Below are 60,948 nucleotides of genomic sequence, written 5' to 3' on the forward strand. Positions count from 1 at the left end.
TAGCCGAGACACATTAGCCAAGACACCTTAGCCAAGACACATTAGCCAAGACACCTTAGCCAAGACACCTTAGCCAAGACACCTTAGCCAAGACACATTAGCCAAGACACCTTAGCCAAGACACCTTAGCCAAGACATATTAGCCAAGACACATTAGCCAAGACACCTTAGCCAAGACACATTAGCCAAGACACCTTAGCCAAGACACCTTAGCCAAGACACATTAGCCAAGACACCTTAGCCAAGACACATTAGCCAAGACACTTTAGCCAAGACACATTAGCCGAGACACATTAGCCAAGACACATTAGCCAAGACACATTAGCCGAGACACATTAGCCAAGACACATTAGCCAAGACACATTAGCCAAGACACCTTAGCCAAGACACATTAGCCAAGACACATTACCCAAGACTCCTTAGCCAAGACACATTAGCCAAGACACCTTAGCCAAGACACATTAGCCAAGACTCCTTAGCCAAGACACCTTAGCCAAGACACATTAGCCAAGACACCTTAGCCAAGACACATTAGCCAAGACATATTAGCCAAGACACCTTAGCCAAGACACATTAGCCGAGACACATTAGCCAAGACACCTTAGCCAAGACACATTAGCCAAGACACCTTAGCCAAGACACATTAGCCGAGACACATTAGCCAAGACACCTTAGACAAGACACATTAGCCAAGACACCTTAGCCAAGACACATTATCCAAGACACATTAGCCAAGACACCTTAGCCAAGACACCTTAGCCAAGACACATTAGCCAAGACACATTAGCCAAGACACCTTAGCCAAGACACATTAGCCAAGACACATTAGCCAAGACACCTTAGCTAAGACACATTAGCCAAGACACCTTAGCCAAGACACATTAGCCAAGACACCTTAGCCAAGACACATTCGCCAAGACACCTTAGCCAAGACACATTAGCCAAGACACATTAGCCAAGACACATTAGCCAAGACACACTAGCCAAGACACATTAGCCAAGACACATTGGCCAAGACACATTAGCCGAGACACATTAGCCAAGACACCTTAGCCAAGACACATTCGCCAAGACACCTTAGCCAAGACACATTAGCCGAGACACATTAGCCAAGACACCTTAGCCGAGACACCTTAGCCAAGACATATTAGCCAAGACACATTAGCCAAGACACCTTAGCCAAGACACATTAGCCAAGACACCTTGGCCAAGACACCTTAGCCAAGACACATTAGCCAAGACACCTTAGCCAAGACACATTAGCCAAGACACATTAGCCGAGACACATTAGCCAAGACACATTAGCCAAGACACATTAGCCAAGACACCTTAGCCAAGACACATTAGCCGAGACACATTAGCCAAGACACCTTAGCCAAGACACATTAGCCAAGACACATTACCCAGGACTCCTTAGCCAAGACACCTTAGCCAAGACACCTTAGCCAAGACACATTAGCCAAGACTCCTAAGCCAAGACACCTTAGCCAAGACACATTAGCCTAGACACCTTAGCCAAGACACATTAGCCAAGACATATTAGCCAAGACACCTTAGCCAAGACACATTAGCCGAGACACATTAGCCAAGACACCTTAGCCAAGACACATTAGCCAAGACACCTTAGCCAAGACACATTAGCCGAGACACCTTAGCCAAGACACCTTAGACAAGACACATTAGCCAAGACACCTTAGCCAAGACACATTATCCAAGACACATTAGCCAAGACACCTTAGCCAAGACACCTTAGCCAAGACACATTAGCCAAGACACCTTAGCCAAGACACATTAGCCGAGACACATTAGCCAAGACACCTTAGCCAAGACCCATTAGCCAAGACACCTAAGCCAAGACACCTTAGCCAAGACACCTTAGCCAAGACACATTAGCCAAGACACCTTAGCCAAGACACCTTAGCCAAGACACCTTAGCCAAGACACCTTAGCCGAGACACATTAGCCAAGACACCTTAGCCAAGACACATTAGCCAAGACACCTTAGACAAAGACACATTAGCCAAGACACATAAGCCGAGACACATTAGCTAAGACACATTAGCTAAGACACATAAGCCAAGACACCTTAGTCGAGACACCTTAGCCAAGACACCTTAGCCAAGACACATTAGCCAAGACACATTATCCAAGACACCTTAGCCAAGACACATTAGCCAAGACACCTTAGCCAAGACACATTAGCCAAGACACCTTAGTCAAGACACATTAGCCGAGACACCTTAGCCGAGACACATTAGCCAAGACACCTTAGCCAAGACACATTAGCCAAGACACCTTAGCCAAGACACCTTAGCCAAGACACCTTAGCCAAGACACATTAGCCAAGACACCTTAGCCAAGACACATTAGCCAAGACACATTAGCCAAGACACATTAGCCAAGACACCTTAGCCAAGACACATTAGCCGAGGCACATTAGCCAAGACACCTTAGCCAAGACACCTTAGCCAAGACACCTTAGCCAAGACACCTTAGCCAAGACACCTAAGCCAAGACACCTTAGCCAAGACACATTAGCCGAGACACATTAGCCAAGACACCTTAGCCAAGACACCTTAGCCAAGACACATTAGCCGAGACACCTTAGCCAAGACACATTAGCCGAGACACTTTAGCCAAGACACCTTAGCCAAGACACCTTAGCCAAGACACATTAGCCAAGACACTTAAGACAAGACACCTTAGCCAAGACACCTTAGCCGAGACACATTAGCCAAGACACCTTGGCCAAGACACATTAGCCAAGACACCTTAGCCAAGACACCTTAGCCAAGACACCTTAGCCAAGACACCTTAGCCAAGACACATTAGCAAAGACACATTAGCCAAGACACATAAGCCAAGACACCTTAGCCAAGACACCTTAGCCAAGACACATTAGCCAAGACACCTTAGCCAAGGCACATTAGCCGAGACACATTAGCCAAGACACCTTAGCCAAGACACCTTAGCTAAGACACCTTAGCCAAGACACCTTAGCCAAGACACATTAGCCGAGACACATTAGCCAAGACACCTTAGCCAAGACACCTTAGCCAAGACACATTAGCCGAGACACATTAGCCAAGACACCTTAGCCAAGACACCTTAGCCAAGACACATTAGCCAAGACACATTAGCCAAGACGCCTTAGCCAAGACACCTTAGCCAAGACACATTAGCCAAGACACATTAGCCGAGACACCTTAGCCAAGACACATTAGCCGAGACACATTAGCCAAGACACCTTAGTCAAGACACCTTAGCCAAGACACATTAACCAAGACACCTTAGCCAAGACACATTACCCAAGACACCTTAGCCAAGACACATTAGCCAAGACACATTAGGCAAGTTACATTAGCCAAGACACCTTAGCCAAGACACCTTAGCCAAGACACCTTAGCCAAGACACCTTAGCCAAGACACCTTAGCCAAGACACATTAGCCAAGACACCTTAGCCAAGACACATTAGCCAAGACACCTTAGCCAAGACACCTTAGCCAAGACACATTAGCCGAGACACATTAGCCAAGACACCTTAGCCAAGACACCTTAGCCAAGACACATTAGCCAAGACACATTAGCCAAGACGCCTTAGCCAAGACACCTTAGCCAAGACACATTAGCCGAGACACATTAGCCAAGACACCTTAGTCAAGACACCTTAGCCAAGACACATTAACCAAGACACCTTAGCCAAGACACATTACCCAAGACACCTTAGCCAAGACACATTAGCCAAGACACATTAGGCAAGTTACATTAGCCAAGACACCTTAGCCAAGACACCTTAGCCAAGACACCTTAGCCAAGACACCTTAGCCAAGACACCTTAGCCAAGACACATTAGCCAAGACACACTAGCCAAGACACATTAGCCAAGACACCTTAGCCAAGACACCTTAGCCAAGACACCTTAGCCAAGACACCTTAGCCAAGACACTTTAGCCAAGACACATTAGCCAAGAACGTGAATTATGTCGAAGAGCGGACGTGTTTACAAATCACTCCCAGTGTTATTGGCAATAATTTTGTGAAAACCGCGATTCTGCACAGCAAATTTTTGCTGGGCTGGAGATAAGTACTTGTGGAAGTGATAGTTACTAAGTGAAGTGGACAAGGATCAAGTTTTCTGTTACTGAGGGAATTGGCCGGTCCCAGGCCCTTGGCCGAGAACGCCGAACCGCCTGAATCAACCTCAAACACGGAACTGCTTAACACGGTGCTTCGAGTGCCAGTGAACGGGTTGTGATCGCTTTCGCGTGACGGAGGCTGAGCAAAGTGCGGTGAAGTGAGAGTGAGTGTTTTGTTGTGATACAGATCTTTCGTGCGAGCTGAGGGAAGCGTTGATTGTCCGATTCGAATCGGTGGCGTCGGTTCCTCCTGAAGCAGCAACCGTAAGTTCGTGTTAGTGACAACGGCACCCAGAAGGGAGAGCACACGCGGACAAACGCAACGAGAAAGTGATTAGTAGTGCACGCACACGCGTAGCCTACCTCTAACTCTCTCGCTTAATCCCGGTGGGTATAAGTGTAACGGCCCAATGTTAAGGTCCGTCTACACGAGGCAAAGCGGGTGAGTACCAAAATATATATTTATATATATATTTATTCATCACTCCCCAATGAGTGGAAACGAGGCGTCCAACACCTCGTTTGGGTCCACCATCGGAGCATTCTTTGGAAGGAGCTCCAAGACCCCGAGATCCCCTCCCTCTGCCGCCGCTGTACCTACCCCGGAAAACGCGGAAGAAACGCCGAGTGTAACCCCTGATGTCGCAGAAGAACGAGACGACATGGAGGACCGCAACCCCCAAGAGTCGACGCTGATACTGGAACCGTCGCAAAGCAGCAGTAAACTACAGGCGGCGTTAGCAACGGCGAGGGAGTTGCACGTGTACACGAAGGACCGGCACAACGTGCATGCTCCTATCAAGAAAATGGCAGTGAAAATACTGTCAGACCTAGGCAGTGTTGAACGGGAGCTACTTGCTTGGAAGCTGCGCGCAGAGAGAGCTGAAAGAGTTTTAAGAAGCAATGTTCCATCGGGACCTCAGGCTTCGTCGAAAAGGGGGAGAAATCTCGGCTCCCCTGAAGTACTAGAAGAGCAGCAGAAGCGAGCAAAAAGCGAAGCTGGTGCGTGTAATGTGGCAAAAAGTAATACAGCGGACGCAGCAAGTACCATTGCCACTGCGAACCTGCAGACATCCGATGCAGTAGAGTGCACCCCACCACTACAGGGAGAGTGGAGAGTAGTGGCAAGCAGGAAGAGACAGACGAGCCCGAAACGACCCCAAATAGCGGGAAATGAAACTGTCGACCGCCAAAAGCAGCCGAAACCACCCATGAGACGGGAGTTGCCCGAAGCCATCGTCGTTTCGTCTAAGGATGAAAAAGAGGAGACGCTACGAAGAATGAAACAAGACCCGAAGCTCAAGGCTTTTGGAGAGAAGGTGGCAAGAATCCGTCGTACTCGACTAGACGATCTGATCTTCGAGCTAAAGGACGGAGTGAAGGCTTCCGACTTTCAGAGCCTTATAGTGGAGTCTGTTGGCGCAACCGGACAAGTGAGGCTGCTGAACCGGTCGGAAACGGTAGAGTGTCGCGATATTGACCTGGAGACCAAGGCAGAGCAGGTGGTGACGGCCTTCAGGCAGCAATTCGACTGTGGGAGCACCCTCCTGGAGGCGAAGCTAAGGCCATCATTCAACGGCACGCAGACGGCATATATAAAAATGCCCGGGGATTTAGCAGCGAAGGTGGTTCGTGCTGGTACGGTGCGTACTTTGTGCCCCTGGCGTCAATGCACACCAAACCAGTGGCCCCCTTTGCCCGGCGGCGACGAAAGCAAAACCATGGAGATAGTGCAGGCCAACATAAATCACTGCGAGCCAGCGCAGGACCTACTGTGGCAGACGATAGCAGAAGAGCAGGGAGACGTTGCGTTAATCTCCGAGCCGTATCGTACCCCGAGAGATAACAGCTGCTGCGTAACAGATCGGACAGGCCTGGCTGCTATCTGGACGGTGGGCAGATTCCCCATACAGAAAATAGTCTCGCAGGACTTGGAGGGTTTCACCATCGCCATTGTGAACGGTGTCTATTTCTGCAGCTGTTACGCCCCACCCAGCTGGGAACTGGAGAGATTCGGCACAATGCTGGATAACCTAGTTGATGCTCTTGCAGGTTGCAACCCAGTCGTCGTTGCCGGGGACTTCAACGCTTGGGCGGTTGAGTGGGGTAGCCGGAGAACCAACAGCCGAGGAGAGGCGGTACTCGATAGTCTCTCCCAACTCAATGTGGTGCTGGGCAACGTTGGTAACACTCCCACGTTGAGCAGAAATGACAGGACTTCCGTCATAGACATCACGTTCTGTAGCCCAGTCCTGTCACGACACCTGAATTGGCGAGTGAGCGAGGCGTACACTCTCAGCGACCATCGCATGCTACGGTACACCATCGGCAGAGATCATACTCCACTGCAGACACTTCGGGCATCAGTCCGCGGCTGGAGAACGCAATGCTTCGACGAGGAGATGTTAGTGGGCGCGTTACGCACTAGTGGGTTCCAGAACGTTGTGAGTGCGTTAGAGTTGAGGGATGCACTCTCCAGAGCATGCGATGCTACGATGCCCAGGAGGAAGTCCCCCAAAAACATGCGGCCACCTGTATACTGGTGGACCGCTGCTATTGCGAGGCTCCGGACCGAGTGCATGGCAGCTCGAAGGCGACTACAGCGGGGCAGGTGCTTGGCGAGCAGAGAACAGCTGAAGGCAGCCTACATTGCGGCGAGGTCAGAATTGTAGAGACAAATTAAGGCCAGCAAGAGGCGATGCTTCCTCGAGCTTTGCGCTGAAATCGCTCGGAAGCCCTGGGGATTCGCATACAAGACGGTGATGCGAAAAGCTAAAATTCGCAAGGAGCCCGTTGAGAGATGCCCCGAGAAGCTGAAGGGAATCATCGCGCAATTATTCCCGGATCACGAGCCGCCGCAGCTGAGCTCTGCTTTCAGTACCCCTGAGTCCGTACCGGAACCGGTAACCATAGACGAGGTCCTGAAAATAGCCGAGCGCCTCAAAACAGGGAAAGCCCCCGGACCAGATGGGATCCCCAACGAGGCAGTTAAGGCAGCGATGAAGGTGTACCCGCAAGTGTTCCAGGCCATACTGCAGAGCACTCTGGCTTCTAGCCAGTTCCCGTCGATATGGAAGATACAGAAGTTGGTACTGATACCCAAGCCAGGTAAACCTCCGGGTGACCCGTCGGCCCTAAGACCCTTGGGTCTTATAGACGGCCTGGCCAAAGTTCAGGAAATACCAATCTTGGATCGCCTGACTGTCCATGCTGAAGGGCAATACGGCCTCTCAGCACGACAGTTCGGGTTCCGGAGGAGGCGATCAACAGTCGACGCGATACTGGCAGTGCTTGAAAAGGGCAATGCTGCTTTTCAGCGGAAGAGGAGCGGAGCGCGCTTTTGCGCAGTCATCACGATAGACGTGAAAAACGCCTTCAACAGTGCCAGCTGGGAGGCAATTGCGGCAGCAATGGAGCGAATGAAGGTTCCCCCGTACCTGTGCAGGCTGCTGAGGAGCTATCTCGATGGACGCATGCTGCAATACGACACAGCGGAGGGAGTCAAGACCGCTAGCATCACGGCTGGCGTACCGCAGGGATCAGTACTTGGTCCCACCCTGTGGAACGCAATGTATGACGACGTCTTAACCCTTGCGTTACCTCCAGGAGCGGAAGTAATCGGCTTCGCGGATGACATCGCCCTCACAATCACCGGCGAATCCGTCGCGGAGATCGAGATGTTAGCGACCGACGCCGTTGGGCGTATCGACGATTGGATGAGGACGGTGAAACTGCAGATAGCGCATGCGAAAACTGAGTTTATTGTCATCAGCAGCCATAAACGGATCCAGAATGCATCGATCATGGTTGGCACCGAGTGCATTGAGTCCGTAAGACACCTCAACTACTTAGGGGTCACCATTGACGATCGCTTGAAGTTCGACGAGCATCTGAAGCAGGTCTGCGTTAAGGCGTCAAGGACGGCAAACACGCTCGCTTCATTTATGCCCAACATCGGTGGACCTAGTAGTAGCGCAAAACGACTACACGCCAGCGTAGCCACCTCTGTGCTGAGATACGGAGCCCCAGCGTGGGCACACATCCTGGTGCAGAAACAGCACCAAGCTGCTGTCAACACAGTACATAGGATACTGGCAAAGCGCGTCACCAGCGCATATAGGACGATCTCCTATGAAGCAGTGTGTGTGATCGCCGGCATGGTGCCTATCTGCATCACATTGGCAGAAGATCTGGAGAGCTTCTGGATTGCACGAACGGGGGAACCTAACGCCGGTAACGCAAGGAACGCCGCGAAAAGGAACTCTATGAGGAAGTGGCAAGCTGAGTGGGACAGCTCCGAGAAGGGACGGTGGACGCACCGCCTGGTCCCTAGCGTGGCAGCCTGGGTAGGGAGGAAGCACGGAGAGGTTGACTTCTATGTAACGCAGTTTCTCTCCGGCCACGGCTGCTTTCGAGCCTACCTCCACCGGTTTCGGCACGCTTCATCGCCTTGTTGCCCGTGGTGTGTTGACGAGGATGAGACAGCTGGACATGTGCTGTTTGAGTGTCCGAGGTTTCTGGTAGAGCGACAGCAGCTGAACAGCAAGTGTGGCAGAGAAGTTTCCAGTGCAAATCTGGTGGAGACGATGCTGCAAAGCGCTGACCTGTGGGAAGCTGCGGCAACCATGATGCGGCAAATCGGGACGAGACTCCAACGACGGTGGAAGGAAGACCAACGTGTTGGTCCCTCATAAGTGTATATGTGCTTCGTGAATAGTGCCGTGTTCGTGTAATGTGTTGCATGTTAACTTTGTAAAGCGTAATTGTCTCGTGTGCGTGTGTGTTGACTAAGTCCATTGCAGAGCCCCACTCATGAAGTAATACCGCGAGGTGATCCCGTGGGTGGTGGCAACAACACTGCGTGGCCAAGGAGATTTTTTTACATGGGTAAAAATCCCATGTCGCCCGCTGGGTGTCTAAGAAGATTTTAAACTCCTTGTCAAAAAAAAAAAAAAAAACATTAGCCAAGACACCTTAGCCAAGACACCTTAGCCAAGACGCATTACCCAAGACACCTTAGCCAAGACACATTAGCCAAGACACTTTAGCCAAGACACTTTAGCCAAGACACCTTAGCCAAGACACATTAGCCGAGACACATTAGCCAAGACACCTTAGCCAAGACACCTTAGCCAAGACACATTAGCCAAGACGCCTTAGCCAAGACACATTAGCCAAGACACCTTAGCCAAGACACCTTAGCCAAGACACATTAGCCAAGACACCTTAGCCAAGACACCTTAGCCAAGACACCTTAGCCAAGACACATTAGCCAAGACACCTTAGCCAAGACACCTTAGCCAAGACACCATTGCCGAGACACATTAGCCAAGACACCTTAGCCAAGACACATTAGCCAAGACACCTTAGCCAAGACACCTTAGCCAAGACACATTAGCCAAGACACCTTAGCCAAGACACCTTAGCCAAGACACATTAGCCAAGACACCTTAGCCAAGACACCTTAGCCAAGACACCATTGCCGAGACACATTAGCCAAGACACCTTAGCCAAGACACATTAGCCAAGACACCTTAGCCAAGACACCTTAGCCAAGACACCTTAGCCAAGACACATTAGCAAAGACACATTAGCCGAGACACATTAGCCAAGACACATTAGCCAAGACACCTTAGCCGAGACACATGAGCCAAGACACATAAGCCGAGACACATTAGTCAAGACACATTAGCCAAGACACCTTAGCCAAGACACATTAGCCAAGACACATTAGCCAAGACACCTTAGCCAAGACACATTAGCCAAGACACATTAGCCAAGACACATTAGCCAAGACACCTTAGCCAAGACACATTAGCCAAGACACATTAGCCAAGACACATTAGCCGAGACACCTTAGCCAAGACACATTAGCCAAGACACATTAGCCAAGACACTTTAGCCAAGACACCTTAGCCAAGACACCTTAGCCAAGACACATTAGCCAAGACACATTAGCCAAGACACCTTAGCCAAGGCACCTTAGCCAAGACACCTTAGCCAAGACACCTTAGCCAAGACACATTAGCAAAGACACATTAGCCGAGACACATTAGCCAAGACACATTAGCCAAGACACCTTAGCCGAGACACATGAGCCAAGACACATAAGCCGAGACACATTAGTCAAGACACATTAGCCAAGACACCTTAGCCAAGACACATTAGCCAAGACACATTAGCCAAGACACCTTAGCCAAGACACATTAGCCAAGACACATTAGCCAAGACACATTAGCCAAGACACCTTAGCCAAGACACCTTAGCCAAGACACATTAGCCAAGACACATTAGCCGAGACACCTTAGCCAAGACACATTAGCCAAGACACATTAGCCAAAACACTTTAGCCAAGACACCTTAGCCAAGACACCTTAGCCAAGACACATTAGCCAAGACACATTAGCCAAGACACCTTAGCCAAGGCACCTTAGCCAAGACACCTTAGCCAAGACACCTTAGCCAAGACACATAAGCCGAGACACATTAGCCGAGACACCTTAGCCAAGACACATTAGCCAAGACACATTAGCCGAGACACCTTAGCCAAGACACATTAGCCGAGACACATTACCCAAGACACCTTAGCCAAGACACATTAGCCGAGACACATAAGCCAAGACACATTAGCCTAGACACATTAGCCAAGATACTTTAGCCAAGACACCTAAGCCAAGACAACTTAGCCGAGACACATTAGCCAATCCACCTTAGCCAAGACACCTTGGCCAAGACACCTTAGCCAAGACACATTAGCCAAGACACCTTAGCCAAGACACATTAGCCAAGACACCTTAGCCAAGACACCTTAGCCAAGACACATTAGCCAAGACACATTAGCCAAGACACCTTAGCCGAGACTCCTTAGCCAAGACACATTAGCCAAGACACCTTAGCCAAGACACCTTAGCCAAGACACCTTAGCCAAGACACCTTAGCCAAGACACATTAGCAAAGACACATTAGCCGAGACACATTAGCCAAGACACATTAGCCGAGACACATTAGCCAAGACACCTTAGCCAAGACACATTAGCCGAGACACCTTAGCCAAGACACATTAGCCAAGACACATTAGCCGAGACACAATAGCCAAGACACCTTAGCCAAGACACCTTAGCCTAGACACATTAGCCAAGACACATTAGCCAAGACACCTTAGCCAAGCCACCTTAGCCAAGACACCTTAGCCAAGACACATAAGCCAAGACACCTTAGCCAAGACACCTTAGCCAAGACACCTTAGCCAAGACACCTTAGCCGAGACACATTAGCCAAGACACCTTAGCCAAGACACATTAGCCAAGACACCTTAGCCAAGACACCTTAGCCAAGACACCTTAGCCAAGACACATTAGCAAAGACACATAAGCCAAGACACATTAGCCAAGACACCTTAGCCAAGACACCTTAGCCAAGACACATTAGCCAAGACGCCTTAGCCAAGACACATTAGCCAAGACACCTTAGCCGAGACACATTAGCCAAGACACCTTAGCCAAGACACATTAGCCAAGACACCTTAGCCAAGACACCTTAGCCAAGACACCTTAGCCGAGACACATTAGCCAAGACACCTTAGCCAAGACACATTAGCCAAGACACCTTAGCCAAGACACATTAGCCGAGACACATTAGCCAAGACACATTAGCCGAGACACATTAGCCAAGACACATTAGCCAAGACACCTTAGCCAAGACACCTTAGCCAAGACACATTAGCCGAGACACAATAGCCAAGACACCTTAGCCAAGACACCTTAGCCAAGACACCTTAGCCAAGACACCTTAGCCAAGACACATTAGCAAAGACACATAAGCCAAGACACATTAGCCAAGACACCTTAGCCAAGACACCTTAGCCAAGACACATTAGCCAAGACGCCTTAGCCAAGACACATTAGCCAAGACACCTTAGCCGAGACACATTAGCCAAGACACCTTAGCCAAGACACATTAGCCAAGACACCTTAGCCAAGACACCTTAGCCAAGACACCTTAGCCGAGACACATTAGCCAAGACACCTTAGCCAAGACACATTAGCCAAGACACCTTAGCCAAGACATTTTAGCCGAGACACATTAGCCAAGACACATTAGCCAAGACACCTTAGCCAAGACACATTAGCCAAGACACCTTAGCCAAGACACCTTAGCCAAGACACATTAGCCAAGACACAATAGCCAAGACACATTAGCCAAGACACCTTAGCCAAGACACCTTAGCCAAGACACATTAGCCGAGACACAATAGCCAAGACACCTTAGCCAAGACACCTTAGCCAAGACACCTTAGCCAAGACACCTTAGCCAAGACACATTAGCCAAGACACCTTAGCCAAGACACATTAGCCAAGACACATTAGCCGAGACACATTAGCCAAGACACATTAGCCAAGACACCTTAGCCAAGACACCTTAGCCAAGACACATTAGCCGAGACACAATAGCCAAGACACCTTAGCCAAGACACCTTAGCCAAGACACCTTAGCCAAGACACCTTAGCCAAGACACATTAGCAAAGACACATAAGCCAAGACACATTAGCCAAGACACCTTAGCCAAGACACATTAGCCAAGACGCCTTAGCCAAGACACATTAGCCAAGACACCTTAGCCGAGACACATTAGCCAAGACACCTTAGCCAAGACACATTAGCCAAGACACCTTAGCCAAGACACCTTAGCCAAGACACCTTAGCCGAGACACATTAGCCAAGACACCTTAGCCAAGACACATTAGCCAAGACACCTTAGCCAAGACACATTAGCCGAGACACATTAGCCAAGACACATTAGCCAAGACACCTTAGCCAAGACACATTAGCCAAGACACCTTAGCCAAGGCACCTTAGCCAAGACACATTAGCCGAGACACAATAGCCAAGACACCTTAGCCAAGACACCTTAGCCAAGACACCTTAGCCGAGACACATTAGCCAAGACACCTTAGCCAAGACACCTTAGCCAAGACACCTTAGCCAAGACACATTAGCAAAGACACATAAGCCAAGACACATTAGCCAAGACACCTTAGCCAAGACACCTTAGCCAAGACACATTAGCCAAGACGCCTTAGCCAAGACACATTAGCCAAGACACCTTAGCCAAGACACATTAGCCAAAACACCTTAGCCAAGACACCTTAGCCAAGACACCTTAGCCAAGACACATTAGCCAAGACACCTTAGCCAAGACACCTTAGCCAAGACACCTTAGCCAAGACACATTAGCCAAGACACCTTAGCCAAGACACATTAGCCAAGACACCTTAGCCAAGACACATTAGCCGAGACACATTAGCCAAGACACATTAGCCGAGACACATTAGCCAAGACACATTAGCCAAGACACATTAGCCAAGACACCTTAGCCAAGACACATTAGCCAAGACACCTTAGCTAAGACACATTAGCCGAGACACCTTAGCCAAGACACATTAGCCAAGACAAATTAGCCGAGACACATTAGCCAAGACACCTTAGCCAAAACACCTTAGCCAAGACACATTAGCCAAGACACCTTAGCCAAGACACATTAGCCAAGACACATTAGCCAAGACACCTTAGCCAAGACACCTTAGCCAAGACACATTAGCCAAGACACCTTAGCCAAGACACCTTAGCCAAGACACCTTAGCCAAGACACATTAGCCAAGACACCTAAGCCAAGACACCTTAGCCAAGACACCTTAGCCGAGACACATTAGCCAAGACACCTTAGCCAAGACACATTAGCCAAGACACCTTAGCCAAGACACCTTAGCCAAGACACCTTGGCCAAGACACCTTAGCCAAGACACCTTAGCCAAGACACATAAGCCAAGACACCTTAGCCGAGACACATTAGCCAAGACACCTTAGCCAAGACACCTTAGCCAAGACACATTAGCCAAGACACCTTAGCCAAGACACATTAGCCGAGACACATTAGCCAAGACACATTAGCCGAGACACATTAGCCAAGACACATTAGCCAAGACACCTTAGCCAAGACACATTAGCCAAGACACCTTAGCCAAGACACATTAGCCAAGACACATTAGCCAAGACGCCTTAGCCAAGACACATTAGCCAAGACACCTTAGCCAAGACACATTAGCCGAGACACCTTAGCCAAGACACATTAGCCAAGACAGATTAGCCGAGACACATTAGCCAAGACACCTTAGCCAAGACACATTAGCCAAGACACCTTAGCCAAGACACATTAGCCAAGACACCTTAGCCAAGACACATTAGCCAAGACACATTAGCCAAGACACTTTAGCCAAGACACCTTAGCCAAGACACCTTAGCCAAGACACCTTAGCCAAGACACCTTAGCCAAGACACATTAGCCAAGACATATTAGCCAAGACACCTTAGCCAAGACACATTAGCCAAGACACATTAGCCAAGACACCTTAGCCAAGACACATTAGCCAAGACACATTAGCCAAGACACTTTAGCCAAGACACCTTAGCCAAGACACCTTAGCCAAGACACATTAGCCAAGACACATTAGCCGAGACACCTTAGCCAAGACACCTTAGCCAAGACACCTTAGCCAAGACACCTTAGCCAAGACACTTTAGCCAAGACACATTAGCAAAGACACATTAGCCGAGACACATTAGCCAAGACACATTAGCCGAGACACATTAGCCAAGACACATTAGCCAAGACACATTAGCCGAGACACCTTAGCCAAGACACATTAGCCAAGACACATTAGCCGAGACACAATAGCCAAGACACCTTAGCCAAGACACCTTAGCCAAGACACATTAGCCAAGACACATTAGCCAAGACACCTTAGCCAAGACACCTTAGCCAAGACACCTTAGCCAAGACACATTAGCCAAGACACCTTAGCCAAGACACCTTAGCCAAGACACCTTAGCCAAGACACCTTAGCCAAGACACCTTAGCCAAGACACCTTAGCCGAGACACATTAGCCAAGACACCTTAGCCAAGACACATTAGCCAAGACACATTAGCCAAGACACCTTAGCCAAGACACCTTAGCCAAGACACCTTAGCCAAGACACATTAGCCAAGACACCTTAGCCAAGACACCTTAGCCAAGACACCTTAGCCAAGACACCTTAGCCAAGACACCTCAGCCAAGACACATTAGCCGAGACACATTAGCCAAGACACATTAGCCAAGACACCTTAGCCAAGACACATTAGCCAAGACACCTTAGCCGAGACACCTTAGCCAAGACACCTTAGCCAAGACACATTAGCCAAGACACATTAGCCAAGACACCTTAGCCAAGACACCTTAGCCAAGACACATTAGCCGAGACACATTAGCCAAGACACCTTAGCCAAGACACCTTAGCCAAGATACCTTAGCCAAGACACATTAGCCAAGACACCTTAGCCAAGACGCATTAGCCGAGACACATTAGCCGAGACACATTAGCCAAGACACCTTAGCCAAGACACCTTAGCCAAGACACCTTAGCCAAGACACATTAGCCAAGACACCTTAGCCAAGACACCTCAGCCAAGACACCTTAGCCAAGACACCTTAGCCAAGACACATAAGCTAAGGCACATTAGCCAAGACACATTAGCCGAGACACATTAGCCAAGACACCTTAGCCAAGACACATTAGCCAAGACACATTAGCCGAGACACATTAGCCAAGACACCTTAGCCAAGACACCTTAGCCAAGACACATTAGCCGAGACACATTAGCCAAGACACCTTAGCCAAGACACCTTAGCCAAGACACCTTAGCCAAGACACATTAGCCGAGACACATTAGCCAAGACACCTTAGCCAAGACACCTTAGCCAAGACATCTTAGCCAAGACACCTTAGCCAAGACACCTGAGCCGAGACACATTAGCCAAGACACCTTAGCCAAGACACCTTATCCAAGACACCTTAGCCAAGACACCTTAGCCAAGACACATAAGCCAAGACACATTAGCCAAGACACATTAGCCAAGACACCTTAGCCAAGACACATTAGCCAATACACATTAGCCGAGACACCTTAGCCAAGACACCTTAGCCAAGACACCTTAGCCAAGACACATTAGCCAAGACACATCAGCCAAGACACCTTAGCCAAGACACCTTAGCCAAGACACATTAGCCAAGACACATTAGCCGAGACACATTAGCCAAGACACCTTAGCCAGGACACCTTAGCCAAGACACATTAGCCAAGACACCTTAGCCAAGACACCTTAGCCAAGACACCTTAGCCGAGACACCTTAGCCGAGACACCTTAGCCAAGACACCTTAGCCAAGACACATAAGCCAAGACACATTAGCCAAGACACCTTAGCCAAGACACATTAGCCAAGACACATTAGCCGAGACACATTAGCCAAGACACCTTAGCCAAGACACCTTAGCCAAGACACCTTAGCCAAGACACATTAGCCAAGACACATTAGCCAAGAAACTTAGCCAAGACACCTTAGCCAAGACACATTAGCCAAGACACCTTAGCCAAGACACATTAGCCAAGACACATTAGCCGAGACACATTAGCCAAGACACCTTAGCCAAGACACCTTAGCCAAGACACATTAGCCAAGACACATTAGCCGAGACACCTTAGCCAAGACACCTTAGCCAAGACACCTTAGCCAAGGCACATTAGCCGAGACACATTAGCCAAGACACCTTAGCCAAGACACCTTAGCCAAGACACCTTAGCCAAGACACATTAGCCGAGACACATTAGCCAAGACACCTTAGCCAAGACACTTTAGCCGAGACACATTAGCCAAGACACATTAGCCGAGACACCTTAGCCAAGACACATAAGCCAAGACACATTAGCCGAGACACATTAGCCAAGACACCTTAGCCAAGACACATAAGCCAAGACACCTTAGCCAAGACACATTAGCCAAGACACATTAGCCGAGACACCTTAGCCAAGACACCTTAGCCAAGACACCTTAGCCAAGACACCTTAGCCAAGACACATTAGCCAAGACACCTTAGCCAAGACACCTTAGCCAAGACACCTTAGCCAAGACACATTAGCCGAGACACATTAGCCAAGACACCTTAGCCAAGACACCTCAGCCAAGACACATTAGCCGAGACACATTAGCCAAGACACATTAGCCAAGACACCTTAGCCAAGACACATTAGCCAAGACACATTAGCCGAGACACATTAGCCAAGACACCTTAGCCAAGACACATTAGCCAAGACACATTAGCCAAGACACCTTAGCCAAGACACATTAGCCAAGACACCTTAGCCAAGACAACTTGGCCAAGACACCTTACCAAGACACCTTAGCCAAGACACATAAGCCGAGACACATTAGCCAAGACACATTAGCCGAGACACATTAGCCGAGACACCTTAGCCAAGACACCTTAGCCAAGACACATTAGCCAAGACACCTTAGCCAAGACACCTCAGCCAAGACACCTTAGCCAAGACACATTACCCAAGACACATTAGCCGAGACACATTAGCAAAGACACATTAGCCAAGACACATTAGCCAAGACACCTTAGCCAAGACACCTTAGCCAAGACACCTTAGCCAAGACACCTTAGCCAAGACACCTTAGCCAAGACACACTAGCCAAGACACATTAGCCAAGACACCTTGGCCAAGACACCTTAGCCAAGACACCTTAGCCAAGACACATTAGTCAAGACACCTTAGCCAAGAAACACTAGCCAAGGCACGTTAGCCGAGACACATTAGCCAAAACACATTAGCCGAGACACCTTAGCCAAGACACCTTAGCCAAGACACCTTAGCTAAGACACATTAGCCGAGACACATTAGCCAAGACACCTTAGCCAAGACACATTAGCCAAGACACTTTAGCCAAGACACTTTAGCCAAGACACATTAGCCAAGACACATTAGCCGAGACACATTAGCCAAGACACCTTAGCCAAGACACATTAGCCAAGACACATTAGCCGAGACACATTAGCCAAGACACCTTAGCCAAGACACCTTAGCCAAGACACCTTAGCCAAGACACCTTAGCCAAGACACATTAGCCAAGACACATTAGCCAAAACATATTAGCCAAGACACCTTAGCCAAGACACCTTAGCCAAGACACCTTAGCCAAGACACTTTAGTCAAGACACCTTAGCCAAGACACACTAGCCAAGGCACATTAGCCGGTACACATTAGCCAAGACACATTAGCCGAGACACCTTAGCCAAGACACCTTAGCCAAGACACCTTAGCTAAGACACATTAGCCGAGACACATTAGCCAAGACACCTTAGCCAAGACACATTAGCCAAGACACATTAGCCGAGACACTTTAGCCAAGACACATTAGCCAAGACACATTAGCCGAGACACATTAGCCAAGACACCTTAGCCAAGACACATTAGCCAAGACACTTTAGCCGAGACACTTTAGCCAAGACACATTAGCCAAGACACATTAGCCAAGACACATTAGCTAAGACACATTAGCCAAGACACATTAGCCAAGACACCTTAGCCAAGACACCTTAGCCAAGACAACTTGGCCAAGACACCTTAGCCAAGACACCTTAGCCAAGACACATAAGCCAAGACACATTAGCCAAGACACATTAGCCGAGACACATTAGCCGAGACACCTTAGCCAAGACACCTTAGCCAAGACACATTAGCCAAGACACCTTAGCCAAGACACCCTAGCCAAGACACCTTAGCCAAGACACCTTAGCCAAGACACATTAGCCAAAACATATTAGCCAAGACACCTTAGCCAAGACACCTTAGCCAAGACACCTTAGCCAAGACACTTTAGTCAAGACACCTTAGCCAAGACACACTAGCCAAGGCACATTAGCCGGTACACATTAGCCAAGACACATTAGCCGAGACACCTTAGCCAAGACACCTTAGCCAAGACACCTTAGCTAAGACACATTAGCCGAGACACATTAGCAAAGACACCTTAGCCAAGACACATTAGCCAAGACACATTAGCCGAGACACTTTAGCCAAGACACATTAGCCAAGACACATTAGCCGAGACACATTAGCCAAGACACCTTAGCCAAGACACATTAGCCAAGACACTTTAGCCGAGACACTTTAGCCAAGACACATTAGCCAAGACACATTAGCCAAGACACATTAGCTAAGACACATTAGCCAAGACACATTAGCCAAGACACCTTAGCCAAGACACCTTAGCCAAGACAACTTGGCCAAGACACCTTAGCCAAGACACCTTAGCCAAGACACATAAGCCAAGACACATTAGCCAAGACACATTAGCCGAGACACATTAGCCGAGACACCTTAGCCAAGACACCTTAGCCAAGACACATTAGCCAAGACACCTTAGCCAAGACACCTTAGCCAAGACACCTTAGCCAAGACACCTTAGCCAAGACACATTAGCCAAGACACATTAGCCGAGACACATTAGCCAAGACACATTAGCCAAGACACATTAGCCAAGACACCTTAGCCAAAACACCTTAGCCAAGACACCTTAGCCAAGACACACTAGCCAAGACACATTAGCCGAGACACCTTAGCCAAGACACCTTAGCCAAGACACCTTAGCCAAGACACCTTAGTCAAGACACCTTAGCCAAGACACACCAGCCAAGGCACATTAGCCGAGACACATTAGCCAAGACACATTAGCCGAGACACCTTAACCAAGACACCTTAGCCAAGACACCTTAGCTAAGACACATTAGCCGAGACACATTAGCCAAGACACCTTAGCCAAGACACATTAGCCAAGACACCTTAGCCGAGACACTTTAGCCAAGACACATTAGCCAAGACACATTAGCCGAGACACATTAGCCAAGACACCTTAGCCAAGACACATTAGCCAAGACACCTTAGCCAAGACACCTTAGCCAAGACACATTAGCCAAGACACATTAGCCGAGACACATTAGCCAAGACACCTTAGCCAAGACACATTAGCCAAGACACATTAGCCGAGACACATTAGCCAAGACACCTTAGCCAAGACACCTTAGCCAAGACACCTTAGCCAAGACACCTTAGCCATGACACATTAGCCGAGACACATTAGTCAAGACACCTTAGCCAAGACACATTAGCCGAGACACATTAGCCGAGACACATTAGCCGAGACACATTAGCCAAGAAACCTTAGCCAAGACACCTTAGCCAAAACACATTAGCCAAGACACATTAGCCAAGACACCTTAGCCAAGACACCTTAGCCAAGACACCTTAGCCAAGACACATTAGCCGAGACACATTAGCCAAGACACCTTAGCCAAGACACTTTAGCCGAGACACATTAGCCAAGACACATTAGCCGAGACACCTTAGCCAAGACACATTAGCCAAGACACATTAGCCAAGACACCTTATCCAAGACACATTAGCCAAGACACATTAGCCAAGACACCTTAGCCAAGACACATTAGCCAAGACACATTAGCCGAGACACCTTAGCCAAGACACCTTAGCCAAGACACCTTAGCCAAGACACCTTAGCCAAGACACATTAGCCAAGATACCTTAGCCAAGACACCTTAGCCAAGACACCTTAGCCAAGACACATTAGCCGAGACACATTAGCCAAGACACCTTAGCCAAGACACCTCAGCCAAGACACATTAGCCGAGACACATTAGCCAAGACACATTAGCCAAGACACCTTAGCCAAGACACATTAGCCAAGACACATTAGCCGAGACACATTAGCCGAGACACCTTAGCCAAGACACCTTAGCCAAGACACATTAGCCAAGACACCTTAGCCAAGACACCTTAGCCAAGACACCTTAGCCAAGACACATAAGCCAAGACACATGAGCCAAGACACATTAGCCGAGACACATTAGCCGAGACACCTTAGCCAAGACACCTTAGCCAAGACACATTAGCCAAGACACCTTAGCCAAGACACCTTAGCCAAGACACCTTAGCCAAGACACCTTAGCCAAGACACATTAGCCAAGACACATTAGCCAAGACACATTAGCCAAGACACCTTAGCCAAGACACCTTAGCCAAGACACATTAGCCAAGACACCTTAGCCAAGACACACTAGCCAAGACACATAAGCCGAGACACCTTAGCCAAGACACCTTAGCCAAGACACCTTAGCCAAGACACCTTAGTCAAGACACCTTAGGCAAGACACACTAGCCAAGGCACATTAGCCGAGACACATTAGCCAAGACACATTAGCCGAGACACCTTAGCCAAGACACCTTAGCCAAGACACCTTAGCTAAGACACATAAGCCGAGACACATTAGCCAAGACACCTTAGCCAAGACACATTAGCCAAGACACTTTAGCCAAGACACATTAGCCAAGACACATTAGCCAAGACACATTAGCCGAGACACCTTAGCCAAGGCACATTAGCCAAGAAACATTAGCCTAAACATATTAGCCAAGACACCTTAGCCAAGATACCTTAGCCAAGACACCTTAGCCAAGACACCTTAGCCAAGACACATTAGCCAAGAAACATTAGCCTAAACATATTAGCCAAGACACCTTAGCCAAGATACCTTAGCCAAGACACCTTAGCCAAGACACCTTAGTCATGACACCTTAGCCAAGACACACTAGACAAGGCACTTTAGCCGAGACACATTAGCCAAGACACATTAGCCGAGACACCTTAGCCAAGACACCTTAGCCAAGACACCTTAGCTAAGACACATTAGCCGAGACACATTAGCCAAGACACCTTAGACAAGACACATTAGCCAAGACACTTTAGCCGAGACACTTTAGCCAAGACACATTAGCCAAGACACATTAGCCGAGACACATTAGCCAAGACACCTTAGCCAAGACACATTAGCTAAGACACTTTAGCCGACACACTTTAGCCAAGACACATTAGCCAAGAAACATTAGCCAAGACACCTTAGCCAAGACACATTAGCCAAGACACATTAGCCGAGACACCTAAGCCAAGACACCTTAGCCAAGACACCTTAGCCAAGACACCTTAGCCAAGACACCTTAGCCAAGACACCTTAGCCAAGACACATTAGCCAAGACACCTTAGCCAAGACACCTTAGCCAAGACACCTTAGCCAAGACACATTAGCCGAGACACATTAGCCAAGACACCTTAGCCAAGACACCTCAGCCAAGACACCTTAGCCGAGACACATTAGCCAAGACACATTAACCAAGACACCTTAGCCAAGACACATTAGCCAAGACACATTAGCCGAGACACATTAGCCAAGACGCCTTAGCCAAGACACATTAGCCAAGACACATTAGCCAAGACACCTTAGCCAAGACACATAAGCCAAGACACCTTAGCCAAGACAACTTGGCCAAGACACCTTAGCCAAGACACCTTAGCCAAGACACATAAGCCAAGACACATTAGCCAAGACACATTAGCCCAGACACCTTAGCCAAGACACCTTAGCCAAGACACCTTAGCCAAGACACCTAAGCCAAGACACCTTAGCCAAGACACATTAGCCAAGACACATTAGCCGAGACACATTAGCCAAGACACATTAGCCAAGACACCTTAGCCAAGACACCTTAGCCAAGACACCTTAGCCAAGACACCTTAGCCAAGACACCTTAGCCAAGACACACTAGCCAAGACACATTAGCCGAGACACCTTAGCCAAGACACCTTAGCCAAGACACCTTAGCCAAGTCACCTTAGTCAAGACACCTTAGCCAAGACACACTAGCCAAGGCACATTAGCTGAGACACATTAGCCAAGACACATTAGCCGAGACACCTTAGCCAAGACACCTTAGCCAAGACACCTTAGCTAAGACACATTAGCCGAGACACATTAGCCGAGACACCTTAGCCAAGACAACTTAGCCAAGACACTTTAGCCGAGACACTTTAGCCAAGACACATTAGCCAAGACACATTAGCCGAGACACATTAGCCAAGACACCTAAGCCAAGACTTCTTAGCCAAGACACCTTAGCCAAGACACATTAGCCAAGACACATTAGCCAAGACACTTTAGCCGAGACACATTAGCCAAGACACCTTAGCCAAGACACATTAGCCAAGACACATTAGCCGAGACACATAAGCCAAGACACCTTAGCCAAGACACCTTAGCCAAGACACCTTGGCCAAGACACCTTAGCCAAGACACCTTAGCCAAGACTCATTAGCCGAGTTACATTAGCCAAGACACATTAGCCAAGACACATTAGCCACGACACCTAAGCCAAGACACCTTAGCCAAGACACCTTAGTCAAGACACCTTAGAAAAGACACATTAGCCAAGACACATTAGCCAAGACACCTTAGCCAAGACACATTAGCCAAGACACCTTAGCCAAGACACATTAGCCAAGACACCTTAGCCAAGACACCTTAGCCAAGACACATTAGCCAAGACACCTTAGCCAAGACGCATTAGCCGAGACACCTTAGCCGAGACACCTTAGCCAAGACACCTTAGCCAAGACACCTTAGCCAAGACACCTTAGCCAAGGCACATTAGCCGAGACACATTAGCCAAGACACATTAGCCGAGACACCTTAGCCAAGACACCTTAGCCAAGACACATTAGCCAAGACACCTTAGGCAAGACACCTTAGCCAAGACACCTTAGCCAAGACACCTTAGCCAAGACACCTTAGCCAAGACACATTAGCCAAGACACATTAGCCAAGACACCTTAGCCAAGACACATTAGCCAAGACACCTTAGCCAAGACACATTAGCCAAGACACATTAGCCGAGACACTTTAGCCAAGACACCTTAGCCAAGACACCTTAGCCAAGACACCTTAGCCAAGACACATTAGCCAAGACACATTAGCCAAGACACCTTAGCCAAGACACATTAGCCAAGACACCTTAGCCAAGACACCTTAGCCAAGACACATTAGCCAAGACACATTAGCCGAGACACATTAGCCAAGACACCTTAGCCAAGACACCTTAGCCAAGACACATTAGCCAAGACACCTTAGCCAAGACACCTTAGCCAAGACACATTAGCCAAGACACCTTAGCCAAGACACATTAGCCGAGACACATTAGCCAAGACAGCTTAGCCAAGACACCTTAGCCAAGACACCTTAGCCAAGACACCTTAGCCAAGACACATTAGCCAAGACACCTTAGTCAAGACACCTTAGCCAAGACACCTTAGCCAAGACACATCAGCCAAGACACATTAGCCGAGACACATTAGCCAAGACACCTTAGCCAAGACACATTAGCCAAGACACATTAGCCGAGACACATTAGCCAAGACACCTTAGCCAAGACACATTAGCCGAGACACATTAGCCAAGACACCTTAGCCAAGACACCTTAGCCAAGACACCTTAGCCAAGACACATTAGCCAAGACACCTTAGCCAAGACACCTTAGCCAAGACACCTTAGCCAAGACACATCAGCCAAGACACATTAGCCGAGACACATTAGCCAAGACACATTAGCCAAGACACCTTAGCCAAGACACATTAGCCAAGACACTTTAGCCGAGACACATTAGCCAAGACACCTTAGCCAAGACACATTAGCCAAGACACATAAGCCAAGACACATTAGCCAAGACACCTTAGCCAAGACACCTTAGCCAAGACACCTTAGCCAAGACACCTTAGCCAAGACACATTAGCCGAGACACATTAGCCAAGACACCTTAGCCAAGACACCTTAGCCAAGACACCTTAGCCAAGACACATTAGCCAAGACACCTTAGCCAAGACACATTAGCCAAGACACATTAGCCGAGACACATTAGCCGAGACACCTTAGCCAAGACACCTTAGCCAAGACACCTTAGCTAAGACACCTTAGCCAAGACACCTTAGCCAAGACACATTAGCCGAGACACATTAGCCAAGACACATAAGCCAAGACACATTAGCCAAGACACATTAGCCGAGATACATTAGCCGAGACACCTTAGCCAAGACACCTTAGCCAAGACACCTTAGCCAAGACACCTTAGCCAAGACACCTTAGTCAAGACACCTTAGCCAAGACACACTATCCAAGGCACATTAGCCGAGACACATTAGCCAAGACACATTAGCCGAGACACCTTAGCCAAGACACCTTAGCCAAGACACCTTAGCTAAGACACATTCGCCGAGACACATTAGCCAAGACACATTAGCCAAGACACATTAGCCAAGACACTTTAGCCGAGACACTTTAGCCAAGACACATTAGCCAAGACACATTAGCCGAGACACATTAGCCAAGACACCTTAGCCAAGACACCTTAGCCAAGACACCTTAGCCAAGACACATTAGCCAAGACACATTAGCCAAGACACATTAGCCGAGACACATTAGCCAAGACACCTTAGCCAAGACACATTAGCCAAGACACATTAGCCGAGACACATTAGCCAAGACACCTTAGCCAAGACACCTTAGCCAAGACACCTTAGCCAAGACACCTTAGCCAAGACACGTAAGCCAAGACACATTAGCCAAGACACATTAGCCGAGACACATTAGCCAAGACACCTTAGCCAAGACACATTAGCCAAGACACATTAGCCGAGACACATTAGCCGAGACACATTAGCCAAGACACCTTAGCCAAGACACCTTAGCCAAGACACCTTAGCCAAGACACATTAGCCGAGACACATTAGCCAAGACACCTTAGCTAAGACACCTTAGCCAAGACACATTAGCCAAGACACCTTAGCCAAGACACCTTAGCCAAGACACCTTAGCCAAGACACTTTAGCCGAGACACATTAGCCAAGACACATTAGCCGAGACACCTTAGCCAAGACACAATAGCCAAGACACATTAGCCGAGACACATTAGCTGTTGACGACAGCAGTGTATAATCAGGCCAGTAACTGACCAAAATATTGTAAAACTGCTGATCGCGATCGATCAGCAGAAAAAGCAACATGGCCTAGTAAGTAGGTGAAAAAGCAACATGGCCTAGTAAGTAAGTGAAAAAGCAACAAATTGTAAAACTGCTGATCGCGATCGATCAGCAGAAAATTAGTATATAAGTTATGTTAAGTTAAGAATAAAGTAACATTTCAAACGAGAACTCACTAAAGAACAGTGTTTGTTTTGTTCACCAGCCAAGTCGGACGGTTAAACCTCCTGTCTTGGCTCTTCCCAACGGATTTAGATTCGTTGCGGAAATTTTATGGTGGCTCCAGAGAGGAAGTGTTGATACCTAACGCTTACCTAAGAAAAGCACACTACCGGCGCTCCAACGAAGGAAGGCTCGACGCCCTGTAAAAACAGGAAAATAACGCGATTGACCCAAAAAGGCCGGCAAAGGCAAACGTCACACCGTAAAGAGAGCGAGTGTGAAACGCCTAAAAGTGCAGAAAACTGTCGAAGTGCTTGTACCAAGCAGTGCAAAGTGCAGAGGCGGCAGTTTAAGAAAGGTGACGTACGATCACCAATAGTGCCCGTGACTAATAAAAACACCGGCAAGGCCGACGCTCGTGATACCGTTACGGCCATACCACAGTTTCGTAAACAAAACGAGTGCGTGTAGTGCAACGCAAGTGCAGAGTGGGTGTTTTAAGACAAAGACCTTAGAACACTACGATCGAAACACGATCGACAATTATTTCGCAGCGCACCTGTAATAAAGTGCAGTGTCAACAATTTATGCGTGTGACATACGTCCGCAGCAAAAGCATAGTGAAAAAAGAACGAACTGTTTACGAACGTTACCGTTGTGTTATCGCAAGAACCAACAGTGTTCTCAAATTGCAACAGCGAGCAAGTGCGTAACAATTGTAGAGTGCGACATAACACGAGGTGCATACGGAAAAGAAACCCCAAGCTAAGCCGTCTCCGGCCTTAGCATTTCCGGTAAACCACTAACGTAAAGGTGTTGTTTGTGAATGGAAAAAGCGTGAAGAAAAAGAACTAAAGTTCTGACAACAGACCGCGAGTTCTTGAGCGATTCGGACAACTCCATTGACTGACAGTCACCGGCCCCGAAAAGACAAGTCCAGCCAGCGAAAGAAGTGCAGCGTCAGTATTACCGAAGCAGGGGAACTGACCGCGACCAGAAGGCAGAGAATCTGACGACCTCGGAGGGAAGGCCGAAGACGACCTCGCGCAAGAGTAACATCAGCAGGGGGCAGCGACGACGACATCCGGACCGCCAACGACCGCGTAAATCACCCTATCCACAAGTATTAAAGTGAGTAGAATGGAAATTGCATTCAAAAATAATCCAAAGGGGAATTGCAAACTGTGCAAGAACCCCGACGAGTGGGACACTCAGGTTAATTGTATTGAGTGCGACCGATGGTTGCATCTCAAATGTTTGAAATTAGAAAGCCCCGTTAAGAAGTATGTGTGTCCAAAATGCTCAACGATAGCTGAGGAACGCAAGGGCAGTAGGGAAGCCTTAATGCAAGCAGAAAGGCTCCTAAAGGAAAAAATTGAGGCAGAGAAAAGAAAGGCAGCAGAAAATGAGAGATATGAGAGGGAAATTGAAAGACTTGAAGACATATTAAGAAACGAAGAAATTAATAATCAAACTGACTCTACTCACATACATAACGACATACAGACATTAACAGGGAAGGTAGAATCTCTAGGCAAACGAAAAATTTTAAAGCTACCGGAGTTTCATGGAAACTATCGTTCATGGCCCGGTTTTAAACTACTGTTCGAGGAAACTACTCGAACAGAAAAACTGACAAATTTGGAAAATCTTACCAGGCTTCAGACACACCTCAAGGGCGAAGCATTGAAGTCCGTTAGCGGACTTATGCTAAACCCGGATAATGTTGATGCAATAATTGAAAGATTGGGCAGACTATATGGCAATCCCATTAGTATTTTCAATGCTCTTTTGAAGGACCTCATGGCCGTCAAAGGGGCATCTTTAGAAAACCCTACCTCAGTGATAGAGCTTTGTAATGCTCTGAACAATATGGTAGAGAATATGACAATGCTAGACAAAAAGGAGTATCTGATGGATCAGAGGCTTCTGACGGACTTAGTCTCGAAGCTTTCACCAGAACTAAAAGCTCGGTGGCTTAGAGACTCCCTCAACGAGGAAGAAGGCAAGGTTAAAAATTTGGCAGATTTCGCCAAATGGCTAAAACCAACGGAAGACGTAGCAATTACACTCGTCGCCATGGAAGGGGGTCAAAGGGAAAGATCGACAAGCCTGAATGCGCATTTTTCAACTAGGCGCCAAAATTCTAAGGGATGCCTAATTTGCAGTCGTCCGCACGAAACGACGGCCTGCTATAAATTAAAAAACGCTCTCGTAAATGAGCGATGGAAAATTTTGAAGGAAAAGAACGTGTGTACTAACTGCTGCAAGTTTACGAACCATACAGCCATCAACCGCCGATCAAATCCACAATGTACAGTTGACGGTTGTGGTCGACGGCACCACGTAATATTACATGAGGAAAGAACCAACAAAATTGGCGTGTCGTCAAGGGGACATTTAAATTTTCATCAGAATTCGGAACAATATCTGTTCCAAGTACTCCCGATAACCGTCTATAGTGGAGATACTTCTATAAAGACATTCGCGCTTATTGATCCCGGATCATCCACTAGTCTCATGACAGAGGATTTGAGACGTAAACTAAATGTCTGCGGGCCAAGAAAACCTCTAACGCTCTCATGGACGAATGGCTGCAACCAAGTAGAAGATGAAAGCATGTCAGTAGCGCTTAAAATAAGAGGACCTAACGGTAGGATGCTCTGCATCAAAAACATTAGAACTGTGAAGGAGCTTGACCTCCCAACGCAAACCATGAACGTTAGCGCCCTTAAGAGAAGATTTTCTCATTTAAAGGCACTGAACATAGCTGGATATGAGAACGCTAAACCCACCGTCCTGTTAGGCCTCCCACATGCATATTATACTCAAGCGGTTGAGTCAAAGGCAGGAACACCCGATGAACCCGTAGCGCATAAAACACGCATTGGATGGGTCATCTTTGGAAAATGCAATCAAGGAGATACAACAGGGCGACATCACTTGTTTACCGTGCAAGAAAAGAAAGAAGAAGATGAGAAAACGATGAGAGAACTTATGAAAGGATTTTTCTCAACGGAGGAATTTGGTGTTAGGAAAACTAAATTTTTACCAAAGTCAAAGGATGATGAAAAGGCTCTCGCCATAATGAGCAGTACTTTAAAATATGAAAAGGGACAGTATGAAATTGGTCTTTTATGGAAAGATCCAGAAGTATCTCTCCCAAATAGCTACGCACAAGCGTTAAGAAGGCTCCAAAGCCAAGAACGCAAAATGAAAAATAATGATGAGTTGAAAGCATGGTATAGAAAACAAATAGCTGATTACGTTGAGAAGGATTACGCACGCAAATTAACACCGTTTGAACTTCTGGAAACAAGTTCCAAGATAAACTACATTCCTCACTTTGTAGTAGTCAACCTTAACAAACCAATTCCAAAACCTAGGCTGGTTTTTGATGCAGCCGCTAAAAATGAAGGAGTTTCATTAAACTCCACTCTTCTATCCGGACCAGATGCCACTACATCTATCTTCGGAGTTTTAATACGATTTCGTGAATTCCCTATCGCATGTTCTGGAGACATTAAGGAAATGTTTCATCAGATACGGATCCGCGAGGAGGACCAGGTTGCTCAAAGATTCTTGTTTAGAGACAACCCGAGTGATGAACCTCAAGTTTATACAATGAATGTAATGACCTTTGGAGCAACATGCTCTCCAGCATGTGCCCAATTTGTTAAAAATCAGAACGCCTTAAAATATAAAGAAGAGTACCCAAAGGCAGTGGAAGCAATATTAAAAAATCACTACGTTGACGATTACCTTGATAGTTTTCGGACTATCAATGATGCAATCAAAACCATCAACGAAGTATGCCTCATACACGACAAGGCACATTTCTTTATAAGAAATTTCGTTTCCAATTGTCAAGAGGTAATACAAAATATTCCGGAAAACAGGTCTTCACAACAAGAGTTGCTCCACATCTCAACTAAAGAGATGAATTTCGAGAAAATCCTGGGACAATACTGGGATAAAACGAGCGATTCGTTGCGTTACAAAATCAAAGACATCGCTTGCATTCACCTGTCAAAAAGGGAGATGCTAGCCTTTGTGATGAGGATATACGATCCCTTAGGCCTAGCTGCAAATTTTACTACGCAGGCTAAAGTAATCATTCAAGAAATCTGGAAGACAGAACTGGATTGGGACAGCCCGGTACCAGAACACGTAATGATTCAATGGCTCCAGTGGTTGGAAAGATTAAAGGAACTGGAGCGCATAGAAATCCCAAGGTGCTATTCGAAAGCTGCCGACACCAAAAAATCTGAATTGCACACTTTCGTTGACGCCTCGGAGAAAGCGTTCGCAGCGGTGGTGTATTTACGAACCCTGAGCAAGACAGGTGTAGACGTAAATATAGTAGCGGCGAAATCAAGAGTGGCACCAATAAAGCCACTCTCAATTCCAAAATTAGAACTTCAAGCCGCGATTCTCGGAGCTAGGCTCGCCGAAGCTGTGAAAGAACAGATGCGAATTAAAACAGAAAACGATTATTTCTGGACAGACTCCAAAACCGTCTTAGGATGGATTAACGCAGACCCACGAAAATATAAACAATTTGTGGCGGTACGCATTGGAGAAATTTTAGATTGTACCAATGCTCATCAATGGAAATGGGTCCCTTCGGGTAATAACCCTGCAGATGAAGCTACTAAGGTTACAACGAGGAAATCTATTTGGCTGAATGGCCCAGAGTTTTTAAAACATGACCAAATTCAGAGTCAAGACCCAACGGTAATTGTCACACAAGAAGAAATACGTCCTAACTACACCATTAAAACCGTTGAAAGGCAATCATTCGAGTTTATAAGAACCGAATGGTGCTCTAATTGGAATAGATTGAGGAGAGCACTCGCAATCAGTCTGAAATTCATTGACTTGCTAAAAAGCAAGGTTCGAAGAACCAAATTTGTACCTATTATTCAAAAGACCGATCTTGACGAAGCAGAGAAGATCTTATTACAAAAGACTCAGTGGGAGGTATACGGAGATGATCTCTTACAACTATCGTTAAATGGACAAATATCAAAAAATAGTCCTATAAAAACATTGAACCCACAAATAATTGAAGGACTGATACGAGCGAATGGACGATTAGCTAATATTAGTTACCTTCACGACGAAGTGAAACAACCCATCATTTTGCCCAAGAAGCATCATGTGACAGAATTAATCATAGGTCAATATCATGAACGCTATAAGCACAAGAAAACGGAGGCAGTTATTGCGGCGATTCGACAGAAGTACTGGATAATAGACCTCCGGGCCGCGGTAAGAAAGGTAATCAGCAAGTGCCAACATTGCAAAAATGAGCGGGCGCGCCCCATTGCCCCAATGATGGCTCCGCTTCCAGAAAGCCGAGCCGCCGTGCACAAAAAACCTTTCACCCATACAGGTGTAGATTACTATGGACCCATGACAGTAACAATCGGAAGAAGGGTAGAAAAAAGATGGGGAGCAATATTTACATGTATGACAACACGTGCCATACATTTAGAAATCGCCAAAGACTTGAGCGCAAATTCGTTCATAATGTGCCTAAAAAATATGCAGCATAGAAGAGGAAAGGTTTGTCACATATACAGTGACAATGGTACAAACTTTGTTGGAGCGAACAGGCAAATAACGGAACTGATCGAAAGATGTGCAACCGACGGTATCCAATGGCATTTTAATCCCCCGGCCGCACCTCACTTTGGAGGTGTATGGGAGAGAATGGTCAGAGAAGTCAAGAGCCTGCTGCCAAACAATGATAGTATTCCAGAAGAAGTACTAAGATCGACCTTCATCGAGATTGAGTTTATCCTCAATAACAGACCTCTAACGCACATTCCTCTCGAAACTGAAGACGATGAACCTCTTACACCGTTTCACTTCTTGATAGGGTGTTCCGGAGAGGCCGAACCAACACCAGCGGGGATTTCCGCAGCTGAAGCTAGCAGAAACAACTGGAAGAAGGCACAAGTTATTACTCGACAACATTGGGAACGTTGGTTAAAAGAATACCTCCCAACACTAGCAAAACGGGAAAAGTGGATAGAACGCTCGGACCCAATACAGCCTGATGACATAGTGGTCTTTCCTGACGAAAAACGCGTAGGCAGGTGGTTAAAGGGACGGGTAGTAGAAGTCTATCCTGCTAAAGACGGGCAAGTCAGGTCCGCAAGAATCAAAGTTGAAAAAGGCGAATACAAACGCCCTGTTATCAATTTAGCAGTACTAAAGGTAAAGGGGAACGAAAAAATTACAGACGTACCTTCGTGGGGAGTAAAAAGGCCGATCAACATCGCCTACGTTAAACAAATAGCCGAACAACTAAAAACCCTTCCTGCAAAAAGGAGGAAGCATTTAATAAAACCTTACAATGGTTCTCTATCTGTTTATTCTAATCACGTTCATAAACCCGATAAGTAATTTATCGGTTCGCCAAGTTGAAGAACCTGGGATATTTTTCGACCACGAAGGGACGCTTCTCCTAAAAAGGGGTGTGTGGGAAACAGCCTTCCACACCAAAATACACCCCGACAATGACACAGAGACTTTACTAACGATGGACAAAAAGGTGACCACAGCTTTCAAGGCTCTGAACGACATGGACACTAATCTTCTAAATATGAAATTAACATTACAACAAAATATTCGACACGCACTTCAACTATCACAGACTGCAGTAATAAGACGAACCAAACGATCTAGCGGTATATTTGGATTTTTAAAGGGCATTCTTTTTGGAGAGGACGATATTGACGAACAGTTGGCCCTCTTTAGAGCCTCCGAAGACCAGAAACTAAGACATGTATCAGAAGAAATGGCAAATAAAATTAAAAGAGGTGACAGGCTTAGGAGCGAGTTATACATGAAATTTGATCACATGCATGAAGGCATAAAGAGTCTAAACAACAGCTTCAAACAAAAAAAAAACGTATAGGATTAATCATAGCATTAATCATCAAACAAGTACGAGCTAAGATGTACACTTTACGCCCTCCACCGTTTAAATCGTCCGAAAATAGTAACCCCTCTACGAGGAATTACGGGGGTCAGGATGTTGACGACAGCAGTGTATAATCAGGCCAGTAACTGACCAAAATATTGTAAAACTGCTGATCGCGATCGATCAGCAGAAAAAGCAACATGGCCTAGTAAGTAGGTGAAAAAGCAACATGGCCTAGTAAGTAAGTGAAAAAGCAACAAATTGTAAAACTGCTGATCGCGATCGATCAGCAGAAAATTAGTATATAAGTTATGTTAAGTTAAGAATAAAGTAACATTTCAAACGAGAACTCACTAAAGAACAGTGTTTGTTTTGTTCACCAGCCAAGTCGGACGGTTAAACCTCCTGTCTTGGCTCTTCCCAACGGATTTAGATTCGTTGCGGAAATTTTATTAGCCAAGACACCTTAGCCAAGACACATTAGCCAAGACACCTTAGCCAAGAAACATTAGCCGAGACACATTAGCCAAGACACATTAGCCAAGACACATTAGCCAAGACACCTTAGCCAAGACACCTTAGCCAAGACACATTAGCCAAGACACATTAGCCGAGACACATTAGCCAAGACACATTAGCCAAGACACCTTAGCCAAGACACCTTAGCCAAGACACCTTAGCCAAGACACCTTAGCCAAGACACATAAGCCAAGACACATTAGCCAAAACACATTAGCCAAGACACCTTAGCCAAGACACATTAGCCAAAACACATTAGCCAAGACACATAAGCCAAGACACATTAGCCAAAACACATTAGCCAAGACACCTTAGCAAAGACACCTTAGCCAAGACACCTTAGCCAAGACACATTAGCCGAGACACATTAGCCAAGACACATTAGCCAAGACACCTTAGCCAAGACACCTTAGCCGAGACACATTAGCCGAGACACCTTAGCCAAGACACCTTAGCCAAGACACCTTAGCCAAGACACCTTAGCCAAGACACCTTAGCCAAGACACATTAGCCGAGACACCTTAGCCAAGACACCTTAGCCAAGACACCTTAGCCAAGACACATTAGCCGAGACACATTAGCCAAGACACCTTAGCCAAGACACCTCAGCCAAGACACATTAGCCGAGACACATTAGCCAAGACACAATAGCCAAGACACCTTAGCCAAGACGCATTAGCCAAGACACATTAGCCGAGACACATTAGCCAAGACACCTTAGCCAAGACACATTAGCCAAGACACCTTAGCCAAGACACCTTAGCCAAGACACCTTAGCCAAGACACATTAGCCAAGACACCTTAGCCAAGACAACTTGGCCAAGACACCTCAGCCAAGACACCTTAGCCAAGACACATAAGCCAAGACACATTAGCCAAGACACATTAGCCGAGATACATTAGCCGAGACACCTTAGCCAAGACACCTTAGCCAAGACACCTTAGCCAAGACACCTTAGCCAAGACACATTAGCCAAGACACCTTAGCCAAGACACCTTAGCCAAGACACATTAGCCAAGACACATTAGCCGAGACACATTAGCCAAGACACATAAGCCAAGACACATTAGCCAAGACACATTAGCCGAGATACATTAGCCGAGACACCTTAGCCAAGACACCTTAGCCAAGACACCTTAGCCAAGACACCTTAGCCAAGACACCTTAGTCAAGACACCTTAGCCAAGACACACTATCCAAGGCACATTAGCCGAGACACATTAGCCAAGACACCTTAGCCAAGACACATTAGCTAAGACACATTAGCCGAGACACATTAGCCAAGACACCTTAGCCAAGATACATTAGCCAAGACAACTTAGCCAAGACACCTTAGCCAAGACACATTAGCCAAGACACATTAGCCAAGACACCTTAGCCGAGACACCTTAGCCAAGACACATTAGCCGAGACACATTAGCCAAGACACCTTAGCCAAGACACATTAGCCGAGACACATTAGCCAAAACATATTAGCCAAGACACCTTAGCCAAGACACCTTAGCCAAGACGCCTTAGCCAAGACACCTAAGCCAAGACACCTTAGCCAAGACACACTAGCCAAGGCACTTTAGCCGAGACACATTAGCCAAGACACATTAGCCAAGACACCTTAGCCAAGACACCTTAGCCAAGACACCTTAGCCAAGACACCTTAGCTAAGACACATTAGCCGAGACACTTTAGCCAAGACACCTTACCCAAGACACATTAGCCAAGACACTTTAGCCGAGACACTTTAGCCAAGACACATTAGCCAAGACACATTAGCCGAGACACATTAGCCAAGACACCTTAGCCAAGACACATTAGCCAAGACACTTTAGCCGAGACACTTTAGCCAAGACACATTAGCCAAGACACATTAGCGAAGACACCTTAGCCAAGACAAATTAGCCAAGACACATTAGCCGAGACACCTAAGCCAAGACACCTTAGCCAAGACACCTTAGCCAAGACACCTTAGCCAAGACACATTAGCCAAGACACCTTAGCCAAGACACCTTAGCCAAGACACCTTAACCAAGACACATTAGCCGAGACACCTTAGCCAAGACACCTTAGCCAAGACACCTCAGCCAAGACACATTAGCCGAGACACATTAGCCAAGACACATTAGCCAAGACACCTTAGCCAAGACACATTAGCCAAGACACATAAGCCGAGACACATTAGCCAAGACACCTTAGCCAAGACACATTAGCCAAGACACATTAGCCAAGACACCTTAGCCAAGACACATTAGCCAAGACACCTTAGCCAAGACAACTTGGCCAAGACACCTTAGCCAAGACACCTTAGCCAAGACACATAAGCCAAGACACATTAGCCAAGACACATTAGCCGAGACACATTAGCCGAGACACATTAGCCAAGACACCTTAGCCAAGACACATGAGCCAAGACACCTTAGCCAAGACACCTTAGCCAAGACACCTTAGCCAAGACACATTAGCCAAGACACATTAGCCGAGACACATTAGCCAAGACACATTAGCCAAGACACATTAGCCAAGACACCTTAGCCAAGACACCTTAGCAAAGACACCTTAGCCAAGACACCTTAGCCAAGACACACTAGCCAAGACACATTAGCCGAGACACCTTAGCCAAGACACATTAGCCAAGACACATTAGCCGAGACACCTTAGCCAAGACACATTAGCCAAGACACATTAGCCAAGACACCTTAGCCAAGACACCTTAGCCAAGACACATTAGCCAAGACACCTTAGCCAAGACACCTTAGCCAAGACACCTTAGCCAAGACACATTAGCCGAGACACATTAGCCAAGACACCTTAGCCAAGACACCTCAGCCAAGACACATTAGCCAAGACAACTTAGCCAAGACACCTTAGCCAAGACACATTAGCCAAGACACATTAGCCAAGACACCTTAGCCGAGACACATTAGCCAAGACACCTTAGCCAAGACAACTTGGCCAAGACACCTTAGCCAAGACACATTAGCCGAGACACCTTAGCCAAGACACCTTAGCCAAGACACATAAGCCGAGACACATTAGCCAAGACACATTAGCCGAGACACCTTAGCCAAGACACCTTAGCCAAGACACATAAGCCGAGACACATTAGCCAAGACACCTTAGCCAAGACACATTAGCCAAGACACATTAGCCAAGACACCTTAGCCAAGACACATTAGCCAAGACACCTTAGCCAAGACACACTTTAGCCGAGACACTTTAGCCAAGACACATTAGCCAAGACACATTAGCCAAGACACCTTAGCCAAGACACATTAGCCAAGACACATTAGCCAAGACACCTTAGCCAAGACAAATTAGCCAAGACACATTAGCCGAGACACCTAAGCCAAGACACCTTAGCCAAGACACCTTAGCCAAGACACATTAGCCAAGACACCTTAGCCAAGACACCTTAGCCAAGACACCTTAGCCAAGACACATTAGCCGAGACACCTTAGCCAAGACACCTTAGCCAAGACACCTCAGCCAAGACACATTAGCCAAGACACATTAGCCAAGACACATAAGCCGAGACACATTAGCCAAGACACCTTAGCCAAGACACATTAGCCAAGACACATTAGCCAAGACACCTTAGCCAAGACACATTAGCCAAGACACCTTAGCCAAGACAACTTGGCCAAGACACCTTAGCCAAGACACCTTAGCCAAGACACATAAGCCAAGACACATTAGCCAAGACACATTAGCCGAGACACATTAGCCAAGACACCTTAGCCAAGACACCTTAGCCAAGACACATTAGCCAAGACACCTTAGCCAAGACACCTTAGCCAAGACACCTTAGCCAAGACACCTTAGCCAAGACACATTAGCCAAGACACATTAGCCGAGACACATTAGCCAAGACACATTAGCCAAGACACATTAGCCGAGACACCTTAGCCAAGACACCTTAGCCAAGACACCTTAGCCAAGACACCTTAGCCAAGACACACTAGCCAAGACACATTAGCCAGGACACCTTAGCCAAGACACCTTAGCCAAGACACCTTAGCCAAGACACATTAGCCAAGACACATTAGCCAAGACACATTAGCCGAGACACATTAGCCAAGACACCTTAGCCAAGACACATTAGCCAAGACACATTAGCCGAGACACATTAGCCAAGACACCTTAGCCAAGACACCTTAGCCAAGACACCTTAGCCAAGACACCTTAGCCAAGACACCTTAGCCAAAACACCTTAGCCAAGACACATTAGCCGAGACACATTAGCCAAGACACCTTAGCCAAGACACATTAGCCAAGACACATTAGCCGAGACACATTAGCCGAGACACATTAGCCAAGACACCTTAGCCAAGACACCTTAGCCAAGACACCTTAGCCAAGACACATTAGCCGAGACACATTAGCCAAGACACCTTAGCTAAGACACCTTAGCCAAGACACCTTAGCCAAGACACCTTAGCCAAGACACCTTAGCCAAGACACCTTAGCCAAGACACTTTAGCCGAGACACATTAGCCAAGACACATTAGCCGAGACACCTTAGCCAAGACACATTAGCCAAGACACATTAGCCGAGACACATTAGCCAAGACACCTTAGCCAAGACACATTAGCCAAGACACCTTAGCCAAGACACATTAGCCAAGACACATTAGCCGAGACACCTTAGCCAAGACACCTTAGCCAAGACATTTTAGCCAAGACACCTTAGCCAAGACACCTTAGCCAAGACACATTAGCCAAGACACCTTAGCCAAGACACCTTAGCCAAGACACCTTAGCCAAGACACATTAGCCGAGACACATTAGCCAAGACACCTTAGCCAAGACACCTCAGCCAAGACACATTAGCCGAGACACATTAGCCAAGACACAATAGCCAAGACACCTTAGCCAAGACACATTAGCCAAGACACATTAGCCAAGACACCTTAGCCAAGACACCTTAGCCAAGACACATTAGCCAAGACACCTTAGCCAAGACACCTTAGCCAAGACACATTAGCCAAGACACCTTAGCCAAGACAACTTGGCCAAGACACCTTAGCCAAGACACCTTAGCCAAGACACATAAGCCAAGACACATTAGCCAAGACACATTAGCCGAGATACATTAGCCGAGACACCTTAGCCAAGACACCTTAGCCAAGACACATTAGCCAAGACACCTTAGCCAAGACACCTTAGCCAAGACACCTTAGCCAAGACACATTAGCCAAGACACATTAGCCAAGACACCTTAGCCAAGACACATTAGCCAAGACACATTAGCCGAGACACATTAGCCAAGACACCTTAGCCAAGACACATTAGCCAAGACACCTTAGCCAAGACACCTTAGCCAAGACACCTTAGCCAAGACACCTTAGCCAAGACACATTAGCCAAGACACCTTAGCCAAGACACCTTAGCCAAGACACCTTAGCCAAGACACCTTAGCCAAGACACATTAGCCAAGACACATTAGCCAAGACACATTAGCCGAGACACATTAGCCAAGACACATTAGCCAAGACACCTTATCCAAGACACCTTAGCCAAGACACCTTAGCCAAGACACGTAAGCCAAGACACATTAGCCGAGACACATTAGCCAAGACACATTAGCCAAGACACCTTAGCCAAGACACATTAGCCAAGACACCTTAGCCAAGACACATCAGCCAAGACACATTAGCCGAGACACATTAGCCAAGACACATTAGCCAAGACACCTTAGCCGAGACACATTAGCCAAGACACATTAGCCGAGACACCTTAGCCAAGACACCTTAGCCAAGACACCTTAGCTAAGACACATTAGCCGAGACACATTAGCCAAGACACATTAGCCAAGACACATTAGCCAAGACACTTTAGCCGAGACGCTTTAGCCAAGACACATTAGCCAAGACACATTAGCCGAGACACCTTAGCCAAGACACCTTAGCCAAGACACCTTAGCCAAGACACCTTAGCCAAGACACATTAGCCAAGACACATTAGCCGAGACACATTAGCCAAGACACCTTAGCCAAGACACCTTAGCCAAGACACATTAGCCGAGACACATTAGCCAAGACACCTTAGCCAAGACACCTTAGCCAAGACACCTTAGCCAAGACACCTTAGCCAAAACACCTTAGCCAAGACACATTAGCCGAGACACATTAGCCAAGACACCTTAGCCAAGACACATTAGCCAAGACACATTAGCCGAGACACATTAGCCGAGACACATTAGCCAAGACACCTTAGCCAAGACACCTTAGCCAAGACACCTTAGCCAAGACACATTAGCCGAGACACATTAGCCAAGACACCTTAGCTAAGACACCTTAGCCAAGACACCTTAGCCAAGACACCTTAGCCAAGACACCTTAGCCAAGACACCTTAGCCAATACACTTTAGCCGAGACACATTAGCCAAGACACATTAGCCGAGACACCTTAGCCAAGACACATTAGCCAAGACACATTAGCCGAGACACATTAGCCAAGACACCTTAGCCAAGACACATTAGCCAAGACACCTTAGCCAAGACACATTAGCCAAGACACATTAGCCGAGACACCTTAGCCAAGACACCTTAGCCAAGACACCTTAGCCAAGACACCTTAGCCAAGACACATTAGCCAAGACACCTTAGCCAAGACACCTTAGCCAAGACACCTTAGCCAAGACACATTAGCCGAGACACATTAGCCAAGACACCTTAGCCAAGACACCTCAGCCAAGACACATTAGCCGAGACACATTAGCCAAGACACAATAGCCAAGACACCTTAGCCAAGACACATTAGCCAAGACACATTAGCCAAGACACCTTAGCCAAGACACCTTAGCCAAGACACATTAGCCAAGACACCTTAGCCAAGACACCTTAGCCAAGACACATTAGCCAAGACACCTTAGCCAAGACAACTTGGCCAAGACACCTTAGCCAAGACACCTTAGCCAAGACACATTAGCCAAGACACCTTAGCCAAGACACCTTAGCCAAGACACATTAGCCAAGACACATTAGCCGAGACACATTAGCCAAGACACATTAGCCAAGACACATTAGCCAAGACACCTTAGCCAAGACACCTTAGCCAAGACACCTTAGCCAAGACACCTTAACCAAGACACCTTAGCCAAGACACATTAGCCAAGACACCTTAGCCAAGACACCTTAGCCAAGACACCTTAGCCAAGACACCTTAGCCAAGATACCTTAGCCAAGACACCTTAGCCAAGACACCTTAGCCAAGGCACATTAGCCGAGACACATTAGCCAAGACACATTAGCCGAGACACCTTAGCCAAGACACCTTAGCCAAGACACCTTAGCTAAGACACATTAGCCGAGACACATTAGCCAAGACACCTTAGCCAAGACACCTTAGCCAAGACACTTTAGCCAAGACACTTTAGCCAAGACACATTTGCCAAGACACATTAGCCGAGACACATTAGCCAAGACACCTTAGCCAAGACACATTAGCCAAGACAAATTAGCCAAAACATATTAGCCAAGACACCTTAGCCAAGACACCTTAGCCAAGACACCTTAGCCAAGACACATTAGTCAAGACACCTTAGCCAAGACACATTAGCCAAGGCACTTTAGCCGAGACACATTAGCCAAGACACATTAGCCAAGACACCTTAGCCAAGACACCTTAGCCAAGACACCTTAGCCAAGACACCTTAGCTAAGACACATTAGCCGCGACACTTTAGCCAAGACACCTTACCCAAGACACATTAGCCAAGACACTTTAGCCGAGACACTTTAGCCAAGACACATTAGCCAAGACACATTAGCCGAGACACATTAGCAAAGACACATAAGCCAAGACACATTAGCCAAGACACTTTAGCCGAGACACTTTAGCCAAGACACATTAGCCAAGACACCTTAGCCAAGACACCTTAGCCAAGACAAATTAGCCAAGACACATTAGCCGAGACACCTAAGCCAAGACACCTTAGCCAAGACACCTTAGCCAAGACACCTTAGCCAAGACACCTTAGCCAAGACACATTAGCCAAGACACCTTAGCCAAGACACCTTAGCCAAGACACCTTAGCCAAGACACATTAGCCGAGACACCTTAGCCAAGACACCTTAGCCAAGACACCTCAGCCAAGACACATTAGCCGAGACACATTAGCCAAGACACATTAGCCAAGACACCTTAGCCAAGACACATTAGCCAAGACACATAAGCCGAGACACATTAGCCAAGACACCTTAGCCAAGACACATTAGCCAAGACACATTAGCCAAGACACCTTAGCCAAGACACATTAGCCAAGACACCTTAGCCAAGACAACTTGGCCAAGACACCTTAGCCAAGACACCTTAGCCAAGACACATAAGCCAAGACACATTAGCCAAGACACATTAGCCGAGACACATTAGCCAAGACACCTTAGCCAAGACACCTTAGCCAAGACACATTAGCCAAGACACCTTAGCCAAGACACCTTAGCCAAGACACCTTAGCCAAGACACCTTAGCCAAGACACATTAGCCAAGACACATTAGCCGAGACACATTAGCCAAGACACATTAGCCAAGACACATTAGCCAAGACACCTTAGCCAAGACACCTTAGCCAAGACACCTTAGCCAAGACACCTTAGCCAAGACACCTTAGCCAAGACACACTAGCCAAGACACATTAGCCGAGACACCTTAGCCAAGACACATTAGCCAAGACACATTAGCCGAGACACCTTAGCCAAGACACCTTAGCCAAGACACATTAGCCAAGACACCTTAGCCAAGACACCTTAGCCAAGACACATTAGCCAAGACACCTTAGCCAAGACACCTTAGCCAAGACACCTTAGCCAAGACACATTAGCCGAGACACATTAGCCAAGACACCTTAGCCAAGACACCTCAGCCAAGACACCTTAGCCAAGACACCTTAGCCAAGACACCTTAGCCAAGACACATTAGCCAAGACACATTAGCCAAGACACCTTAGCCAAGACACATTAGCCAAGACACCTTAGCCAAGACAACTTGGCCAAGACACCTTAGCCAAGACACATTAGCCGAGACACCTTAGCCAAGACACCTTAGCCAAGACACATAAGCCGAGACACATTAGCCAAGACACATTAGCCGAGACACCTTAGCCAAGACACCTTAGGCAAGACACATAAGCCGAGACACATTAGCCAAGACACCTTAGCCAAGACACATTAGCCAAGACACATTAGCCAAGACACCTTAGCCAAGACACATTAGCCAAGACACCTTAGCCAAGACACCTTAGCCAAGACACATAAGCCAAGACACATTAGCCAAGACACATTAGCCGAGACACATTAGCCAAGACACCTTAGCCAAGACACCTTAGCCAAGACACATTAGCCAAGACACCTTAGCCAAGACACCTTAGCCAAGACACCTTAGCCAAGACACATAAGCCAAGACACATTAGCCAAGACACATTAGCCGAGACACATTAGCCAAGACACCTTAGCCAAGACACCTTAGCCAAGACACATTAGCCAAGACACCTTAGCCAAGACACCTTAGCCAAGACACCTTAGCCAAGACACCTTAGCCAAGACACATTAGCCAAGACACATTAGCCGAGACACATTAGCCAAGACACATTAGCCAAGACACATTAGCCAAGACACCTTAGCCAAGACACCTTAGCCAAGACACCTTAGCCAAGACACCTTAGCCAAGACACCTTAGCCAAGACACACTAGCCAAGACACATTAGCCGAGACACCTTAGCCAAGACACATTAGCCAAGACACATTAGCCGAGACACCTTAGCCAAGACACCTTAGCCAAGACACATTAGCCAAGACACCTTAGCCAAGACACCTTAGCCAAGACACATTAGCCAAGACACCTTAGCCAAGACACCTTAGCCAAGACACCTTAGCCAAGACACATTAGCCGAGACACATTAGCCAAGACACCTTAGCCAAGACACCTCAGCCAAGACACCTTAGCCAAGACACCTTAGCCAAGACACCTTAGCCAAGACACATTAGCCAAGACACATTAGCCAAGACACCTTAGCCAAGACACATTAGCCAAGACACCTTAGCCAAGACAACTTGGCCAAGACACCTTAGCCAAGACACATTAGCCGAGACACCTTAGCCAAGACACCTTAGCCAAGACACATAAGCCGAGACACATTAGCCAAGACACATTAGCCGAGACACCTTAGCCAAGACACCTTAGGCAAGACACATAAGCCGAGACACATTAGCCAAGACACCTTAGCCAAGACACATTAGCCAAGACACATTAGCCAAGACACCTTAGCCAAGACACATTAGCCAAGACACCTTAGCCAAGACAACTTGGCCAAGACACCTTAGCCAAGACACCTTAGCCAAGACACATTAGCCAAGACACATTAGCCAAGACACCTTAGCCAAGACACATTAGCCAAGACACATTAGCCGAGACACATTAGCCAAGACACCTTAGCCAAGACACATTAGCCAAGACACCTTAGCCAAGACACCTTAGCCAAGACACCTTAGCCAAGACACCTTAGCCAAGACACATTAGCCAAGACACCTTAGCCAAGACACCTTAGCCAAGACACCTTAGCCAAGACACATTAGCCAAGACACATTAGCCAAGACACCTTAGCCGAGACACATTAGCCAAGACACATTAGCCAAGACACCTTAGCCAAGACACCTTAGCCAAGACACCTTAGCCAAGACACGTAAGCCAAGACACATTAGCCGAGACACTTTAGCCAAGACACATTTGCCAAGACACATTAGCCGAGACACATTAGCCAAGACACCTTAGCCAAGACACATTAGCCAAGACAAATTAGCCAAAACATATTAGCCAAGACACCTTAGCCAAGACACCTTAGCCAAGACACCTTAGCCAAGACACATTAGTCAAGACACCTTAGCCAAGACACATTAGCCAAGGCACTTTAGCCGAGACACATTAGCCAAGACACATTAGCCAAGACACCTTAGCCAAGACACCTTAGCCAAGACACCTTAGCCAAGACACCTTAGCTAAGACACATTAGCCGCGACACTTTAGCCAAGACACCTTACCCAAGACACATTAGCCAAGACACTTTAGCCGAGACACTTTAGCCAAGACACATTAGCCAAGACACATTAGCCGAGACACATTAGCAAAGACACATAAGCCAAGACACATTAGCCAAGACACTTTAGCCGAGACACTTTAGCCAAGACACATTAGCCAAGACACCTTAGCCAAGACACCTTAGCCAAGACAAATTAGCCAAGACACATTAGCCGAGACACCTAAGCCAAGACACCTTAGCCAAGACACCTTAGCCAAGACACCTTAGCCAAGACACCTTAGCCAAGACACATTAGCCAAGACACCTTAGCCAAGACACCTTAGCCAAGACACCTTAGCCAAGACACATTAGCCGAGACACCTTAGCCAAGACACCTTAGCCAAGACACCTTAGCCAAGACACATTAGCCGAGACACATTAGCCAAGACACATTAGCCAAGACACCTTAGCCAAGACACATTAGCCAAGACACATAAGCCGAGACACATTAGCCAAGACACCTTAGCCAAGACACATTAGCCAAGACACATTAGCCAAGACACCTTAGCCAAGACACATTAGCCAAGACACCTTAGCCAAGACAACTTGGCCAAGACACCTTAGCCAAGACACCTTAGCCAAGACACATAAGCCAAGACACATTAGCCAAGACACATTAGCCGAGACACATTAGCCAAGACACCTTAGCCAAGACACCTTAGCCAAGACACATTAGCCAAGACACCTTAGCCAAGACACCTTAGCCAAGACACCTTAGCCAAGACACCTTAGCCAAGACACATTAGCCAAGACACATTAGCCGAGACACATTAGCCAAGACACATTAGCCAAGACACATTAGCCAAGACACCTTAGCCAAGACACCTTAGCCAAGACACCTTAGCCAAGACACCTTAGCCAAGACACCTTAGCCAAGACACACTAGCCAAGACACATTAGCCGAGACACCTTAGCCAAGACACATTAGCCAAGACACATTAGCCGAGACACCTTAGCCAAGACACCTTAGCCAAGACACATTAGCCAAGACACCTTAGCCAAGACACCTTAGCCAAGACACATTAGCCAAGACACCTTAGCCAAGACACCTTAGCCAAGACACCTTAGCCAAGACACATTAGCCGAGACACATTAGCCAAGACACCTTAGCCAAGACACCTCAGCCAAGACACCTTAGCCAAGACACCTTAGCCAAGACACCTTAGCCAAGACACATTAGCCAAGACACATTAGCCAAGACACCTTAGCCAAGACACATTAGCCAAGACACCTTAGCCAAGACAACTTGGCCAAGACACCTTAGCCAAGACACATTAGCCGAGACACCTTAGCCAAGACACCTTAGCCAAGACACATAAGCCGAGACACATTAGCCAAGACACATTAGCCGAGACACCTTAGCCAAGACACCTTAGGCAAGACACATAAGCCGAGACACATTAGCCAAGACACCTTAGCCAAGACACATTAGCCAAGACACATTAGCCAAGACACCTTAGCCAAGACACATTAGCCAAGACACCTTAGCCAAGACACCTTAGCCAAGACACATAAGCCAAGACACATTAGCCAAGACACATTAGCCGAGACACATTAGCCAAGACACCTTAGCCAAGACACCTTAGCCAAGACACATTAGCCAAGACACCTTAGCCAAGACACCTTAGCCAAGACACCTTAGCCAAGACACATAAGCCAAGACACATTAGCCAAGACACATTAGCCGAGACACATTAGCCAAGACACCTTAGCCAAGACACCTTAGCCAAGACACATTAGCCAAGACACCTTAGCCAAGACACCTTAGCCAAGACACCTTAGCCAAGACACCTTAGCCAAGACACATTAGCCAAGACACATTAGCCGAGACACATTAGCCAAGACACATTAGCCAAGACACATTAGCCAAGACACCTTAGCCAAGACACCTTAGCCAAGACACCTTAGCCAAGACACCTTAGCCAAGACACCTTAGCCAAGACACACTAGCCAAGACACATTAGCCGAGACACCTTAGCCAAGACACATTAGCCAAGACACATTAGCCGAGACACCTTAGCCAAGACACCTTAGCCAAGACACATTAGCCAAGACACCTTAGCCAAGACACCTTAGCCAAGACACATTAGCCAAGACACCTTAGCCAAGACACCTTAGCCAAGACACCTTAGCCAAGACACATTAGCCGAGACACATTAGCCAAGACACCTTAGCCAAGACACCTCAGCCAAGACACCTTAGCCAAGACACCTTAGCCAAGACACCTTAGCCAAGACACATTAGCCAAGACACATTAGCCAAGACACCTTAGCCAAGACACATTAGCCAAGACACCTTAGCCAAGACAACTTGGCCAAGACACCTTAGCCAAGACACATTAGCCGAGACACCTTAGCCAAGACACCTTAGCCAAGACACATAAGCCGAGACACATTAGCCAAGACACATTAGCCGAGACACCTTAGCCAAGACACCTTAGGCAAGACACATAAGCCGAGACACATTAGCCAAGACACCTTAGCCAAGACACATTAGCCAAGACACATTAGCCAAGACACCTTAGCCAAGACACATTAGCCAAGACACCTTAGCCAAGACAACTTGGCCAAGACACCTTAGCCAAGACACCTTAGCCAAGACACATTAGCCAAGACACATTAGCCAAGACACCTTAGCCAAGACACATTAGCCAAGACACATTAGCCGAGACACATTAGCCAAGACACCTTAGCCAAGACACATTAGCCAAGACACCTTAGCCAAGACACCTTAGCCAAGACACCTTAGCCAAGACACCTTAGCCAAGACACATTAGCCAAGACACCTTAGCCAAGACACCTTAGCCAAGACACCTTAGCCAAGACACATTAGCCAAGACACATTAGCCAAGACACCTTAGCCGAGACACATTAGCCAAGACACATTAGCCAAGACACCTTAGCCAAGACACCTTAGCCAAGACACCTTAGCCAAGACACGTAAGCCAAGACACATTAGCCGAGACACATTAGCCAAGACACATTAGCCAAGACACCTTAGCCAAGACACATTAGCCAAGACACCTTAGCCAAGACACATCAGCCAAGACACATTAGCCGAGACACATTAGCCAAGACACATTAGCCAAGACACCTTAGCCAAGACACATTAGCCAAGACACATTAGCCGAGACACATTAGCCAAGACACCTTAGCCAAGACACATTAGCCGAGACACATAAGCCAAGACACCTTAGCCAAGACACCTTAGCCAAGACACATTAGCCAAGACACCTTAGCCAAGACACCTTAGCCAAGACACCTTAGCCAAGACACCTTAGCCAAGACACCTTAGCCAAGACACATCAGCCAAGACACATTAGCCGAGACACATTAGCCAAGACACATTAGCCAAGACACATTAGCCAAGACACTTTAGCCAAGACACTTTAGCCAAGACACATTAGCCAAGACACATTAGCCGAGACACATTAGCCAAGACACCTTAGCCAAGACACATTAGCCAAGACACATTAGCCAAAACATATTAGCCAAGACACCTTAGCCAAGACACATTAGCCAAGACACCTTAGCCAAGACACCTTAGTCAAGACACCTTAGCCAAGACACACTAGCCAAGACACCTTAGCCAAGACACCTTAGCCAAGACACATTAGCCAAAACACATTAGCCGAGACACATTAGCCAAGACACCTTAGCCAAGACACATTAGCCAAGACACATTAGCCAAGACACCTAAGCCAAGACACCTTAGCCAAGACACCTTAGCCAAGACACATTAGCCAAGACACATTAGCCAAGACACCTTAGCCAAGACACCTTAGCCAAGACACCTTAGCCAAGACACCTTAGCCAAGACACATTAGCCAAGACACCTTAGCCAAGACACATTAGCCGAGACACCTTAGCCAAGACACCTTAGCCAAGACACATTAGCTAAGACACATTAGCCGAGACACATTAGCCAAGACACCTTAGCCAAGATACATTAGCCAAGACACTTTAGCCGAGACACTTTAGCCGAGACACATTAGCCAAGACACATTAGCCGAGACACATTAGCCAAGACACCTTAGCCAAGACACCTTAGCCAAGACACCTTAGCCAAGACACATTAGCCAAGACACATTAGCCAAGACACCTTAGCCGAGACACATTAGCCAAGACACCTTAGCCAAGACACATTAGCCAAGACACATTAGCCGAGACACATTAGCCAAGACACCTTAGCCAAGACACCTTAGCCAAGACACCTTAGCCAAGACACCTTAGCCAAGACACCTTAGCCAAGACACATTAGCCAAGACACATTAGCCAATACAGATTAGCCAAGACACCTAAGCCAAGACACCTTAGCCAAGACACCTTAGCCAAGACACATTAGCCAAGACACCTTAGCCGAGATGCATTAGCCAAGACACTTTAGCCAAGACACCTTAGCCAAGACACATTAGGCAAGACACATTAGCCGAGACACATTAGCCAAGACACCTTAGCCGAGACACCTTAGCCAAGACACATAAGCCAAGACACATTAGCCAAAATACATTAGCCAAGACACCTTAGCAAAGACACCTTAGCCAAGACACATTAGCCAAGAAACATTAGCCGAGACACATTAGCCAAGACACATTAGCCAAGACACCTTAGCCAAGACACCTTAGCCAAGACACCTTAGCCAAGACACATTAGCCAAGACACCTTAGCCAAGACACATTAGCCAAGACACATTAGCCGAGACACATTAGCCAAGACACCTTAGCCAAGACACCTTAGTCAAGACACCTTAGCCAAGACACATTAGCCAAGACACCTTAGCCAAGACACCTTAGCCAAGACACCTTAGCCAAGACACCTTAGCCAAGACACCTTAGCCAAGACACATTAGCCAAGACACATTAGCCAAGACACCTTAGCCAAGACACCTTAGCCAAGACACATTAGCCAAGACACATTAGCCAAGACACCTTAGCCAAGACACATTAGCCAAGACACATTAGCCGAGACACATTAGCCAAGACACCTTAGCCAAGACACATAAGCCAAGACACATTAGCCGAGACACATTAGCCAAGACACCTTAGCCAAGACACCTTAGTCAAGACACCTTAGCCAAGACACATTAGCCAAGACACCTTAGCCAAGACACCTTAGCCAAGACACCTTAGCCAAGACACATTAGCCAAGACACATTAGCCAAGACACATAAGCCAAGACACCTTAGCCAAGACACATTAGCCAAGACACATTAGCCAAGACACCTTAGCCTAGACACATTAGCCAAGACACATTAGCCGAGACACATTAGCCAAGACACCTTAGCCAAGACACCTTAGTCAAGACACCTTAGCCAAGACACATTAGCCAAGACACCTTAGCCAAGACACCTTAGCCAAGACACCTTAGCCAAGACACCTTAGCCAAGACACATTATCCAAGACACATTAGCCAAGACACCTTAGCCAAGACACCTTAGCCAAGACACATTAGCCAAGACACATTAGCCAAGACACCTTAGCCAAGACACATTAGCCAAGACACATTAGCCGAGACACATTAGCCGAGACACATTAGCCAAGACACCTTAGCCAAGACACCTTAGCCAAGACACATTAGCCAAGACACCTTAGCCAAGACACATTAGCCAAGACACATTAGCCGAGACACATTAGCCAAGACACCTAAGCCAAGACACCTTAGCCAAGACACATTAGCCAAGACACATTAGCCGAGACACATTAGCCGAGACACCTTAGCCAAGACACCTTAGCCAAGACACCTTAGCCAAGACACCTTAGCCAAGACACCTTAGCCAAGACACCTTAGCCAAGACACATTAGCCGAGACACATTAGCCAAGACACATTAACCAATACAGATTAGCCAAGACACCTAAGCCAAGACCCCTTAGCCAAGATACCTTAGCCAAGACACCTTAGCCAAGACACATTAGCCAAGACACCTTAGCCGAGATACATTAGCCAAGACACCTTAGCCAAGACACCTTAGCCAAGACACCTTAGCCAAGACACATAAGCCAAGACACATTAGCCAAAACACATTAGCCAAGACACCTTAGCAAAGACACCTTAGCCAAGACACCTTAGCCAAGAAACATTAGCCGAGACACATTAGCCAAGACACATTAGCCAAGACACATTAGCCAAGACACCTTAGCCAAGACACCTTAGCCAAGACACATTAGCCAAGACACATTAGCCGAGACACATTAGCCAAGACACATTAGCCAAGACACCTTAGCCAAGACACCTTAGCCAAGACACCTTAGCCAAGACACCTTAGCCAAGACACATAAGCCAAGACACATTAGCCAAAACACATTAGCCAAGACACCTTAGCCAAGACACATTAGCCAAAACACATTAGCCAAGACACATAAGCCAAGACACATTAGCCAAAACACATTAGCCAAGACACCTTAGCAAAGACACCTTAGCCAAGACACCTTAGCCAAGACACATTAGCCGAGACACATTAGCCAAGACACATTAGCCAAGACACCTTAGCCAAGACACCTTAGCCAAGACACCTTAGCCAAGACACCTTAGCCAAGACACATAAGCCAAGACACATTAGCCAAAACACATTAGCCAAGACACCTTAGCAAAGACACCTTAGCCAAGACACATTAGCCAAGAAACATTAGCCGAGACACATTAGCCAAGACACATTAGCCAAGACACATTAGCCAAGACACCTTAGCCAAGACACATAAGCCAAGACACATTAGCCAAAACACATTAGCCAAGACACCTTAGCAAAGACACCTTAGCCAAGACACATTAGCCAAGAAACATTAGCCGAGACACATTAGCCAAGACACATTAGCCAAGACACATTAGCCAAGACACCTTAGCCAAGACACCTTAGCCAAGACACCTTATCCAAGACACCTTAGCCAAGACACATTAGCTGAGACACATTAGCCAAGACACATTAGCCGAGACACATTAGCCAAGACACCTTAGCCAAGACACCTTAGCCAAGACACATTAGCCAAGACACATTAGCCAAGACACCTTAGCCAAGACACTTTAGCCAAGACACCTTAGCCAAGACACATTAGCCAAGACACCTTAGCCAAGACACCTTAGCCAAGACACCTTAGCCAAGACACCTTAGCCAAGACACCTTAGCCAAGACACCTTAGCTAAGACACATTAGCCGAGACACATTAGCCAAGACACATTAGCCAAGACACCTTAGCCAAGACACCTTAGCCAAGACACCTTAGCCAAGACACATAAGCCAAGACACATTAGCCGAGACACATTAGCCAAGACACATTAGCCAAGACACCTTAGCCAAGACACATTAGCCAAGACACCTTAGCCAAGACACATCAGCCAAGACACATTAGCCGAGACACATTAGCCAAGACACATTAGCCAAGACACCTTAGCCAAGACACATAAGCCAAGACACTTTAGCCAAAACACATTAGCCAAGACACCTTAGCCAAGACACATTAGCCAAGACACATTAGCCGAGACACATTAGCCAAGACACCTTAGCCAAGACACCTTAGCCAAGACACCTTAGCCAAGACTCCTTAGCCAAGACACCTTAGCCAAGACACATTAGCCGAGACACATAAGCCAAGACACATTAGCTAATACAGATTAGCCAAGACACCTTAGCCAAGACACCTTAGCCAAGACACCTTAGCCAAGACACCTTAGCCAAGACACCTTAGCCAAGACACGCTAGCCGAGACACATTAGCCAAGACACCTTAGCCAAGACACCTTAGCCAAGACACCTTAGCCAAGACACATTAGCCAAGACACATCCCAGTCATGCAAAAGCGAGTTCATGCGGTCGAGTTTCTTTTGTTCTCATGGTCCCTAACGGGTCTGTTCGGAATCCACCGCGGAGTCCCGGAGGAAGACATTTAGCGACCACACGCACACACTCAAACCGGGTTGGTATATAAAGCCCCGCGTAGCCACGCCCGCTTCAGTCGCCCGCGAGCGTTCGTAGCGTGTGGACCTACGCCGGATTTTAGCAAAAAAAATGAATGAATTCCAGAAAATAAAAACGCCAGGGGGGTTCCTCAAATTCACTCTCTCGTGAGAGCGTGAGAGAATCTTTTTTCCCCATACAACTTCCTTGGAGCTTTTGCTGAAATGATAGAGAACATTGGATTAGAAATTGGTGTAGAAGAAAGTCATGCTTACATTTGCGCCATCCGACCAGTCGTCGAGGGGGTACGTTGTGTACCGTATATAAATGAAGCTGAATGGGAATGGATTTCACTGCACGTATGATGCAAAAAATAATTCTTTCGTGCTTTTAGATATTTTTGGGGAAAAATATTGCATGACAGGTTTGTTTTCTACCATACGGCCGTTCCGATAAAAAATATTAGGCGCTGTTTGGACCTTTTTAACTACCTTCAAGGTGTGGTTTTTTGGAAAATTTCTTTAAACACACAGAAATACGAGGTAGCTGCTACACGTGCTAATTTTTTCCCATGAGCATTCACACAGACGACAGGTAACTAGCACTGTTCGTTGTCGCTACGCGCCTATACATGCGGAAGGTGTTACTGGTTGTTGTAGCCAGGTAATGAACACAGGATGCTATGTAGGTGCGACTAGGGGAAACCGAATACCTCTGGTGAGAATTGAGTCATACCACAAAGCATTGCTTGGCCAAGAAATGCTTACCGGCTAAACATAGGTAAAGAATATGAATGTAAAAGGATGCGTCGATTAGGTGTCGCACGATGGGACTACAGGCAGTGAACGATCAATTTAAAAGCTGTTCAGAAGTCCTAAATTTTTCATAACAGTTGTTCATAAGTAGGTCAACACTGTCCTTTACACTTTTATCCAAATCGTATGTTTGAATGAATTTAAAAATTAAATTTGTGACGCTGAAGCAATCCCCGATATATTTAATCAAAATAACATGGTTAATCATTTGTATAAAAATCTATAAAAATCTTTGAAAGATGCAAAATGTTATTCTTTACAACTTTGTAGAACATCATTTTCGTCTAGCTCTTCAACTTTTTTAGTTATTCGATAAAAACCAAAGCCAGTACGTTACGGGCGGCCACGAGGAAATAGCTAAAGCAAGGCATAGAATTGTAGCGAAAAATACCTCGGTTTTGTAATTGAAATATAATACTATTTTATTTAAATATCTCACGGGAAAATCCTGCAACTATTAGCCCAAAGTGAGGTCAACATATTGTAATCGGTGGTTTGTAAATAAATAATGATTTTAATACAAATAAATGAAGAAAAGTGAATGCGCTTTTGCACGCTACGACCACCGCGTACGCTGCGGACGCGTTGCTTTCCACATGGACTCATTCACCGGCATTAAACATTCACCCGCAAGGATCGTGCAAGCGCCCGTACACTGCGAGGGCTAGCGTTGCTTTCCACATGGACGCCGTGAGGATCCCACATGGATTCCGACAGGATTCCACATGGACTCGAAAGCTTCCATATTCATCCGCCAGGATCGTGCATGCGCCCGTACGCTGCGAGCAATCCCGATGCGTTCCACATGGATTCCACATCGACCCGCGTCACGCCCCTAGGATCGTGCAGGCGCTCGTACGCTGTGTACACACATGGTGTCTTTGAATGTGTTAGTGTGTATCGATGCGCGATCCCAACGCGCATTCTCGCTTTAGCAGGATGATCGTTAGTGAGGTAGAGGGAGAAAGGGCTAATTGGGATCGACAGCGTACCGTGTATATGCGTATGTGCACGTTTTTTATCTCACTTCGCCTGTAGGCCAGAACATAGCGGCAATAGTATTAATTAGCAGGCGTGGTTGAATTGCACATTGGGATTAGCCGAGACACCTTAGCCAAGACACCTTAGCCAAGACACCTTAGCCAAGACACATTAGCCAAGACACCTTAGCCAAGACACATTAGCCGAGACACATTAGCCAAGACACCTTAGCCAAGACACCTTAGCCAAGACACCTTTGCCGAGACACATTAGCCAAGACACCTTAGCCAAGACACATTAGCCAAGACACATTAGCCAAGACACCTTAGCCAAGACACCTTAGCCAAGACACATTAGCCAAGACACCTTAGCCAAGACACCTTAGCCAAGACACCTTAGCCAAGGCACATTAGCCGAGACACCTTAGCCAAGACACCTTAGCCGAGACACCTTAGCCAAGACACCTTAGCCAAGACACCTTAGCTAAGACACATTAGCCAAGACACATTAGCCGAGACACATTAGCCAAGACACATTAGCCAAGACACCTTAGCCAAGACACCTTAGCCAAGGCACATTAGCCGAGACACCTTAGCCAAGACACATTAGCCGAGACACCTTAGCCAAGACACCTTAGCCAAGACACCTTAGCTAAGACACATTAGCCAAGACACATTAGCCGAGACACATTAGCCAAGACACCTTAGCCAAGACACATTAGCCAAGACACATTAGCCAAGACACCTTAGCCAAGACACATTAGCCAAGACACCTTAGCCAAGACATCTTGGCCAAGACACCTTAGCCAAGACACCTTAGCCAAGAAACATAAGCCAAGACACATTAGCCAAGACACATTAGCCGAGACACATTAGCCGAGACACCTTAACCAAGACACCCTAGCCAAGACACATTAGCCAATACACCTTAGCCAAGACACCTTAGCCAAGACACCTTAGCCAAGGCACATTAGCCGAGACACCTTAGCCAAGACACATTAGCCGAGACACCTTAGCCAAGACACCTTAGCCAAGACACCTTAGCTAAGACACATTAGCCAAGACACATTAGCCGAGACACATTAGCCAAGACACCTTAGCCAAGACACATTAGCCAAGACACATTAGCCAAGACACCTTAGCCAAGACACATTAGCCAAGACACCTTAGCCAAGACAACTTGGCCAAGACACCTTAGCCAAGACACCTTAGCCAAGACACCTTAGCCAAGACACACTAGCCAAGGCACATTAGCCGAGACACATTAGCCAAGACACATTAGCCGAGACACCTTAGCCAAGACACCTTAGCCAAGACACCTTAGCTAAGACACATTAGCCGAGACACATTAGCCAAGACACCTTAGCCAAGACACATCAGCCAAGACACATTAGCCGAGACACATCAGCCAAGACACATTAGCCAAGACACCTTAGCCAAGACACATTAGCCAAGACACGCTAGCCGAGACACATTAGCCAAGACACCTTAGCCAAGACACATTAGCCGAGACACATAAGCCAAGACACCTTAGCCAAGACACCTTAGCCAAGACACATTAGCCAAGACACCTTAGCCAAGACACCTTAGCCAAGACACCTTAGCCAAGACACCTTAGCCAAGACACCTTAGCCAAGACACATCAGCCAAGACACATTAGCCGAGACACATTAGCCAAGACACATTAGCCAAGACACCTTAGCCAAGACACATTAGCCAAAACACTTTAGCCGAGACACATTAGCCAAGACACCTTAGCCAAGACACATTAGCCAAGACACCTTAGCCAAGACACATTAGCCAAGACACCTTAGCCAAGACACCTTAGCCAAGACACCTTAGCCAAGACACCTTAGCCAAGACACCTTAGCCAAGACACATTAGCCGAGACACATTAGCCAAGACACCTTAGCCAAGACACCTTAGCCAAGACACCTTAGCCAAGACACATTAGCCAAGACACATTAGCCAAGACACATTAGCCGAGACACATTAGCCAAGACACATTAGCCAAGACACCTTAGCCAAGACACCTTAGCCGAGACACCTTAGCCAAGACACATAAGCCAAGACACATTAGCCAAAACACATTAGCTAAGACACCTTAGCCAAGACACATTAGCCAAGACACATTAGCCGAGACACATTAGCCAAGACACCATAGCCAAGACACCTTAGCCAAGACACCTTAGCCAAGACTCCTTAGCCAAGACACCTTAGCCAAGACACATTAGCCGAGACACATAAGCCAAGACACATTAGCTTATACAGATTAGCCAAGACACCTAACCCAAGACACCTTAGCCAAGACACCTTAGCCAAGACACCTTAGCCAAGACACATTAGCCAAGACACCTTAGCCGAGATACATTAGCCAAGACACCTTAGCCAAGACACCTTAGCCAAGACACCTTAGCCAAGACACATTAGCCGAGACACATAAGCCAAGACACATTAGCTAATACAGATTAGCCAAGACACCTAAGCCAAGACACCTTAGCCAAGACACCTTAGCCAAGACACCTTAGCCAAGACACATTAGCCAAGACACATTAGCCAAGACACCTTAGCCGAGACACCTTAGCCAAGACACCTTAGCCAAGGCACTTTAGCCAAGACACATTAGCCAAGACACATTAGCCAAGACACCTTAGCCAAGACACATTAGCCAAGACACATTAGCCAAGACACCTTAGCCGAGACACCTTAGCCAAGACACCTTAGCCAAGACACTTTAGCCAAGACACATTAGCCGAGACACATTAGCCAAGACACCTTAGCCAAGACACCTTAGCCAAGACACTTTAGCCAAGACACCTTAGCCAAGACACATTAGCCAAGACACATTAGCCGAGACACATTAGCCAAGACACCTTAGCCAAGACACCTTAGCCAAGACACCTTAGCCAAGACACCTTAGCCAAGACACCTTAGCCAAGACACATTAGCCGAGACACATTAGCCAAGACACATTAGCCAATACAGATTAGCTAAGACACCTAAGCTAAGACACCTTAGCCAAGACACCTTAGCCAAGACACATTAGCCAAGACACCTTAGCCGAGATACATTAGCCAAGACACTTTAGCCAAGACACCTTAGCCAAGACACATTAGGCAAGACACATTAGCCAAGACACATTAGCCAAGACACCTTAGCCGAGACACCTTAGCCAAGACACCTTAGCCAAGACACTTTAGCCAAGACACATTAGCCGAGACACATTAGTCAAGACACCTTAGCCAAGACACCTTAGCCAAGACACTTTAGCCGAGACACTTTAGCCAAGACACATTAGCCAAGACACATTAGCCGAGACACATTAGCCAAGACACCTTAGCCAAGACACATTAGCCAAGACACCTTAGCCAAGACACATTAGCCAAGACACATTAGCCAAGACACCTTAGCCAAGACACCTTAGCCAAGACACATTAGCCGAGACACATTAGCCAAGACACCTAAGCCAAGACACCTTAGCCAAGACACCTTAGCCAAGACACATTAGCCAAGACACCTTAGCCAAGACACATTAGCCAAGACACCTTAGCCGAGACACATTAGCCAAGACACCTTAGCCAAGACACCTTAGCCAAGACACATTAGCCAAGACACATTAGCCAAGACACATTAGCCAAGACACCTTAGCCAAGACACCTTAGCCAAGACATCTTAGCCAAGACACCTTAGCCAAGACACCTTAGCCAAGACACATTAGCCAAGACACCTTAGCCAAGACACATTAGCCAAGACACCTTAGCCAAGACACATTAGCCAAGACACATTAGCCGAGACACTTTAGCCAAGACACCTTAGCCAAGACACCTTAGCCAAGACACCTTAGCCAAGACACATTAGCCAAGACACATTAGCCAAGACACCTTAGCCAAGACACATTAGCCAAGACACCTTAGCCAAGACACCTTAGCCAAGACACATTAGCCAAGACACATTAGCCGAGACACATTAGCCAAGACACCTTAGCCAAGACACCTTAGCCAAGACACATTAGCCAAGACACCTTAGCCAAGACACCTTAGCCAAGACACATTAGCTAAGATACCTTAGCCAAGACACATTAGCCAAGACACATTAGCCGAGACACATTAGCCAAGACACCTTAGCCAAGACACCTTAGCCAAGACACCTTAGCCAAGACACCTTAGCCAAGACACATTAGCCAAGACACCTTAGCCAAGACACCTTAGCCAAGACACCTTAGCCAAGACACATCAGCCAAGACACATTAGCCGAGACACATTAGCCAAGACACATTAGCCAAGACACATTAGCCGAGACACCTTAGCCAAGACACCTTAGCCATGATACATTAGCCAAGACACCTTAGCCAAGACACCTTAGCCAAGACACCTTAGCCAAGGCACATCAGCCGAGACACCTTAGCCAAGACACATTAGCCGAGACACATTAGCCAAGACACATTAGCCAATACAGATTAGCTAAGACACCTAAGCTAAGACACCTTAGCCAAGACACCTTAGCCAAGACACATTAGCCAAGACACCTTAGCCGAGATACATTAGCCAAGACACTTTAGCCAAGACACCTTAGCCAAGACACATTAGGCAAGACACATTAGCCGAGACACATTAGCCAAGACACCTTAGCCGAGACACCTTAGCCAAGACACATTAGCCAAAACACTTTAGCCGAGACACATTAGCCAAGACACCTTAGCCAAGACACCTTAGCCAAGACACATTAGCCAAGACACCTTAGCCAAGACACATTAGCCAAGACACATTAGCCGAGACACATTAGCCAAGACACATTAGCCAAGACACCTTAGCCAAGACACATTAGCCAAAACACTTTAGCCGAGACACATTAGCCAAGACACCTTAGCCAAGACACATTAGCCAAGACACCTTAGCCAAGACACATTAGCCAAGACACCTTAGCCAAGACACCTTAGCCAAGACACCTTAGCCAAGACACCTTAGCCAAGACACATTAGCCGAGACACATAAGCCAAGACACATTAGCTTATACAGATTAGCCAAGACACCTAAGCCAAGACACCTTAGCCAAGACACCTTAGCCAAGACACCTTAGCCAAGACACATTAGCCAAGACACCTTAGCCGAGATACATTAGCCAAGACACCTTAGCCAAGACACCTTAGCCAAGACACCTTAGCCAAGACACATTAGCCGAGACACATAAGCCAAGACACATTAGCTAATACAGATTAGCCAAGACACCTTAGCCAGGACACCTTAGCCAAGACACATAAGCCAAGACACCTTAGCCAAGACACCTTAGCCAAGACACGCTAGCCGAGACACATTAGCCAAGACACCTTAGCCAAGACACATTAGCCAAGACACCTTAGCCAAGACACATTAGCCAAGACACATCCCAGTCATGCAAAAGCGAGTTCATGCGGTCGAGTTTCTTTTGTTCTCATGGTCCCTAACGGGTCTGTTCGGAATCCACCGCGGAGTCCCGGAGGAAGACATTTAGCGACCACACGCACACACTCAAACCGGGTTGGTATATAAAGCCCCGCGTAGCCACGCCCGCTTCAGTCGCCCGCGAGCGTTCGTAGCGTGTGGACCTACGCCGGATTTTACAAAAAAAAATGAATGAATTCCAGAAAATAAAAACGCCAGGGGGGTTCCTCAAATTCACTCTCTCGTGAGAGCGTGAGAGAATCTTTTTTCCCCATACAACTTCCTTGGAGCTTTTGCTGAAATGATAGAGAACATTGGATTAGAAATTGGTGTAGAAGAAAGTCATGCTTACATTTGCGCCATCCGACCAGTCGTCGAGGGGGTATGTTGTGTACCGTATATAAATGAAGCTGAATGGGAATGGATTTCACTGCACGTATGATGCAAAAAATAATTCTTTCGTGCTTTTAGATATTTTTGGGGAAAAATATTGCATGACAGGTTTGTTTTCTACCATACGGCCGTTCCGATAAAAAATATTAGGCGCTGTTTGGACCTTTTTAACTACCTTCAAGGTGTGGTTTTTTGGAAAATTTCTTTAAACACACAGAAATACGAGGTAGCTGCTACACGTGCTAATTTTTTCCCATGAGCATTCACACAGACGACAGGTAACTAGCACTGTTCGTTGTCGCTACGCGCCTATACATGCGGAAGGTGTTACTGGTTGTTGTAGCCAGGTAATGAACACAGGATGCTATGTAGGTGCGACTAGGGGAAACCGAATACCTCTGGTGAGAATTGAGTCATACCACAAAGCATTGCTTGGCCAAGAAATGCTTACCGGCTAAACATAGGTAAAGAATATGAATGTAAAAGGATGCGTCGATTAGGTGTCGCACGATGGGACTACAGGCAGTGAACGATCAATTTAAAAGCTGTTCAGAAGTCCTAAATTTTTCATAACAGTTGTTCATAAGTAGGTCAACACTGTCCTTTACACTTTTATCCAAATCGTATGTTTGAATGAATTTAAAAATTAAATTTGTGACGCTGAAGCAATCCCCGATATATTTAATCAAAATAACATGGTTAATCATTTGTATAAAAATCTATAAAAATCTTTGAAAGATGCAAAATGTTATTCTTTACAACTTTGTAGAACATCATTTTCGTCTAGCTCTTCAACTTTTTTAGTTATTCGATAAAAACCAAAG

The 60,948-nt window shown here is 46.9% G+C and overlaps 2 long non-coding RNA genes across 2 annotated transcripts; both read right to left on the minus strand.

Moving 5' to 3' along the window:
* Window positions 1–415: 415 nt before the first annotated feature.
* On the minus strand, window positions 416–10,147 carry LOC125774270 (uncharacterized). The gene is made up of 3 exons (XR_007420730.1): window positions 10,105–10,147; window positions 2,702–3,205; window positions 416–446 (listed from the first exon to the last, which is right to left on the minus strand). It is a non-coding gene; the product is annotated as an uncharacterized LOC125774270 (long non-coding RNA).
* Window positions 10,148–36,522: 26,375 nt separating this feature from the next.
* On the minus strand, window positions 36,523–52,322 carry LOC125774268 (uncharacterized). The gene is made up of 3 exons (XR_007420728.1): window positions 52,265–52,322; window positions 39,427–39,776; window positions 36,523–36,680 (listed from the first exon to the last, which is right to left on the minus strand). It is a non-coding gene; the product is annotated as an uncharacterized LOC125774268 (long non-coding RNA).
* Window positions 52,323–60,948: the final 8,626 nt, after the last annotated feature.

This window comes from Anopheles funestus, unplaced genomic scaffold (assembly GCF_943734845.2).
Source record: "Anopheles funestus unplaced genomic scaffold, idAnoFuneDA-416_04 scaffold_11_ctg1, whole genome shotgun sequence".
Classification (NCBI taxonomy): Eukaryota; Metazoa; Arthropoda; class Insecta; order Diptera; family Culicidae; genus Anopheles; species Anopheles funestus.